At 42.8% G+C, this 52,759-nt stretch overlaps 2 protein-coding genes across 12 annotated transcripts; both read left to right on the forward strand.

Annotated features, from left to right (window-relative positions):
• The first annotated feature begins 4,954 nt into the window (after positions 1–4,954).
• On the forward strand, positions 4,955–40,747 carry ME2 (malic enzyme 2). 4 transcript variants are annotated; one of them, XM_075739593.1, is made up of 17 exons: positions 5,019–5,111; positions 9,177–9,289; positions 13,388–13,515; positions 23,250–23,383; positions 24,762–24,911; positions 26,931–27,006; positions 27,708–27,869; positions 28,383–28,486; positions 28,812–28,921; positions 29,049–29,146; positions 30,161–30,274; positions 30,367–30,481; positions 31,636–31,778; positions 36,274–36,376; positions 36,999–37,069; positions 37,806–37,904; positions 38,278–40,747. In XM_075739593.1, the coding sequence occupies exons 3-17, from the start codon at positions 13,408–13,410 to the stop codon at positions 38,425–38,427; spliced, it is 1,737 nt and encodes a 578-aa protein (XP_075595708.1). In that variant the 5' UTR covers positions 5,019–5,111; positions 9,177–9,289; positions 13,388–13,407; the 3' UTR covers positions 38,428–40,747. The 4 variants fall into 4 exon arrangements, with proteins under 4 accessions (XP_075595711.1, XP_075595708.1, XP_075595709.1 ...); XM_075739596.1 differs by lacking the exon at positions 9,177–9,289 and having other exon boundaries at positions 4,955–5,111; XM_075739594.1 differs by lacking the exon at positions 9,177–9,289 and having other exon boundaries at positions 5,022–5,126.
• Positions 40,748–43,383: 2,636 nt separating this feature from the next.
• ELAC1 (elaC ribonuclease Z 1) lies at positions 43,384–48,544 on the forward strand. Of its 8 annotated transcripts, none has more exons than XM_075740250.1 (5): positions 43,384–43,453; positions 44,019–44,260; positions 44,939–45,117; positions 46,494–46,961; positions 47,576–48,544. In XM_075740250.1, exons 3-5 carry the CDS (start codon positions 44,961–44,963, stop codon positions 48,037–48,039), a joined length of 1,089 nt encoding a protein of 362 aa, XP_075596365.1. In that variant the 5' UTR covers positions 43,384–43,453; positions 44,019–44,260; positions 44,939–44,960; the 3' UTR covers positions 48,040–48,544. The 8 variants fall into 8 exon arrangements, with proteins under 8 accessions (XP_075596365.1, XP_075596361.1, XP_075596362.1 ...); XM_075740246.1 differs by having other exon boundaries at positions 43,408–43,453; positions 44,019–44,080; XM_075740247.1 differs by lacking the exon at positions 43,384–43,453 and adding an exon at positions 43,582–43,893.
• The last annotated feature ends 4,215 nt before the right edge of the window (positions 48,545–52,759 follow it).

Here is a 52,759-nt window from a genome sequence, read left to right on the forward strand (position 1 = left end):
CCCACCATGGTGGTCAGGTTAGTTCCAGTACAGTAAGTCTGTGCAAACTGCAACCGTATCTTCTACTTGCTGTGTGGCTGTATTAATGGAGCAAAAATGAGGAGGGAGGAGACAGTCATTGGGCAGGATAAGTAAAATAGCATGGGGCAGTCTTGGAGGTAGATTGAAGAAACTGAAAATTGCAGAAAGCAGAGGAAGAGCTGGAAAAGCAAGATGAAATACTACCTGGTTAGACCACCTTGACTTTTGTCACCATGTCCCTGGCTGTTCAGGAGCTCAGCAGAGTAGAGGCAAATGATGATCTGAGGTCAAACGGGTCACCAGCCTAAAAAGAGGCTCCAGATCAAAAGCAGAGAAAGCAAAACATAAATTAAAAAGTAGCAAATGCCAGACCTGTTAAGGTACAATGACAGTTATATGAGTCACTGACAAAGGGATTCAACAGAAAAGGGAGGGGAGGGACCTGTATCCGTGCATGCCGAAGCTCCCAGACTGGGAAGACTCAGACATGTATGGCTACGTGTTTTAGCAACATCATCCCTCATCAAGACAGATTTAACAGTGCCACAAAATGTCACCAGGAGCTTGAGCTTTCTCGTCTATGCTGTTAAACTGTTAGCACAATCCCAGCCATAGTTCTGGACCAGGCCGGCTAGCATTTTCCCAAACAATTGCTGGAGACAGTGTGGGAATTAACATGGGAGACACTATTCCCAAAATATGGTGTGCATGTGAGCGTAGGTTTGGATGGTGAAACACTTCAACTGCGTGGATGTGGGCTGGTCTTATAGCCAGAAAATAGGCTGGACACGTTTGACTGCAAAAATGCTACGTGAAAAACTTTAAGCAGAAAAACTTTAAAAGGTAGAATAAAATTGCTAGGCGGAAGTAGAATCAAAATAATGGAAAAACAGCGTAAAGGTAATTAGTGTTGTTGCTCTGAAGATGTAAAAGAGGCAAGGTTTGTGGAGAGAAGTAATATCTTTTAGTGGAATAGGTGTAATAAAAGATACTATTTTTCTTTACAAACTTTTCCTTGAAGTAACGATCATCTTTACTGTCTAGTTCCTGCTATAGTCTCATCATGTCAATGAGAAGAGTCGGTAGGGTCATCTCTCTATACAAGAATTAGTCTAAACATATAGTTAATCCTCAGCACTTTTTAACAGAAATAAAGAGTGGAAGGTGAAGACACCAGTTTTTATCAAGCTGCGGAAACTTTCTTCCTGAGATATGGCTTGTCTGCTGGTCTGTACTGTAAAATTTTCTGAAATTGGAGGTAGATAAAAACCAACATCACTGCTTAAATAGATGCAGAGAGATCTGGACAGATTGGAGAACTGGGCAATCACCAACCACATGAGGTTTAACGAGGGCAAGTGCCGGATTCTGCACCTGGGAAGGGGCAACCCTGGCTGCACACACAGACTGGGCGATGAGAGGCTGGAGAGCAGCCATGCTGAAAGGGACTTGGGGGTCTTGGTCGCCAGCAAGTTGAGCATGAGTCAACAGCGTGGCCAGGCTGCCAGGAAGGCCAACCGTACCCTGGGGTGCATCAAGCACGGCATTGCTAGCCGGTCTAGGGAAGGGATTGTCCCACTCTACACTGCGCTGGTGTGGCCTCACCTCGAGTACTGCGTGCAGTTTTGGGTGCCACAGTACGAAAAGGACATAAAACTATTGGAGAGTGTCCAAAGGAGGGCAACAAAGATGGTGAAGGGTCTAGAGGGGAAGATATATGAAGTCCCTTGGTTTGTTCAGCCTAGAGAAGAGGAGACCGAGGGGAGAGCTCATCGCGGCCTACAGCTTCCTCACGAGGGGGAGCGAAGGGGCAGGCGCTGATCTCCTCCCTCTGGTGACCAGTGATAGAACCCGAGGGACCGGCATGAAGCTGTGATGGGGGAGGTTTAGGTTGGCTATCAGGAAAAGGTTCTTCACCGAGAGGGTGGTCGAGCACTGGAAGAGGCTCCCCAGGGAGGCGGTCACGGCACCGAGCTTGACTGAGTTCAAGAAGCGTCTGGCTAACGCTGTCAGTCATGTGCTCTGATTCGGCTGGGCCTGTGTGGAGCCGGGAGTTGGACTCAATGATCCTCATGGGTCCCTTCCCACTCAGGATATCCTATGATCCTATGAAATAATTATTTGCTCAGTAGCTACATTGTCAGTGTATTTATGGGAGTAACAGTGTAGGTGTTGAGGCAGCACTATGGAGGGAAGGAAAACAGCTCTGGATCTAGGTGTCTAGAACAGAGAAGTGATTTTTTTCTTTAATTTCACATTGACAATCAGTGATATAAAAACCAAGAACACCGAGTCCAGCTCTGCTGATGTTGCTTTAAATAGGATATTTTGAAAAACTGGAAATGTTACAGGAAGGAGAGAGAAAATTATCCCAAGGATGGGAAACAAAAGTCTTCTGTTTGATTTATCAGACAGACTCAGTTACAGTCTGTAAGGTTTATCATGAGAAAAATGAAACAGGAAGTATCCAACTCCAGGATTTAGCAGAGACAGAACCAGCAGCAAATGATCAAAAGTCCAGGAAAACTCCAGCGGGAAATACAGCACAGTTTTAGGAGCATGAGTGATGTAAGCACCTTGATGTATACCTTCAAACTGCGATCGGATGACTTTGGGGAGATGCATTTTACTTCAGTGCAAACCTTCTGAAGAGGAACCCCAGTAAAATGCAATGGCCTGTACATGTGGGAAATCCACTACGATAATCAAATATTCTCCTGTCGTATTAAACATTTCTGAATTAATTCACGCCCTGTAGCAAATGAGCTGTGAAACTGCCTGAGGCTGGTCCTGTACAGCCAAGAGGGACAGCAGAGCCATGACTTTAAGGGGTTGAGGAATGCCAAGGGCTCCCAGTACTTCTCTTGGCAACAGCAAAGCAACAACATCATGTGCGCCAAAAGAAACTCTTCTGTGTTGAGGACCAAATATGGTGTTAAAAGTCCTCAGGAGGAAGAAGAAACGACTGCTCCTCTTGTTCTATAGCACAGGCAGTTGCATGAATCAGCTATAAATGTAACAGTCACTCAGTGGCTATGCAGTAGCATGAGATGAACAGGCTTGAGAAAGCAGGGTCCTGATCAGGTATAGATCAGATGTAAAGCACCCCCGTTGTCTTAGAAGAAGCCAAGTTCGGATGATCAGGCAGAAGCATTGCTCCACGCTGCTGCTGCTGCCTATGCAAGACTGGGGTTATGTTAAGGCACAAAGCCTGGTCCAGACCTCCTCTCCACAATGACCTGTCGCTGGGAGAAGCTTTGTTGGAGTCTAGATTTGCATTTGAATGTAACCGATACCAAAGAGCTGCTGGGAGAAAACGTTGGTGCTAAAGTAGTGGGTGTGCTGTCTAGGAATGAAAGCTCTCCTTCTCATTAAAAATTGTTGCTGGGAGTTTCAGACCCTGCTGCCCTGCCAATTCCCATTCCCTGGGGTGGAGGTTTTTACCTTCTGGGACTAACTACAACACAGCTTTATAGACAGTGGTTCTCTCACAAGGAAGCATGGATTTCAGCAAGGCATTAACTGTTCATTAGATATATTAGGCAAGATCCTCAACCAGTCTAAAGTGACATGGATTTATAGCAATACCGATTTATGTTATTCGGGTATGAAGTCTCATGTTTTTAAATGCCTTTAATTTGGGTTATTTTTAGCCAGGCCCAAAGTCATGACCTTGCATACTATTTTAACAATATCTCCTTTGTTTGTAGGTGCAGCACCACATTATTTGGTAATGTTTCAAAGCCATCACAGTCATGTTGACGGGAAGGAAAGCAGCAGAATATGCACTTCATGACAGGCCTCAAAATCATGGTTAGAAGAGGAGGTGCTGATTAAGTGGGTTTATGTATTTGTTACTATAGCAACTCTGCTTTTTTTTAACTGCACAGTGCTCATTGGTACATCTAACAATATAAATCACGTTAAGTGCCAGAAGAGAGTTAACAGCCTCACAGTTTGCAACATTGGGAAACATCTCTGAGTTTGGCCTGGAGAGGAGACGGACGAAGTCTGAGATGAGCAATCACGTTTCATGCCGTTGTAACTTACCTCTCCAAACACTGCAAAAGCTTAGCTGGGGAAAAGAATCATTTCAAGGTGAGAGCAGCATTAGGACATTAAGAACAGCCCTATATTATTATGAAAAGTGATGCTTTTTCAGAGCACAATTCTTTTCTGGGCCTGGCAATTTTAGTGCTGACCTGCAGCTTTAGCTGCCTCACCACCTTCTGCCAAGTCTTGTGTTTTGATCCAACATGTTGTACATTATAGGTATTCCAGCCCTTCAGGCTCTGTATAACAACACATGAGACAGAGGTTAACTCCTCAGTGGTGTTACCTGGGGTGTTCTGAGGAGCCCTAATCTGTGTAGGGGATCCAGCACTGCGGCCCCAACCACTGGGAAGCAGCGTGCATCTTGCTTCAAGCAACTATACCCGGGGGAAACCCAGCCCCCCGCCACCAAGAGACCTGTTCTCTGCTACCTTCCTCCTGCTTTGCTTTTCCTGCCTCGCCCTCTTCCCCACCGTGCTGCCCCTCAGGAGTGCTGCCATCCTGAGTACTACACGGCCGCCCTAATGCTCCCGGTCTCCTCACACTGCCTGTCCCCTCACGCTCCCCGGTCTCCTCACACTGCCTGTCCCCTCACGCTCCCCGGTCTCCTCACACAACTCCTCAGCCCGCCCCCTTTCTGGACCGCCGCTCTTCGGCGCCACGCTCCTCGCCCCGCCCCTCCACCGCGATTCGCTGTCGCGTCTGGCCTAATTAACATATAACAGGCCTCACCCGGCCGTGCCTGGCCCGGTTCCCCGCTCCCCCCGTTAGGGCGGGGAGTTGAGGAAAAGAAGGCTCATTGGCTGAGCGTGGCCATCAGCCCGCGAGCCGGCTTCCTTTTCATTGGTTGTTTCGGATTGTCAGTCATGGGAAACACTCCGCCCTCCGGGGTGTCCCTCCCTCGTGCCCGCTTGTTTGCTCCATTCAGTGGTGGGTTTCGAGGTGGGCGGAATCCACCGGCGGATGGGAGCTGCCGTTGCACAATAGAAACAGGTCCTCGGCCAGCATCACTCAGAGGGCAGCAGCCGCAGGAGGAGGTAGATCCCGTTCTGGTAACAATTTTACAATTGCAATGGCGTACGAAAGGCCTCTGTCTCTTTACAAAACCGTATCTTGGGGGCGTTTTCTCCAGAGCCTCGACCCTTGCTGCCTTTCCTCTTCGTGTGCCTCCCCGCTTTGAAATATCAAAATGTTGCCAGGGTGAGGAGAGGGCGTTCGCCTCGTGTCCTGACCGAGTCTGCCACCGAGCTGTTCCCGGAGGTGTGCGGTGGGCAGGACCGGAGCCGGGAGGGCCCGGGCGTGGGGCCAGCCCCGATCTGCCGTGAGGGGGCACGAGGCCCACCCGGGAGCGGGGAGGAGGATGGAGGGAGCTCCGTGTCCCTCGGGCCGGTCTCCTGGGGCCAGCTGAAGTCGTACTAAAGCAGCAGCTCGCTTCCCGCCCTGTTTTTTGGGAGGCCCCGGAGCTCGGCCTGCTGCGGGGAGTCCCCCTCGGGGGCAGTGGAGGCTGCCCGCCCGCTGCGGCCCACTCTGCCCTCGGCCCGGCAGGCCCCGGTGGCAGGTGGAAAACACCAAGGGCGGCTTTTTTGCTTCGGAGGAAACCGGACGTGAGCTGTCTAAGCCGTGCATGGGTGCGTGTTTACCAGCTGTCAAAACGGGTGATAAATTCAGCTGCCACCCTCAGAGAACAACTCCTCTCGTTTGCGGCAGCTCCTTGGGTCAAGTTTGGGAGGACTCTTCCCACAAATTTGCCACATTCAGGGTACGGCTGTATCTGCAGCTCCTCACTGTTGGTCACTGGTCCCCATGCTGACTTTCAACCTGTTGTGAACTTTTATGATATGGCCCTAAAAACTAGAGAGTAAAAGTTGGGAAGTAGCAGAGCTGCCGGTGAGGTGTTGGACGAGGAAACACAGGCTGCCTGATATTTTTAGAGCTGGGCTCTGCGGTCCTTGGGTTTTTGTCTCTCAGCTATTTGTTAAAAGAAGCGGCTGTTTGAAATGCTGCCGTCACAGGTTGCGTGCTCCTCTTGGCCTTGCTGCACCGTAATGTTAAGTGGTACTAGCGAAGTCTCTGAGCCACTCGGTGTGGTGTGTAACGGCACGAATCTCTTAACTACTTGAAGAAACCCAAAACCATACAGCACTGTTGATAAAGGGCTGATAAAAAAGGACAATTTTGCAGCCAAGTAAGTTAATAATTATTTGGTATCTTTGTGTTCTTAATTTCAAAACGTTAATACTGAAAAGCAAAGGGAAATTTTCTATACGTGTGTATATACGCATGGGTAATGCGAAGAACTGTGTGGGATGTGAAACTCTGCAAGTAATTCACGTATCTGCGCAGCCAGCAGTGTCTAACGTGGTGTTGGCTCTATCAGACATGGTCAGGTCTATAGAAATTTAGTCTGAGCATGTATTTTAAGAGAAAGTGTGTGTTACAGTCCCAGGACAAAACTTCTGATAATCCTGTGCAGTAGCGTTATGAGTCAGCAGTGTGAGTGCAGAGAAGATTTGAAGCTTTTTCTCCTGCAAACTAAGGAAGAAGCTGTCAAAATGCGTGGTAGTGTGCCATGCCTGAGTGAGTACTAATTGAATGTTCATCTTTACTACTGGTGGCAGTACCTTTATTGCAACAGAAGGAGCACTTTGCTGTTACTTGAGCTGGTGACTAATTGTGTATGGATAGTTTTTCAGATTCTTCTGTAATTTAAGCAGGATTTTTTGTTTATAAAGTCCTAACTGTAGTGCACACCGAGGTTTATAAGTGGTTGACAGGCTTATGCTTCACCTGATTGACACTGAATTAGCAAGCAGCTCAGTTTCCGCGTGCTTATTGCTGAGTTACTCTCCCAAGAAGAATTCCCTTTTGTAAGTGTGCAGCAGTAGCTGAGAACATCTTTGCTTCTATCTTAACTTATATAAAAAAAAAAAATCTGTATTTTTGAACTGAAAAAACCCAGCTCTAATACAGAGATGTTCCAGTTCTCCATAATAAAGCAATAGTGTTTTTCTGTTTATTTCTGCAATCTTTCTGAGGATTCTGCAGGATAAGGCCTTTGTCCTGCATACATAGATGCACTTACCTTTACTACCAGGAGCCCTCCCAGTAAGAAAAATGGAATGAAATCAAGAATGTGAATGCATCTTCTCAGAGTAGGCCAAAAATACTGCTGCTGCAGTTTCCACAGTACAAGATAATGGACTTTCTGATGCTTAAGAAAAATCTTTCAATCAGAACCATTAATGTATAAGAAAATAGCTCTCTGATGTTGTGTGGTAAGAGCTTTCATGAACCAAGACTCCAGTACCAAACAATTTAGTCCTACTTTCTAGTTGTGCTGCAAGAAGCTTGCTAATATTGTAAGTTAGAGTAATTCAGAGAACATACGCTCTTTTTACAAAGGTGTTCTGAAATTATTCTCATTGTACTCACCTAAGCGTGCCTCAAGTTGTGAACTTACTCTGCTTAGATGTATTAAGTTTTCTCCTTGTGGAATTGGTTGCCTCAGAATAAAAGGGAAGAAAAGTAGTTTTGATATGCTTCCAAAATGACCCGCTCACCACTACCAAACATTTTATTAGTAACACCTTCCCATATGATTGTTCCTTTTAATCTGCAGATCTCAAGGTACCTTAGAAACGTCCTTTAAAATGACCGCTCGGGACTTTGCTGGAATGAACTTGAAATACCATTACCACCATTTTCTGCTAACTTCCCCCAACAGCATCTGGTCAGCTCAGGGAGTCAGAGGTGCCGAGCTGCTGTGTAGAACTGCATCGCTCAGCCTCGTCTCTTTGCTCCTTCCTCTGTACGTGTACGTGCTGGGATGCTGCCGATGTAAAATGGAAATTCCTCCTTCCCCCTTAATCTGCAAAGCACCTACTGCAGTTCTACAGGGTGGTGGGTGTAGGGAAAGCTTGCTTTAAGTAAAAGTCTCATTGGGAGACACGTTTATAGTTGCTACTTGCCTAATGTAATAATTTTAGACTGCTTTATCATTACTGAAGTGATGAAGCCAGCTAGTGTGTGCCTGCTTTGTGTCATGCTTGGGTAGGCAAGGCTTGTCTGTTTATTAAAATAAAAAAAATGAAAAAAATAGAGTGCAATGGTGTATCTATACCAGACTCAGGATAGCACAGACTCACAGGATAGCTTGCTGTGGGTATGTAAGAAGAAAAAGTTGGGTTTGTTGGCACCTAGTGGTGCTTAAAAAAAACCAGTTGGAAACTCTGTGAGGCTTGTATGGTCTTGAATTAATAATTCCAGCTTGTGTTATCAATAACAAGCTTCTGTTAGCACACCGGTCTTGGTAATTTCTGTATGTGAAAGACTGGAACTGTTCATTTACACAGTATTTCAGAAATATTTGAAATAGATTTATGTTTAGTCATCCTTCAAACTGAAGGAAGACTGCAAAGTCTTCAAGTGTCAAGTTGCTGGCCACTAAGAGATACTCCTTAGCATTAAGGTATAATCCGCAAATCAGCCAGCCTGTGTAGTAATTGGAGCAGACCTTGCTTTAATTGACACTGAGCTTTCCGACTCTCTGAGCAATGTAATTGTACCTTTTAAAAGTATGATGAACCTTTCCCTTAAAAGTAGCTTTTGCAATTTAACAAATCCATAACTGCAGCAGCAAAATGTTTGCTCCTAGATAAGGCACTTGTGCAGTATTGGTAATTAGTTTGACCTGGCCAGATGCCTCCTGATAAGGCACAGCAGAGAGCTGTCATCTGGTATGCTGAAGAATTTAATTCTCTTAAATTGTGACACAGCATGTACGTAATAGTAAGTCAAAAATTACCAGTTGTATTGGATTGAGTCCAGTGGTGCACCACAGTCTTGTTTAGTCCTTACCGTTGTCAAGTACTAAAAGAAGAGAAGAAATCGTCGTTCTAGTTATGCTGACGCATGTTTTAGCAGGAATTTTATTCCTCTTTCAATTGCTTTCTTCCTAATTCCTCCTCACGGGATATTGCGCAACCTCAGTCCTCTGTGTATGTTTTCACATCACTGCAACCCCCTGCCTTTCCCTCAGTTGACATCCTTCCCCCTTCTCTATCAGCCTTTACTATCAAAATCCTCTCTCCTTTTCCTTACAGTTAAAGTACCACCATCTCAAGCCTGACCTCTCTTCTACAAAACCCATCATAAACCATTTAAAAACCTTCCCACAAAGCAGCATGACCCAACCCTTTCATCTCCTCGAAACCAGGTATCGATTTGGGAACCTTTCTTGCAGACCTGTCCTTGCTGCTTGCCCAAAGTGCTTCTCAGAAACGGGGCTGGCAAATACAAGCCACTGGGCACGAGGCTTCATGTACCTTCTTCCTTTCCCACGAGGCCAGAGAAGAAGAGTTGCCCAGGACAACTTATTTGCTGTCAGTTGGACCATGCTGCATCTAAAGTGGTTTTTTTATTGTCTGGTGGTGTCTTTCATCTGAGAAACTGTTACCTGTGATCCCAAACTCCTGGTGTGAGCTGTTTTTATGGCTACCCCAGTGTTGTATCTGGCTTAAGCCCTCCTGTGAGCCTGTTTTAAAAATCATTAAGCTACTGGTGGCATGTATAGATGTCACCTTGATTTTTAATCGTAAGGGTTACTGGATTGTCCTACGCATGTATTCTTGAGGAGGAATTAGGACTTTTAAAACAGAAGGACCTGGGCAGATGGGCAGCTTGTTCTTGCCCGGATTGGTGGCCAGCAAAGCCGGGAGGGCCCCGGCCACATGGGCAAAGCACAGAGCTCTTGGCACTCCTGCGGAGGAGTGTGGACAGGGGATGGGGAAGAGTGTTTGCTTTGTGGTTTCAGGGTAAGTCACGTTGAGTTCTGGAGGCAGATTCTTGCTGAAAAAGGGTTTAAAAGCCTGTGACAAAAGAAGTTAAGATATGTGCAAGATGGGAGATGAAACAGAAATAGGAAGCAATTAGAAAAGCAGGGGAAGGAGAACTCAGTGCTAAGTAACCAATCAGGTTTTATGCTGGCTATAAATTAACAGAGATTGTATCTCTTGGATCTAAACAGAAAACAAAGCCTGGTTCCTCCCACTTGCTTTATGCATCTGAGATGCCTCCACCAAGAGAATCATTTTAGGTGCCTGTATGGCACCTTAGAGGAGAGGAACAAGTCTCCTCTCTCACGGAGGAGAGAAGAAAGTAAGATTTCTAAGATTAGAATCACACCTCTGAAAAGGGGGTTTCTCTCTCTCTCTCGTTGGTTAAACAGTCAATTGATCAAGTGAGGAGAAATCCAGGCCACAATCTTGTTTGGTTCTTGAATGCTCATTAATTGCAACAAAGTAATTTAAACTTTATTAGAGTGAGATAAGGTAGGGTGTTTGGCATACTTTTTCATTCCTTGAGGTATTTGCTTGTGTCACGTTGAAGCCCCCCTAACACCGGACTGATGGGATGCCAGCTGAGGTTTTCTGCAACGCAGTAATCACAGATCATTTTTTAGTCTCATGTGCATGAGGAGATGGACTTGCAATTGTGTAATGATGGCAAATGAGCAATTAGAATTAAAAACAGTTAAGACTGAATTTGCCATTCCTAAAGGCTGGTGGTTTTGCAGCAGAAATTTAATTTGGCTTATCTGATCCTGATTTTCAGCTGCCCTGAGTTCTGGCAGACCAGCTGTGTTTAGTCAACTGCTAGCTGGTTTAGGGAGGAATTACCATGTTAAAAGCAACATTTGTTTGTAGTGCTGGCAAGGCTTCCATTCCTCCTGTCTTCACACAGTAAATTTATGTTCTTCACCATGAAACGACTAAACCGTGGGTTTTGAGTTGAACTTTTTTCAATTGCAAAGCCTAAATAAACAAATAAAGGATGAGAGAAAGGGATCCTACTGAATGTCAGTGCTACTTTCCTCTATGCTTTATAACGGGTAGAAGAGAAGCTTGGATGTAACTGATGATGAAAAATATTAAATGGTTGCGTGTTCTTTTAATGCTTGGAAAGATTGTGAAGAAAATCCTCAGATTGATTTTACAAGTTACAGTCTGCCATCTTAGAAGTTGATTATGTGTAAATGTCATTATAGAAGGGTCTTATAAAGTATTCAGGCTGTATTAAGATAATGAAGATTTGTTCCTTAATCAAATTTTGGCTTCCATCTGGAAGAAATTAAAAATCCAAACCATACATCATTTCATTCCTTAAAAATGTCTCATACCTGCTTTACTGTCCTTGCGTGTGTCTTGGATGTGAACATGTAGCTGGGCCACGGGGTGATGGAGCACCGGCTGCAGGGGTCCCCCATCCATGTCAGCTGCAATGGAGAGGGTTCCCTGCCATGCTGATCCTGGATCTCTGCCTTTCTCCACTGACTCTGAAGGTCTAGTGCTAAAGGGATTTATTTTTTTCCTCTCCCAATGTCAAGATTCTGCACAATATAGCATCTAAGCTGTGTACGTCTGTCCTTTACGCAGATTCACAGAACAGTAGGGGTTGGAAGGGACCTCTGAAGATCATCTGGTCCAACTCCCCTGGCTAGAGCAGGATCACCCAGAGCAGGTGGCACAGGATGGTGTCCAGGCAGGTTTGGAATCTCTCCAGAGAAGGAGACTCCACAACCTCTCTGGGCAGCCTGTCCCAGTGCTTGGTCACCCTCACAGTGAACAAGTTTTTCCTTATATTGAGATGGAACTTCCTGTGGTCCAATTTATGCCCGTTACCCCTTGTCCTGTCACTGGGCACCGTTGAGAAGAGTCTGGCCCCTTCCTCTAGACACCCACCCTTTAGATGTTTATAAGCGTTAATCAGATCACTTCTCAGTCTTCTCTTCTCCAGGCTAAATAGACCCAGCTCTCTCAGCCTTTCCCTATACAAGAGATGCTCCAGTCCCCTCATCATCCTTGTAGCCCTCAGAACTGGACACAGTACTCCAGATGTGGCCTCACCAGGGCAGAGCAGAGGGGGAGGAGAACCTCCCTCAACCTGCTGGCCATGCTCTTCTTAATGCACCCCAGGACATCATTGGCCTTCTTGGCCACGAGGGCACACTGCTGCTCATGGAGAGCTTGATGTGCACCAGGACTCCCAGGTCCTTCTCCGCAGCGCTACTTCCCAGCAGGTCAAGCCCTGACCTGTACTGGTGTCTGGGGTTATTCCTCCCCGGGTGCAGGACCCTGCAACTTGCCCTTATGGAATTTCATTTGATTCCTCCTTGCCCAACTCTCCAGCCTGTCCAGATCTCGCTGATTGGCAGCGCAGCCTTCTGGTACATCAGCCACTCCTCCCAATTTTGTATCATCAGCAAATTTGCTGAGGGCACACTCTGTCCCCTCGTCCAGGTCACTGATGAACATGTTGAACAAGACCGGAGCAAGCGCTGACCTTTGGGGCACACCACTAGATACAGGCCTTTGTGGCCTGCCATCCTAATGTGTCTTCATACAGGCTGTGGTCCTGTAAAAGCACTGGCTGCGATTGCTATTGTGTCTCTGTGTTGGTGAAATAATGTTTAGAGAAGAGTCCAGTACATATTCCCTGGTGGTACTGTGTTATACAAGTATGCAATAAATGATAGTTTCTGCTCCAAAGAGCTTGCAATTAATAGTTGGATAAAATGGGTTTGAGAATTGTTCTCACCTGGTGAGATTAAGCATTAAGCTTTTGAGCGATACTAACAAATTTTTTGTTTTGTTAGGGAAACATATCCTTTATTGAAAAGGATATATTCTCTCTGAAAATAACCTTTATTTTCAGGTTTGGAATTTAAAAAAAAATATAAGCATGGAATTCAGAGTTCAGTGAATTTGTGACCATTTTAATTCTACATTTTGTTCTAATCTAGTTTTAATATGCTAAGAGACATAGTTTCTTTCCTTTCTGTTTTTCAGGCCACAAGATTGATTGTCAGAAAGCTATTGGAAAAAACGCAGCTTAAATTTTCTTGCTGTACTAGCCCAAGTCATTCTGTCCTCCCTGGTATTTGCCCTGGTGCCAGTTGCATGGGTCACCACGGAAGGTTAATATTTTGCCAACGGCAGTTGTGCTCTGGGTTTATGGTGCAGCTATAAGACAATACCTAGTGAATGCTGGCTGCCTGCAGCCCACAGCACAATGCTAGCTCACGTTAGTATCCCCGTATGTTCTCTCTACTCATTCATGCACTCTCATTGTTGTAAAGCCTTCCTTCTTTTTCTTCCTCCTGGCTGCCACAAGGCAATTTGGGGTTATTATCATGGTGTTGGAGCAAAGAGTCTTACCTAGCATGTACCTATTTCTTTTACAACAGATGGCGTACAAATATGAACATTAGTTCCACTGCCTCTGCATCTGAATTACTTTTTTTCCCTTTTCCTAGGTGCAGTGTAACAAAAAACAATGTTTTCCCGACTACGAGTAGCTGCCACTCCCTGTGCGATGGCATGTCGCAGCGCACATACGAAAGAAAAAGGCAAGCCACTGATGTTAAACCCACGAACAAACAAGGTTGGTAGTACCTGATTATCAAATCTCTTATCTTCATCTGGTAATCATCCAATGGACCTTGTTCTGGGATTAAACCACCTCCAGGAGGTGGACTGGGTCACAGCCAAAAAAGGGTACAGAAGATGGAGGAGTCAGTGATCATTTTAAGTTTACTACGTGGACACCTATGGTACAAGGACTTCTGATAACACCTTCTGCTTCTGTCAGCTTGCCCTTCCCCTGGTTTGCTATGGTTTATACAATTAATACTGCTGTTTCCTTGTGCCAAATGAAGAGTTGCTGATTCTTGCTGTTTACTGGCTTAGTTTTTCGGCTGGTTGAATTGAAGTAAAGCTTTAGCAGATAAAAAGTCTTATTTCATAGTTTGCAAAAGTTAATTCTGAATTCAATCTTGCTGGTGATGGAAAGTGTTAGCCTGTGTGTCCTGGCTTTTTCCTGCAAGAATGTGAATTGGGACCGAGCCATATCAGTAAGAAACATCCCTGTGTAGAGAGTCAGACAGAGAGCATCTAAAAATAAGCCTTGAATGGAGCTAGCTGGGAGGTAGAGACAATATGTTAATTCCATGCATTGGGAGGAACTTCTCCTAATAAAGTGCTTTTTTTTTTTTTTTTTAACCTTCACAAAAATTTTCCTATTGCCACAACCCCATCCCCAATCTCTCTTCCCCTTCCCCCCCGCCCCCCCAGAGGAGGAGGAGTAGCCTTCAGGAATATTGAAACAATTAATACATAAACTAAAACAAGTAAGAAATGAGATGAGGGCTTTTGGTAGCTGATCCAAGATGTCTAAAGTGGCCAAGAAAGGTGACAAATCTAGCCACCTCTGACAGGGCATGTCCTGAGCAACGGACCTATGGAAGCAGGACTTCCATAGTTTTATCCTATGTTTTTAATGTCTGTTTTTTCTCCTCTTTCCCGTTCTCTGATTTTATTTTTTTCTCCCTTCTGTAATGCCTTTTATTTCCCTTTCACTGTATATTTCCTTCTCTTCCTTTTCTGCCTGTGGCTCTGACTCCTCCCCTCCCTCTGTATTCTTAGCTCTTTCCCGTGTCCCCTGCCACTTCCTAGATGCAGAGAAACACGTGCTGCTATGAATTGGCCAGCTGGCAAGCCAGACGCATAACCCCGAGCCTTTCTCTCAGCAGAAGGGCTAGACTGGCTCTTTCCTCTGCACAGCAAAATCTTTTTTTTTTTTTTTTTTTTTCTTTGTCCCTCTCTTTCTGTCAGAATTAGAAGTTGGCCAGTGGGCTCAAAACATCTGGGGAGGATATCAAGCTAGGAACTGGAAACTGCATCTTCTTGTGTCCTGTCCATAACTACAGGGAGAATTGCTCATGTTTCTTTTGGCAAAAGTGATTCCTGAGTGTCCTGAAAAGAAAGAAAGAAGACAAAATGTAGACCTGTCCTCATGTTTCTTATTGTTTCTTATACAGTGTAGTGTAGTACGAGATGCCTTGATACTGCATGAATGCATGTTGTGTATATAGAGCGAGCTGTAAAAGTTAGAGGCTGGCTGTGAAAATAAAACTGGGATTGCGATGTTGGGAAGGGAGAAAAGAATGGATTGGTGTGATTTGTCAAGATCAGATTATCTCGAGACTTTTTTTGAGCTCTAAACACTTTGACATACCAGTGGAAATTAATTCAAGCCCTGTAAGCTTTTCCAAGTGCTGGTTATGCAACAGTGTTCAGAAACAAAAACAATAGGTCATTTCTTATTGTTTTTCTAGTGGTAATATCTTTTTAATTTTTTTTAAGCCTGCAGTTCTCTGGTGGGCTGAGCACAATGCACTTTTTTAATGGATTTTTTTGAGGAGGAGGAGGAGAGAAGAGCAGGGAGCTGCTTATTAATAGCAGTTGACTTTTTTTAATTTTTGAATGTTGTCAAGAAATGATACATGTGAGAGGGAAAAAAAACTTTCCACATTTGTTCAGCTCTGTCATTAAGGCTGGCACCTGTTTGAATGGTTCTGTGAGCTAGTTAAATGATACTGCTTGATGCTGGATGCAGTATCTGTATAGAAATATATTTTGAAAATTCAGCAGAGAAATAAATGATTGACTAAATACACAAAGTACTTTACCCTTTATGCTTTTCTTGCCCGCTGTGCCTCATGTACATATATATATATATATATGTCTCATATAAATACAGGCACAGATAAAGGGCTTTATCTCTTGCTGGCAGCTTGAGATTGTCATTTTATGACTTGCGGTTTAGTTGCTGTTGTTTAGTTTTTACAGTCCCTATCAAGTCTACAGAACATTTGGTCTCCTCTAATAGACGTGGGCCCTAAAATAAACTGCGAGATGGCAGGATCACTAACAGAGAACCACCCCTTCCTCTTGTGCAAATTAATCCACTCCTGTTCTTTGTCATTAGAGTAGGTTTTTTTCTCACTATTTGGTTTTTGGGTTTTTTTCCTTCCCATCCTTACCTGTTTTTTGCAGGTGCACACTACACCTGCATCAACTGGTTTAGGTTTTTCTGTTTCAAGACCAGTTTTCAAGAGGGTTTTTTTTTGTCAGGGCAGCTCAGAAAAGGTCACAAGCTATATCAGTAATGCCCTTGCTGTCGCAGCCAAACAATTGCAGAACACACTGTAACTGCATTGCTGGCATCCATGTATACTGAGGATCTTCCATGATGTTTGATTTCTGCTCTGTGACAGGGATTCAAATTACAGTTAATTGGCTTCAGGACCTTTTATTCTACTGGAGATCCCTGCTGTGCCAAGGCAGCATTTTAAGCTTGTTGGGTGCTTAGAATGCTGTTAGGACAATTTCATTTGTTTAGTACTGGCAAATAAATTGTTATTTTTGTTGTGCTACTCCTTCAGATTCTCACTCAAGGGCCAGGATTTCTTCTTCCAGCACAGAACAGATGATGCATGAGTAGATGATCCCTGACCTTGCCGATGTCCATTCTGCCATGTAGAGTGGCATCACTTTATGTGATGTCATGTCTTTATCTTCACTGGAAATCTGTGGCCTGTAACATTATTCATATGTTTGCATTCTATGTGCTTGCAGCAAATCTGTGACTCTGAATAATTTGTGACACTTCCTGTATTTTAGTTGGTGATTTTTCTACCTCATGGCATCAGTTCTTGTTACTCTCTAAATGCGTGACTCTATTTTGTACAGTTGATTCCATCACCCCTTTTTCTATTACTCTGTTCCTCAGTATTGTTTGGTTTTTTCATTCTTTAATACCGTTTTCCTGTTCTGACAATGCCTCCCAAATTTTTAGCTTCAGCCAATACCTTTGGGACATTGCATTAAACACACACATGCACACACACATATTGTACGGATGTATGTGCCTGGGTGCATGTGTGTGGGAATACATGGTATATTTTAAAAAAGAATTCACTGGCGGTGTCATAAGTGGCAGTTTAATCCCAGACTGATTCCTGAGGAACTGTCCCAGTGTCTACCTTCCACGTGGGCTCTCATCTTCTCATACCTTGTATTTAGCTAGATCATTAATCACAGTTTCATCTGTATTCATTCCCAGCTTTTTCAGCCCAATTTATTTTCATCTATGCCTTACTGAATATTTCCAAAAACTCTGATAGATTACCTTTGTTTAAAGAATCAGTTTCACAACAAAGATGCACCTGACCTCACTGACTTCTGGCAAATATCCAAACAGTGTGTTTCCAATTCAGAATAACGAAGAAACAAAACTCAACCCAAAGTTAAAGCTATCTGGACAAAATAAATATGATAAGAGAATGTGAAGAAAGATTGTATGGATTTTAAAATTTAAAAGAAGATGCCCCTTCCCCTGCCCTTTTTCACCCTGTTGGTTTTTGACACATTTGATTTGTTGTAATATTTTTTAGACTGTGTCAGTTGGGTTGAGCAGCCAGGGTGTAGACTACGCAATGCCCCTGCCTTCCTGGGGAAACCAGGATAAACAGGATGGGGAGATGTCCTGCAAATGGTAATTGTCATGTCACTAAGAAACGCAGTGCTTGGAATACTACCAGCAGTTTCTGATCAGTCACGAAGAAGGATCCTAGAAGGCAGGAAACTGATAGTTCCCTTGCACACAGACACACGTCCAACCCAAAAATCCCACCGCAAGTTTTGTGTGCTGCCCAACTGGTTTGGAGATGGGGAGGGATTGTTGGGTGGAGGTTGCGTGGCCGTGCTTCTGCAGCTTTTATCAGCTTCCTTGAGATCTGTATGCTTTTAAAGGGAATGAAATCTGGAAAGATGGAACTGTTTAATCTGTAACCAGCTTTTATCATCTGTCTGAAAAGGTGCTGTAAGTGCCAAAGGTGGTAGGTAGTATTACACCTCATTTGACTTAGATCAGCTATTCTGCTCAGGACTCGTGAGCTGCATGGAAGGTGGGTGGAGGAAGGAAGGAACCTGTCCTGGTTTTTAATATTTTCGGTTTCTTTTTTTTTTTTTTATGGTAGGATTAATGTCATTAAAGGAGAATAAAAGCATTGGTATCTTCTCAGTTAGAAAAACAGCAGTTTAATGAAATGTTTCTGAGGTGTTCGGTGATGCTGTACGGTGTAGATGAACAATTTCAGTCATGCTCGTGATTTGCAATGAACAGCTTTACCATAAGCGTTGGCGTTTGGAAGAAAACCCTAGAGAGGCTGGATGGCCTTCTTGCTGGTGTGTAAAGGCTTTCTGTTTCTAACTTTTTCCCATTTTCTGCAGGGGAATGCTTTTAGTTGAAGCCACATTAATAGTAAATGAGAGCTACTGTGGGTTAGCTAAGTCTGGTTCAGCAGCCAAAGTGATTTACATCTGGTTCCACACATACCGAGGTGGTGCAAGAACTGATGGCATCTTTGCTTGCAGAGAGACTGAGGTCTTTGAAGATTTAATAACCTGGAGAAGGTCTGGGTCATTTCACAGTTCAGCAGGGAGTAGATTGCTGTGCTGTATCAGCCATACCCTCCAGTATATATACTATGCTGTTTCTGGAAGAATAAAGATATGAAATTGAGTTTAAAAAATGAAGGAGGAAAGAAATCAAAGGAGATTTCCATATTCTACGCTATTCTCATGAACACAGAGAAACTTTGAATCTATGGTTGAGATAGCAAATGCACCTTTGATTCATATGAGTGAACTTTATTAATTTGCAATGGAGACATTGCGCAATAGTGAACTTTGTGATTTAGCAAAAGGCAGCAGAGTTAAGAGAAGCAGCAGCCCACAATCCAATGTGAAATCCACTTTATTTTAAAAGTCTTTATGATGCTACTTCAAAGCCTACAGTATACTGCTGAATATGTTACAATAATGATTAGAAGTTAGATGAAAACCATTTGATTAAATCTTTCCTGTAAAGTAGGCTAACTCATTTTCCAAACAGTGGCATGCTTGGATATATTGTGCATCTACATCTTTATCAGGGGCTTTGAATGGGTTATTTGTTATAAACTGTGCAGGTTTTCAGAATGTTTGAGAGTATTTATGGTATCAGGTAAAAGTATCCCCTCCTACATGTATATATATGCCTGCAAGACTTTGCAGGTAGGGGAAAAAATAATCACCACTAGTACTTCTCTGCTTAGAAACCTCTCTGTGTTACTTACTCAATGGTGTTATAAAAATCACACTTGCAGGATTCAGGTCTCCTGTTCACCTTGATGCAAAGCGGGCAACTAGAATTTCTATATGCTGGTATTTATAGCACTGCTCGCTTTGTGTAGTAGAGTGCAGTTGTTAGTGCTAAAGTGAGGTCCCAGTGCCAGATACTTCATGGATTAAAGGCACAGTACATGGTGATTCAATGTGAGCTTGTCTTAACTAAAAAACTGTCAACACTTCACTTTACTTGCTTTTTTTTTTTTCCCCCACGGCAGTACGTTGGTTTTGTTACAATAAATTTGTCCATGCGTATTAATTAATTCATTTGTGGCCTTTGAAGTGTGCTGGGTTTTCTCCTAGAGTCACTCCCTGCTTTGTCTGTACTATCGTAGAAAGGACACCTGTTTTTTTCTGAGCTGTAAAGAGGATTAAGGAAACTAATCTAAGTGAAAGTCAGTGCAGAACACTCAGAGAAAGGACACCTAGCACTGTGGGTCAAAGGAAACCAAAATTTGATCTCTCTGATTTAAATCCAAATCATGACAGTAATTAGGCATTTGATCCCAGTGGAAACCAGGGGGAATTTGGCCTTTATGTAGGTGCTGGAATCTAAAGTGCCTTTGAGAACATCAGTCCCAGTGCTGCAAATTGCTGAGTTATTCCTGATTCACTGGGAGCTGATTGCTGGTTCTGTCAAACAGGGTTTATAAAATGAGGGAAAAGGCTAGGAAGAAAAAAAAAAATACTGCAGCTCTTCTTGAGCTAGTTGAAGGAAAATCTCCATCCTGTGAGGTGCTGTGTGGGGATCAAGCCACAATCCCAAATCCAAAGCAAGAGGCAGCTGATGGTCACGGCCAAAGATAATGAATGGGAATACAGCAAGTGTTGGAAGGGCTCTGAGGTTTTTATAGTGCTGCTTTGAACTAAACTTGTTCTCTTCTACTTGCAACAAGGATTGAATTTCTGTGTGGAGACTGATGGCATTCAGATTCCTGAGTTAGGCCTGGGCAGAAATGGAAATGTCTTTTAATGTGGTAAGATCTAATTGTCATGCAAATAAACAGCTGGAAGTACTTAGTACCACTTAAAAATTCACTGTGTTTAATTTTACTGTAGCTCCAGAAACACTGAAAAACCAAGTTGCCTATAGACTGGGAAAAATGTGAATAAACTGAATAAAGATGGGTGGTTGTTCTGCTTAGTGCTATCCTCAGGGCTCATTTGATTATTATTAAGAACCCAGGTAGTTTAAGGTCACTGACTTCAACATACAGGGAAATTAAGGAAAAACCATGTCCCAGTGTCATGGTAATAGTGGAAATTAGATAGAATTTATTTTTCAGGGACTTGCGAGTTTCTGATGGGGAGGATGTAAGTTTTGCTAGTGAGATATTCAGGTAGTTTAGAGTAAAATGTCAGTACGGCCAGTATGGTACCACTGATGGATTCTGGCCTTTGATGTGCCTTAAACTGGTGACATTAGTGGCTTTACTGACCCATGTTTATATATCTCCTGAAAAGACAGTAAGCTTTGTTTCTTTCTTAGTATCATAAATCTTTTGGCATCATTTTTGTTTTTGTAGTGCCTAAAGTAACAATCAAAATATTACAGAAGTTTACCAGCTGTACTTGGCTTTGTATCCTAAATCACTTGCGCTGCAAGTACAGTTTGTGTTGAGGAACGGTTGTTTCACAAAAGGCATAAACTGCTGATGGTTACAAATTTAGGAGGTAGTTAAGGAAAAGAGGAAGATAGCTGAGATGTGTTTTTTCGCATGGTGCGCTTCCATGCAACTTTGGAAGATGCATTTACATTCCCAGAGAATCTTTCAGTATTTCTTGTGAAGTACGTAGAAGTGAAACTAAAGTAGATTCTTTGCAATATAAAGAGAAAAAAAAAAAAAGCATTCAGTGTGTGTTCCTCATGGTTTTTTTTCTCATGCCGGTGCTGCTTTTACTGGTTGTGTTCTCAGTGGAAATTTTGGATTATTCCAGTTGTTTTTCAGACAAAATTATCACGCAGGTAAAGTGACTGTTACACCCAGCAAAAGACCCAGCAGGAAGGGTAAAAAGTTCCGGAATAAGCCATCATCTCTGAAATTTAGTTACACACAATATTGGAAGAATACTTGAGAATAACAATTACATTAGGAAAGAAAAAAAAAAAAAAAAGATTTGCGAATGACTCGTGGATAGCAGAAGCAGGATGTAAATTGAATTCAGTATTTATTGTCAAATCTACTACATGGAAGGTTGTCAGAAATATGAAGCATTGATCTCTCTTAGGGCTAAATACTCAGAGTTTTTTGCTAAAAGGTATTTTCAAGTGTTTTTTACAAAATTCTGAAGTTTGTGTTCTTTTTTTTTTTTCCTAGGAGTAGCTTGCTTTTTACCTCCTCAAATATTTTATTACTTTAGAACATAGGATAGAATTTGTACAGAAAAGCAAGTGGACTGCTTAAATCAATGTAGTCAAAAGGACTGATATTAAATGTGATTTAAATAAGCAAAGAGAAAAATTATATAAAAATTATTAATAATTTTAATTATGTTTTTCCCTAAGGAGTTGCCATATTGGTTTTAAACCAGTCAAGTATGCTGAATTACACTAAGTATAGCCTCTAAAGCAGAGGTTTTTTTGTTAATGGCATGTTTTCTATAACTACCTGTGAAAACCTATTCAAACATAAGCAGAGGTGAAAATATATAATCTTCATTTATGGGGTTTTTTTTATTCTAAAGTGGGAAAAGATTAATTTATTTTCTTGTGATTTTTCTGATTGCGGAAGGAATTTGGAATGTAATTACAAGGCATAAAACAAACTTTAGAAAGCTTTTTATAAACCTTTTTTTTAAAAAAAAAACCAAAAACAAAAACCAAAAAACTTGGCAGTAAGAAGCTGCTTCCAGCTGCAGGGGACAGAGTTTGAGAAAATGTGCTCTTGTTTTTTAATCTAGCTGCTTTAGTAAACAAAGGAAGTGTTGTTTGTGAGTAGAACTGATGTTTCTTGTTTCCATCTCTTTCAAAACATTACAAGTAGCAGACCTTTCCCTTTCCATTCTGCTTTTGCTCACAGATTGATGCACAGCCTTAGCATAGCAAAGGCTTTCCTGGATTTTCACCTCCAGTGTTTGCACATATCAATTTAATCATTCCCTGAACTGACCCAGTGGATAAACTGAAATAAGGAAAGTTTCTCATTGCTCTTTTGGAAGTGGCAAACTTAAAGTGGGGTCAGTTGTTGTCGGAAATGGGGTCAGCGCTTTGAGCCAGGTTGGCTGTGAATCCAGACTTGGATCAGTTAACATCTTGCCAAGTTACGCCTCGGAGTTAACTGCCTGTGAAGAGGTCTTCACTAACAGGTAGCTCTGAGCAGGCAGTTATGTGTACTAAGTGAAAAACCACTTTTATTGAATGTTATTGTTAAATAATTCAAATTAGTATTTAAATAACTATAAATTAAACACTTCATCCACCTTGAAACAAAGAAGAATGGAAATTGTGGGATATTTTTGTGGTTTAACTCTCCTGAAACTTAATTCGTTACAAGTGAGGCTTTTTGGTAGTAGACGACTACAGTTCAAGACAAGTAGATTAGTTCTAGCCCTAAGTAAAAATCATGGGTTTAGGTTGAATTGTGATCTCAGTAGACGTATCGGGGCAATTCAGTAACTTTGGGATCTGGCTGGATTACTGGAAGTGTGTAGGAAAAAAGCAGCAAACTGAGCAATTCAGATAAACCTCTGTGTACTAAATGTTACTGTGTGTGATTGTAGAGACCAGACTGAGTGACTAACATGTTCCTGGTCAACCCTATATGTTCCTGTGAAACCACTCAAGAAGCATCCGTTACTTTACTTTTAAACCTTAGCCTGCCTGCAGTGGGATCTCTTAGTTGTTCTCCAGTTTCACAGAGGAAAACGAAATCTGGCAAAGGGCATGAGGACTCAAGAGATGCGGAAAAGCTGTGGTCAAAAAGGATACCCCCAAAGGATGAGGAGAACCCCACCAGAGACAAATACATCCAAACCCTGTCTGCTCTGGCACCTGCCGTGAGAAAAGGATGCAGCGGATAGTCTGAAACGGCAAATAGAATGACATTATAAATAGAAATGTTAGAGGAAGAACTGCTAATTATTTCTCACCTCTCTTTTTTTCAGGGTATGGCCTTTACATTACATGAACGACAGATGCTTGGGTTGCAAGGACTTCTGCCTCCTAAAATAGAAACACAAGACATTCAAGCCTTACGCTTCCATAAGAATTTGGCAAAAATGACTGACCCCTTGGAAAAGTAAGTCTCCTCTGCCCTTGTTTTGTCATGCAAATAAATGGAAATTGCTGTAAAATATTGCATGGGGATAACCAAACAAGGTTTCTATGCCCCCACTGGGTTTTTCAGTCGTTGGAGGTTATTTTCACGTCTGCACAGAAAACTGCTTTCATCAGTCACGCATTCATCACGTGGCTAAATGAGATAGGGAAGCTTTTTTCTTATATTACATAGTCATAAGGTAGCGAAAAAGAATGTGCACGAATTAGCCAGTAACAAAGCTTCAAACCTTGCTGTAATATGTAATAGGTATTTCTGTAATATGTAAGATTTGGGTGGCAGGTTGTTAGAGCACAGAACTATTGCGGGGGAGAAGGAGGCAGCTAGCACATGCTAGAAAAACATGTGAGAATGAAGGTAAACTGAGGGTTTGATAATTAGGTCTGAAAAACAGTGTTTATCATATACAGCAGAAAGGAATTACAGGGTTAGAATTTTGAGTCTCATAATGTGTAATTTTTTAGTATCTTTTTTTCTGTTTAACCCAGTGGTTTAGTGAAAAAAATGTGAAGGATTTTGATTCGATGATTTGTTAGAATGGCATGTTTTTAGCATCCTGTTACTGTTTTCATACAAGCCTGTGTATATCTGCATGTAAAAATACGCAGTCTCCTAAAGGCGAGAGGAGCACTGGAATGGTTTGAGGCTTACTGGACCACATCAAAACTCTTTTGTTCCTATGAAAACCGAAAGATGGCATTTAAATCCACAGCATGTCACTTGCTGATCTGAAAGAGTCAGGTCATCTGTATTGGCAAAGTGCCTGGTTGCTGTAGCCTAAGATGAATCATTAATTCATTAACCTTATGGTTTTGGGTCAACAAGACTGAATATGAATTGATACGCGGTAGATTGGTAGGTGAATTTGTAAAAATGCGGGTTTGATTTATACAGCTAGGTAAGACCTTCAAAATGAACTTTTAGTTAGGAGTTAGTTTGTGCTAATATTAGGATTAACAAGACCTTATTGTCAGGACCTTACTTTTTTTTTGGATGAAAAATTCTTTCGCTGATAATTTTTTAAACAGTAGTGAGACTCCCAGCTACATCCTGTAATAAATCCATGGGTTATCTTTTATCACAGTGCATGTTTGTGCCTTGTTAGCATGCATGGTGTGTCATATCCAGGTTTTTTATTTCAGCTTTTTAGTACTGCTACTCTCTCTTTTCCAACTTTTGGTTAGGGCTCAAAGCCCAGTTTGAGATGAAGCAGGAATTTCATGAAGAAATAATTTGAAGCAAGTTTGGGTTTTGCTTTGACATTTTTCATGTTGTTTTAAATAAGCATAAATGTGAAACAAGAAGTGGTGTTTGGTTTTTTTCTTTTGCTTGATTTCAGGTATATCTACATAATGGGAATCCAAGAGAGAAATGAAAAATTATTCTATAGAGTATTGCAAGATGATATCGAGCGGTTAATGCCAATTGTATACACACCAACAGTAGGCCTTGCCTGCTCACAGTATGGACACATCTTCAGGAGACCAAAGTAAGAATATTGCTGCTACTTGTATTATAATTTTCTCTGTATACTTGCCTGAGGTTTTGTGGTGGCTTGACCCAGGCTGGAGGCCAGGTACCCCCAAAGCTGCTCTGTCACTCCCCTTCTCAGCTGGGCAGGGGAGAGAAAATATAATGAGAGGCTCGTGGGTCGAGATAAGGACAGGGAGAGATCGTTCACTAATTACTGACATGAGCAAAACAGACTTGGGAAAATTAGTTTAATGTATTACCAATCAAATAAAAGTCAAGTAATGGGAAATAAAAATCTTAAAACACCTCCCCCCACCCCTTCCTTTTTCCCAGGCCCAACTTCATTCCCCATTTCTCTCCCTCCTCCCTCCCAGCAGCACGGGGGGACGGGGAATGGGGATTGTGGTCAGTTCATCACACGGTGTCTCTGCTGCTCCTTCCTCCTCAGGGGGAGGACTCCTCACACTCTGCCCCTGCTCTATCCTGGGATCCCTCTCATGGGAGACAGTCCTCCATGAACTTCTCCAGTGCCTGGAGCACCTCTTCCCCCTCCTTCTGCACTGACCTGGGTGTCTGCAGAGTTGTTCCTCTCACATCTTCTCACTCCTCTCTCTGGCTGCAAAAGCTGCCACTCCTTTTTTTTTTTTTCCCCTTCTTCACTCTGTCATCCCAGAGGCACTACCACCATTGCTGATGGGCTCGGCCTTGGCCAGCGGCGGGTCCGTCTTGGAGCTGGCTGGCATTGGCTCTGTTGGACATGGGGGAAGCTTCTAGCAGCTTCTCACGGAAGCCACCCCTGTAGCCCGCCCTCCCACCCCACCTCTCGCTACCAAAACCTTACCACGCAAACCCAAAACATGTTTTATTTCTGTTTCATTTGGATTCAGCTATACAAGAGTTGTACCAATTCAAGGGAATGAAGTTACCCCTGTGCTTGGGGTATTAAATCACCCCTGCACACAGCCTGTGCAGAGAGGCAGGAACACAAGGGCACACACACCCCTACAGCAGATTTGCTGGAGGAGGCTCAGGCTAATGGTGGTCTGGGCAGAATCGAACCTGCGACCAACACGTTGCTGCCGGTGGCAAAGGGTCATTTCCATTATACTCTCACTGCAATTCAAAGTATTTCTTGAGGGCTTTAGTGGTGTGTGGAGGAAGGGCTAATCATTCGCTGCCGTGAGGACTCAGCTGTGTGGTGTGGCTGCTGTGATAAAGAGAGTTAGGAAACTCATGGGTTTGCTCCCAATCTGGGGCAGGGGATGTGAAAGAGGTACTCTTAGTTCTCACATCCTTCCTTCCCTCTGCCACATCTCTGTATGTATTATAGACCAGTTTGAAAACTTTCCCCCTCTAGAAGTTGTCTGTACAAGAAGCAGCAAATGGATCGGAACTCAGGATGTGTGCCCCTTTCTTGCCAAGAACCAACACTTTCCATGTGTCGGCAACTTACGTTACCACCTCTGCCGAGCCTTTTGTGCCCCCTTTCCTCCTAACCACAGCGGGCTTGCTCAAGCAGAAGAAACACAGGCACTTCACTTCTGCTCCTTTGCCTCCCATCCCAGCACTCAGCAGTGGGAAGCACTGTTGTTCTCGTGGTCTTGTGGTCAGTCACTGTCTTTCTCTTTCCCTCTTTCCCTTTCTTTTCCCTCCCCTCGCCTTGTGTAATATTGTGAATGGAGATTCACTATAGTAAAGCCAGGTTTAGGATCATGTTCCCTTCTCATATCCTTACAGGGGAGCCTAGATCCTCTGAGGTGTTTTGCCCTAGAGGAGTATTAAAGGTGAATATCTGTAGTAGTGTAAATTTGAGGTAGCATCAACAGGTATTTTCTCTGTGTTCTTATTTTAGAGTGTCAAAAGTAGCTGAATGGACTTGTGTGTTACAAATTGTCCTTCAAGTGATTTATGTCAGTGACTGCAACGCTTTCAATTTTAAGAAAATGTTACTGTTTGACATTTAGTTTTACAAAGCAAGGTGAAATTTCTAATTGTCACCTATAAAAATATTTCTGCTTTGTTTTTTTTCTTTCAGAGGATTATTTATTTCTATCTCAGACAGAGGCCATATAAGGTCAATTGTGAACAACTGGCCCGAGAATGATGTTAAGGTACTACCACTGTTTAATTTTTTTTCAAGTTGTTATCTTAAGATTTGTTAGTATTTGATGGAAATGTAAATACTAAATAATGCATCTTTGGCTGTTGGACGATGATGGCAAAATACAGCTAATGCAGATAATGCGTACCTTGAAGAACAATGTTTTATCCTAAATATAAGGTTTATGGTTTGATGATGAGAACTAGACTTGCCAAACTTTTTGACTTCATTGTTCCACCTTTTGGGGAGGTGTTGGGGGAAACACCTCTGGGTCTTATTGTGTTACATAGCAGTAGGAGAGGTGATCTCATCCTCAGATTAGGAGGCAGAAGTGGTAATTGGGAGGCTCAAATTTTGCCATTGAAACCTGTACGATGCGGTTGGGTCGAGAACCACGAGATGAGGTGAATGTACTTAGCTGAACTTTTTGTCTGGATTTACAAGTGGAAATCACAAACCCAAGTTACAAGCTGCTGTTCCACATGGCAGCTTGAATCCTTCCCACTTAGCTTTCAAGGATTTGAGCAGTGGATTTCAGCAAAGAAAAAGGAGCATAGCAGATTCTAACATTAAGCATTGTTGCTTCAAGTAAAATATTCCCCATAATCTATTTTTTGTTTGAATTTTTGCCTGGAAAAATCACAGTTGGTATCACTCTACACTATATAAATTTTGGTGATTGTATATCACTTCACTTGCTTTTGTTTTCAGGCTGTTGTTGTCACTGATGGAGAAAGAATATTGGGTCTTGGAGATCTAGGTGTGTATGGGATGGGAATTCCAGTAGGAAAACTGTGTTTGTATACAGCCTGTGCAGGAATACATCCAGATAAATGCTTGCCTGTGTGCATCGACGTTGGAACTGATAATGCAGTAAGTTTGACTGAACTTTGCCTGCCATAAGTTATTCCTATGAAACATAGCTATTTAAGAGTATTGAGTACTATAAGAGAAGATTTTTTTAATCACTTGTATTTAAGATAAACCCAAGTATTTTATGTAAGGGTAAATGACTTGGAATTCACTATACACTTACATATCAGTGATTGAAAAACACCAGTTAATGTCAGTGAAATGCTGCATTTGGAACTTGGAACACTGTAAAACAGGCAGTCAGGTTGACCTGACTTCAAAAAGCTGGAAATGTGAATCAGATCTATTAAAGCAGTTTATTGTTCACAGTATTGATTTGTTCCATTTTAAAAGCAGCCATCACCAACCTCAAGTGCCAGCTGAAATTACTGAACATTGATATAGACTGGAAGCAGTTACAGTGGCTGTATAAATGCAGTATCTTCAGTGTGAAATGTGTTACTGTGAACTCTGGGAAGTGCATATTGAGGAAGTGATTCATCCTGCTGCTGTTTTTGATTTATTCTTTTTCAGACACTCTTAAAAGATCCATTTTATATGGGCCTGTACCAAAAAAGGGATCGCTCACAGGTCTACGATGACCTAATTGATGAATTTATGGAAGCCATTACAGACAGGTAGGACACTGAATATTCTGCACGGAAGTATGGCCAAAACTGCTGGCAAAAAAAACCCCCATAACACACTGTCCTTGAAACTGTTATTTTAAGGAATAAGGATAGGACTAGAAGTCAAGAGATGTGACTGTATTTCATGCTCTGGAGTGATTTTCTTTGTGACCTGGAACTTGCTGCTTGTAGTTATCTGCACAGAACGGAGATGGAATTGTTTTAAGCAGTGAAAGGCCTGAGGGCATCCTCTTTCCAAAGATAATAGATTACATGCAGGATTTGTTTTAAAAGGATTGTGTCTAGTGATAGAAATATTTGCCATGTTCTGTAGGTATGGCCAGAACACACTTATCCAATTTGAAGACTTTGGAAACCACAATGCTTTTCGCTTTTTAAGAAAATACAGAGAGAAATATTGTACCTTCAATGACGATATTCAAGGTATATCCTTTGTTTATGTTCCTTAATGTATATGCAAAAAAAACCCTCCAAAAACTTGCCTAAAAAAACCCCACGATCTGCCCTGTAGATCTGTTCAACTCTTCTTGGATTTGTACTGCTTTTACAGGGACAGCTTCAGTGGCCTTGGCAGGACTGCTGGCAGCACAGAAAGCCACTGGTAAACCACTTGCAGAGCAGAAAGTGCTGTTCCTTGGAGCAGGAGAGGTGAGTTCTCTTAAGGGCCCTAGAGCAACAAGAGATTTAACTGTGTATTTTTTGGTTCTGTAGGACTTGTGGAGATTCACATTCTCTGAATTCCATTGCAGAACTCTTTATATAAAAAAGCCAGCTGAAATAAATTAACAGAAGGAGCTACCTGCTTAAAGACAATTATTTGAAAGGTGTTTAACATTTGCAAGGACTCAAGTTTTTTCACTTTCTTACATGGACTTAAAGCATCAGGGACTTGTGTGTAGTTGAAGGGGAATTTACTGTAAAGTTATGATTTAGTAAGAAAGGGGGATGAAGAACATCTGTTAATTTTTGTAGCATTGCAGAGAAGTACACAGTGGTTTTCTTAGTGAGTTAAATCAGTGGCTGTTTGCAGCAAACACTAGTTAGTTACTGGGGCCGCAATGTCAGGACCAGTACCGTGCTTCTTGGTATGTCAGCAAAATTGCTTCTGTGGTGCTGACAAAATAATTTAATTAGCTGAAAATTTCTCCAGCTGGGGAAGGTCCTGATCGCAGTAATTGTCTGAAATTCTGTTGTTGCCTGAGCACTGCGCTTCCCTCCACCTTATTTCTCCTGCCAGACTTGGCAGCGTGTGCAGCGAGCCAAGAGAAGGGATGTGGAGGGAGGCACTGCCAGCATCTTCTTTCTGCCCTCACAGGCAGTGGGAGCAGAGAGAGGTTCAGAAAGCAGTTGGGCACAAAACACTAGGCCATGGTTTCTTGATAGGAGGGCTGCAGCGCTGACTTGTTCTTACTTTCTAGTTGGGCTGCTTTATTGTGGCTGCTGAACTGATGGAGCCACAGCACCCAGAAAAGCTGCCTCTCTCTTTTTCTTGAAGACATGACACTGTTGATCCCAGGAGTCTGTCCTCATCTAGGCAAACATTGCTTGTGTTTCAGAGCTGACTTACTAAATGGGTTTTGTGGGGATCTTGAACAGAGTGATGGTGGTGATGACAGATCCCTTTTGTGACTTGTTAAAAATTAAAGTCCTTTTATCCACAAGGCTGCCCTGGGAATTGCAAACCTCATTGTTATGGCTATGATGGAAAGCGGCATTTCTGCTGAGGAAGCCTACAGGAGAATATGGATGTTTGACAAATACGGTTTACTGGTTCAGGTAGGGGTGCACCATGACTTGAAACACCACAATGCAGGTGGCCAGTGCTTTCTGTGTCCTTCTCACAAAAAGAATCAACTTTTTATCTACAGGGCCGAGAACAAAAGGTAGATTCCAATCAAGAACCATTTACACATCAGGCTCCAGAGCAGATACCAAAGACATTTGTAGAGGCAGTGAATGTACTTCGGCCTTCGGCTATCATTGGTAAGTGAGATTTATTTTTGTTTCTGTGTTTCCATCATTTGGTTATTTGCTGCATTTAATTTGCTGCACGTAATTTGCTAACGTGGCTCCAAGGAGGTTGGTGACAGTGATCTGCATTTCTGCTAGTGTAAATGAGATGAAAATGTGAGGTCCATTTGCTGCTTGAAAATATACTGAGGTGCAGGTTCTCTCTCAGTGCATCCTCCATTGCAGCTGTGGTGCTCCTGCATCTGTGTCCTTGTCCAGCTGGTGCTGGACTTCAGAACAACTCTGAGTGGGACTGCGTGGCTTCAGTGAACTGCAACTGTAATGAAGGGCACTAAGGAAGACATAAATACAACCTTTTTCCCAGACACATTCTCTACACCAGCAGCAAGGGAGAGAACAATCACAAACATGGCATTTTCTGCTTTACAGGTGTTCCCTAACTTGCGTAATTTTTAAATTTATTTTTCTTTAACCTTCCTTCCTTCCCTTAGTCAGCTTCTCTGGCCAGAATCTGCCAGCAGCATGGCTTGAAGGAGCTATTTCATACTTCAGATCACCAGTACCTATTAAATCACTGACATATGTAGGTATTGATTTATAACTGTGGCTGTCTGCAGAGGTCAGATGGGATTACAGGTATTTCCTAGTACAGCTCTGAAATTTCCTTTGCACATGATTTATTTGGAAAAGAAGAGGGTTTAGGCTGAGTAGCTACCCCAAAGTTTGTAGCCGGTGTACAAATATACACTACTTTGATGTATTTGTACCTATGTGTTTGGGTGTGGTCAGAAATACCAGTATCAAGGGAATGTGCATTGCAGTTAACACCCAGCTAGGATGAATCATCTGTGGAGAACCTGGAGTTCCTGCTTGCTTATCCAGGGAAGTGATAAGTGTTCTTTACACAGATCAATTAAAAAAAAAAATAATCATGTAACATAGGCTTTTGGAGCACATTAATTAGATGTTCCTGTGAAAATAAGAATTTTAAGCAGCCGTGAACAGAGCAGTGCATGGTTTCCATCTCCTGCTGCTAGAAAAGCCTGCGATGCTTTGCTCTGAGTGGGAGTCTTCGGGGGTGACATGAACTTAATCTACAGTCGCTATCATCTGCCCTGAGGCAGTCAAATATTGATTCTATTTTGATGTGTTTCCATTTACTTCAGGAGTTGCAGGAGCTGGGCGGCTCTTCTCTCAGGATGTGATCAAAGCAATGGCCTCTATTAATGAGCGACCCATAATATTTGCACTAAGTAACCCTACAGTGAAAGCTGAATGCACAGCAGAGGAAGCATATACACTAACAGAGGTTTGTAATGTTTAGAAACGTTGTTGACCTGTTGGCACTTTGCTAGAATTCTTTACTGACTGTGAGAATACAAGAACTCAGATTGTTTTATTATTCCTTGGACTTATAATACAGATCTTTCTTGTCTTCTGGCAAAAGTTAATGGAGGTGACTTGAAAAGAAGTCTTGATTAAGACTTCTTAATGAATAATGACATTTTGAAAAGCTTAAAATAGCCTAAATCTTGTTACTACTTTTAAAAATTAACTATTTAATGTTTCCTAGCTTTGATCAATTAACTGTTTCCCACCACACTGTTTAATTAATTTGGTTTTTAAAGAAACATCTTATGTTAACATCATCATAAGTAAAGTCCTTAAAGCAGGTAGTCCTTGCATCAACCCAGGAATTCTGCTTTGTACTCAGTCACTTCCTAACACCTGCAGATCAGAACTTGTATCATTAACAGTGACCCATGCAGACCTGTGCTTTTCCAGGGCAGGAGTCAGTGGTGGCCCTCTGTCCTTATGTTTCCCAACGTCTGTCTCTCGTACACTGGCACCACCAAACGTTGAAATGAGTGAACCAAGAATAAACACACCTCGTTCTGCACCGTTACCTCAAAGCCATTATACTGTGGCGTGCTTGGGGGGGAGGTTGGGATTTCGGGGTGTTTTTTTTAATAACGCTATCACCAGCACATCCAGACCTTGCTTTTGCCTTTAATGAAGCAAGTCTTTTATCCTTCTGCACAACTTCTTATCTAAAAAAACTAATCATCTTTGAAGAGAGCCTGAGGGGAAGGAGGTGGGGGCAAGGGAGCATCGGGCAGACAGAGCGTTAGCTTTAGCACTTTGAACTGGCTGGTAATGCCTTTCCTTTACATTGTAGACTCCAGCTCACTGTGATCTCTCCCCTGTCCACAGGGCCTGCCTGCAGACTTCAGGGGTGCGGCTTGTGAAAAGACTTATTTTTCCTTTTCTTTTTTTTTTTTTTTTTCCCTTAACACAGTCCCAAATCAAGTGACTCATATGTGAAAATGAGTGGGTGGAGATCTTTCCTTGGTTCTTGATGCAGATCTATGAACTCCTCCTTCCCACTGTTAGTGTGGCTCAGTTGTTTCCAGCATTACAACCTCAGCAGTGTTAGCTTCACAGCGGGAAGGGTAGAATTCCATCATCTCCCGTTGGAACCAGGATTCTCTTCTGTGTTACTGGGCCTGTCAGGTCAGAGGGAGCTCTTGCTGCAGAGATTTGCAAGTCCAGAGCGAGCCCTAGGCAGGAATAACAGCCTCTGGACAAAATCTAGACCTTAGCTTTTAATAGTAAATGAGAATGCTTTTAAATGAAGATGGTTTAATATCTCTCAGGTATCTTGCATTAGTCAGAATAGTGACTCGGGCAGTGTTTCAGTATATAAAATTAAATTCCAATATCTTAGATAGAAAGTAAGCAAGACTTAGTTATGCAGGCAAGCCTTTAGCTGGCATAAATAAATGTAAACAACTACTGGCATCTCTGATGGCTGAGGGAGGCCAGCAGCACTGTTAGAGGAAGGAGCAGCCTAATTTTTGCTTGTAGTTTTTATAGAATATCAACATAGCGTTAGATGTTTTAAGGGCAGAAACTCATTTGTTCCCCCGGCTGTGTGTTGAGTCCCAAGGAGTTGGACCTCAGAGTAGTTACTGCTATCAGATGCAAAAACAAGACAGTGCTGGTTAAATTCAGGTGTGGTAGAATGTCCTCACTGAAGTAGCCGTGGGAGCGTAGTGCTATTTTAAAAGTTTGTGCCAAATTGTGGTGGGTTGACCCTGGCTGGGGGCCAGGTGCCCACCAGAGCTGCTCTATCACTCCCCTCCTTCACTAGACAGGGGAGAAAAGGTGTAACGAAATGCTGGTGGGTCGAGATAAGGACAGGGGGAGATCACTCACTAATTATCGTCATGAGCAAAACAGACTGAACTTAGAGAGGAAATTCATCTAATTTATTACTAAGCAAAACAAAGTATAGGAATGAGAAATAAAATCAAACCTTAAAACACCTCCCCCCACCCCTCCCATCTTCCCGGGCTCAACTTCACTCCTGGCTTCAACCTCCGCCCCCCCTCAGCGGCACAGGGGGATGGGGAATGGGGGTTACGGTCATTTTATCACATGTTGTCTCTGCCACTTCTTCATCCTCGGGGGAGGACTCCTCTCATCGTTCCCCTGCTCCAGCATGGAGTCCCTCTCACGGGAGACAGTCCTTCACAAACTTCTCCAACGTGAGTCTCTCCCACGGGCTACAGTCCTTCACAAACTGCTCCAGTGTGGGTCTCTCCCACGGGGTGCAGACCTTCAGGAGCAGACTGCTCCAGCGTGGGTCCCCCACGGGGTCACAAGTCCTGCCAGCAAACCTGCTCTGGCGTGGGCTCCTCTCTCCACAGGGCCACAGGTCCTGCCAGGAGCTTGCTCCAGCGCGGGCTTCCCACGGGGTCACAGCCTCCTTCAGGTGCCTCCACCTGCTCCGGCGTGGGGTCCTCCACGGGCTGCAGGTGGAATCTCTACACCCCCTCATCCTCCCTCCATGGGCTGCAGGGGGACAGCCTGCTTCACCATGGTCTTCACCACGGGCTGCAGGGGGATCTCTGCTCCGGCGCCTGGAGCACCTCCTGCCCCTCCTTCTGCACTGACCTGGGTGTCTGCAGAGTTTCTTACATCTTCTCGCTCCTCTCTCCGGCTGCAAAAAGCTCTGTTTTTGTCTTTCTTAAATATGTTATCACAGAGTCACTGATTGGCTTGGCCTTGGCCAGCAGTGGGTCCGTCTTGGAGCCGGCTGGCATTGGCTCTGTCAGACACAGGGGAAGCTTCTAGCAGCTTCTCACAGAAGCCACCCCTGTAGCCCCCCCCCCCCGCTACCAAAACCTTGCCACGCAAACCCAACACACAAATGGAGAGAGAATCTTTGGATTTTTTCCTGTATTGGATCCATATATCCTTTTATTTGTGATTTTCCATAAGTTATTATTTATAGGCATGGTTTTGTTTGGACAATTAAATATTATTGGTCAGCAAATGAATGAGTGTAATTTTGTTTCGGTCCTTATTAATAAATTTTGTAATGCTTTTGGCTTTTTAGACTTTTCTTCATATCTAGTGTTTCTTTTCATAATGCTCTTTAGTTCTCTGAAATGCACTCAGTTTGCCCTTCAAAATATATAGTATTTTTCCCTTCAAGATACAGTAATTACCTAGAAAATCCTCTCCGACTTTACTTTGTCGTTTAACTAACAAAGTTTGTCAGGCAATTAAGGATCAGAGCTGTCAGCCCCACGTGTCTCCTGGCTGGTGTGAAATCTGAGGAAGTCAGTAAGAAAAGGAAGATCTCATCACTAACCTTTTATTCCTTATTCTTTTCCACTAGATGGCACCTGTAAAAGCCTGACGATGCTTTAGTGCCCTCTGCCACTGTGTATTGTGTGGGCTTTTGTTGGATTTTAATTTTGTCTTTTGGACCTGTCCTCAAATGCATCCATATATTTTGCTCCCTCCACAAAAAGCCCGTTGTCATGGGTATGCCCTAACATTCAAACATAGTTCCTGAGTCTTTAGCTTCTTTGGTAATTTGTTCTCAGATGTAGTGGTCTTAAGAAGCCTTAAATATTTTAAAATATTGTTATTAAACCTGTTGCTCAAAGTCAAGATTTTTTGCTTATAGGGGTTTTACTGCTTGAGGAAAGGGTCATTTATCTTGTGGGTATATTTCACGCTCCAAACTCTGGATTTGTTTTAATATTTTGTGCTGATTAAAATCCTTTTCAAAGGAAGGATAAGCAAACTGCATTATTCACTCCTCTCGGAGCTCACAGCAATAGAAGTATGATACAACGGTTCCTCCCTTCACCCTCCCACCCATCCGTAAACCTTTTGTTCCTGTACTTCTGTTTCAGTCTCCTTTTGGAAGTGGCTGTTAGTCAACTGTATTTGTACAGTCTTTGTCCACTGTGGTGCTGGGTCCTGGTTCGTGGCAATGGTTCCTGATACAGCGCTATGGTTATAATAATGGCAAACACACAAATACTTTATTTTGTGAGTAGTTCCTCTAAGTCATTGCCATCTTAAAGAACAACGAATGATAAAAGGAACAGATTGCTTCCATTCCTTCGGAAGCCACACAATTCAATGTGTATGCTTCCCTCTTCTGCTTTCCAGATCTTTGCTGCAGAAACATGCAGATGCTTACCGAGTCTTGTATCTCTTCCAGGCCTTGCCGGAAAGGGTGGGTTTGGTTGTTGTCATTCTGGGATTGTAGAAATGAAGTCAGCAACGGATTTAAGTACGTGCTTGAATCCATTTGCATTCAGTAGGGCCGTCTGCCTTTTTGCATTTGGCTGTGTGCTCGAGTATCTTCCTGACTCAGTCCTAGAGCTGACTGGGAACTGTAGGACTCTGGTGTCCCTGTGTTTCATAATGACAGTATTGCTCCCTACTCTTGGCTCTTTAGAAGCTGCATGACTGATTATTCCTCTGTTTAACAGGGCCGTTGCTTGTTTGCCAGTGGCAGTCCCTTCGAGCTGGTGACTCTGAAAGACGGAAGAACCTTCAAACCAGGCCAAGGAAACAATGCTTATATTTTCCCAGGTAATAAATAAAATTGCCATCTTTTAATCTTTAAGACTAGGCTATTAGCACTTCTTCTTGGGTTTCCTTGCTATGCTGGGCACAGTTAGTGAAGCAATGTGAAGAGGTGTTACCAGCATTTAAAGCTGAGAACTCAGAAGAATAAATGAAAGAAAATCAGTTAAGGATGGATGTTAGGCATGTGCAGCTACATCTGCGACATGCACACAGTGAGCTCACCCGACTGGATATTTCTAAGAAAACAAAAGGGTGTTATTAAAGGCTTTGAAAGCTGCTGTACTATGAGTTCTGCTTGTTTTGGGGGGGGAAGGAGAAACTACGTGTCAATATACTCCTGTTGAACTTATGTCTGCACAAGTGAGGGTACAGAATCAGCACTGGGGATATTTCTCTGCCTTCCCCTTTCTCTCCCTTTCTTCCCTGAGCTGCTAAGCTCCAACCCCTTGTCAAAAGCCACCTATTGCGGTAGATGCCTAGCACACATGATAATAGTTTCGCGAACGTGTGTAGAAAACGATGGGAATATTTTTACAAATAACATTCTAGATGACTCGGAATTTCTCAGCAGCAGGCTGCATATTTTAAAATGATGTAGCCCTAATTGGCAATAATTTTATTGTAGGCGTGGCTCTCGCTGTGATCCTCAGCAGTGTTCGACATATTAGTGATAAGGTTTTCCTAGAGGCTGCTAAGGTAAGTGTGGAAGCAGAGTAGGCTGTGGCTTCTGACATGATGGCGGATGATGTGATAGGCAATTTCTCAAATCTTGCTGGAACTCTATGGTTTCCTGTTTGTTTTCTGTTGGTTTTTATCCCTCCCCAATGGGAAAAAAAAAAAAAAAAAGTATTTTGGTCAAACAAAATTGTGAAAAATACCACCTGCCACTGCAAATTTAAATTTTTTTTTTAATCCAGAAATTAGACACCCAAATAGGAAATCTGTCCATATGTAATTGCCTCCCAGCCTCGTAGGTCTGGCAGCAGGCCTGCCGCCGCCTCCCGCCCCACTCTGGGTTCCACGGCTGGTGGTGTGGTCAGGGACACAAGTGGTCCCTGGGCTCCCATCCTCTCTTGCCTTTCCACTCTGGAGCAGGAGCAGCTACCGCGTCGGAGTAACCACTGAATTAACTGGCCAAACGCATGGGCAGTCCTGCAGGCACGTTGCACTTTTATAACTTCCATGTTTAGGGGAAGTTCAGCCTCCAAAAAAATATGATCTTTGCTAAATGCTTACAAGCAGAATTTGCTGATATGGGCACAGATTGAAGAGTTGATCTTTGAGAATTTTGAGATTTTGACTGCCCTATTGTAGTGCTTTGGGAGCACTTGAGTAGTAAAAACACTGCAACTTGTTTCTCTGAGGTGTTCTAGCATGTTACTGGTCCCATTTGGGATGCAGTAAATAGAACTTGTTTGTTTTTCTAACTCAGGCATTGACGGAACAGTTGACCGATGAAGAACTCGCACAAGGAAGACTTTATCCTCCACTGTCTAATATCAGGGAAGTTTCTATTTATATTGCTGTGAAGGTGAGTATGAAGCATAAAAGTGGACTGTACTAAAAGTGCATTATGTGTACGTTAACTTGCTGAATTGCACAGTATAACCCTTGAGCACTTAAGTGGTTGGGCACAAAATACCCAGTTTTTTGTGCCTTTAATAAGAGACACTTAGAAAAATCTTGGGTTTGTTGGACACTTCAGTGATAATGAGCCAAAATCATGGTCCTTTGATTTCTGAAACTTAAGTTTTCAGATCGCTGGAAAGGCATTCAGGAATTGTAAAACGACTTTGGTGTTTATCTTTATTCAGTTTGGCAGTCCTAAACATATTGCAGTGGAAGCGTGGATGTTATGTGAATGTAGTAAAAGGCATAAACCGCATGGTGATTTAACTTTCCAGGTTATGGAATTTTTGTATGCAAACAACATGGCTTTCCATTACCCTGAGCCTGCAGACAAGAACCGTTACATTCGATCAAAGGTTTGGACCTACGAATACGAATCCTTCATGCCAGATGTGTATGACTGGCCCGAATCTAAGGTTCACTGATACATCAAGATCGCACTCCTCAGGCAGTATCTTGTACTCTGCAGGGATCCCTTTTTCAGACCAATTTAAATCATGATCTTTGAGTCCCGTAACTTATTTTGCTCATTTTGTTGTCTTTTTTTTTTTTTCCCCCCTTCTACCCTGTTTTTCACTCGACGTAGATTTCTCCCCACTCTCCCAAGTACCTGATAAACTTTATGGATGATGACATCTGTCACAGGAATGAGAGAGCTCTCCAAAATTAATTTAAATAATGACATTGCATTTCTAGCTTAGAACCTGCACTGCACTAAAGAATTCCTTTAATGATATTTTAGCTCTGTGCGTTTGATGAAGAACTATAGCTCTCTCATCACTGCTGACTCCAGAATTATTTATTTCTGCTTTTAATAATCAGTCTTCTACTTGTCCTAGTGTTGTCACACTGCATTATCTGTGACATCACCAGAGAGCATTTGTCCAAAAAAAAAAAAAAAAAATTTAAAACAAATTTAACAGTTTAATGGGCTGTTTTGTCTGATGTTTAAAGATGCCTGTGTCCAGACTTCCTTGTGGCATTGGCTGCTCTGTTTCTTTGTGCTTTGTGGAGCAGCATGGTGTTGCACATGTGGAATCTGCAGCAATGTTTGTCTTTTGTGTTTTCATCGTTGTGTGAAATCTGTTATCAGGGAAAAATGTGAACTAGTTAAAATTATCCTCTGAAAGCCTGAAAATAATAGTAATCACTTAATAGCTTTTGAAAACAAAGCTACACTGTTGCATAACAAATTCTATCACGTAAAGGCAGGATCTGAATTAATCTGTGGAAATTTTTTAGAGATTTTACAAGGAGATTTTCTGCCGTGGACTCCAAGGTGATGTACCAAAGGATTTTTGTTTCATTTGTTAATTTTTTCAAGGTTTTGTTTCTTCTAAGCTAAATTTTCTCCCTGGCATACCCTTTTTCTCATGAAAAGACATGTGTGGTGTTTTCATGACATCATTGACTCAAAAACTCCTAAGGGGACTCGCCACTTCGAACAAACCCACCCACAGGCAGCTGATGAAGCTGAAACGGAAAGTGTTACAGGCAGCAATTGACACACACTTTTACAGAAGTTTGAATGTTTCTTGTGGTCTCAGTCCAGTATATTCAGTTCAGTTTGAATACAGGACTGAAAAGATCTGATGCTTAGAAGCTCTAAGCTGATCACTTAATTTCCCCCACTCCATTTACAGGTTGAATTTGCCAGGGTGGGGTTTTTTTGTGTGTGTAAAACTAAAAATTGTGAGTTTTTTTCCTTGCACGTTTGATACAGCTACTACAACGTGCATTCCTTTTCATTTTGTTCATATCAGGTTTGAGTGCCCTCCGCTCCTTTGTATTAGCAGGCAAGGACACACAGTGATAGTTACAGTCTGTGACTTCTCTAAATCTGATCTCTGTAGCAAGACCGATGGTATAAAGATAATGTGCTGTTCCATAGTTTGCTGCATCAAGGCCACCAAAAAAAAAAAAAAGGACAAAAATAAAGAAATAGATAGATGTAAAAGGGCTATACTGCCAAATTTGAAGCTGGAATCCAAAGAGATGAAGTAAAGCTTGCTTAGGATTTACCCGTGGCAATCACCTCTCTCATATCTTCATTTATATTGCAAAATACGGTCTCCACAGAATAGGCCCAAAATAGAACAGGGAAAATAGTCTCTGAACCCCCTTGGACATGGTCTCTGCCGCTTACTGCCTAGTATCCGATTTTAAAATTATATTTGTGTATTAGATAAACAGTAAACTTTGGGAAGGCTTTACCTAAGCGAGGAAAGAAGACTGATTATGTAAACACAGAAAACAGTGATGTGGGGAAAAGACTGCGTATTCAAACTGTGGTAAAGTGCTGTCTGGTGGGGCTCAAAATGCTACGTTGCCAAGTCGGGCAACGTACGTGGTTTGCAACTTGTATATGTAAGTATCTGTACAAAAAAGACCAACACACACGTGATGTTTTTACAAAGAATGCTTTTTTCATCTATTTTTGCTATGCCTGGTTTTTATTGTATTTAAATTTGTGATCTTACTGAGAAGTTATTTATTTAGTATACAAATTATTTTTACCTTCTGAAAATTCAACTCTAGCCGAAGCCTGTGGCAGCGTGTCAGTGGAGTTCTGCATCATTTGGGGAACGCACACTTCCTCTCTTCTGCCAATGTACCAATTAGGCAGACGAGTAATTAAAATATCCCATGCACCGATCTTGTGTCCTGCCTGAGAATGATCACAGAGGCAGGGCAATCGGTCCGTCAATATAATTCTGTCTTACAAAATAAAGATCTGCATCCATCCTTTCAGTCTGATTATGGTTTTGTTTTCAGGCAAGAAGTGCAGTCATGGTCCATAATCAGTGCACATTGATAGTACCCAGGAAAACCTGTCCCACTTTATGGCAGCCAAGTGGTACCGGTTAGACTTCATCTGTTCATATGCACCTGTGGTCATTGTTTAATTGAGTTCTGTGGATCATCTATAGCTTGCAATATAGACACAGTGGAATTTTACCTTTAATGTATAACCATTGTTTTCCATTAGCACCAGGCAACACCTCAGCTCACAAAGTTTTAAGTGAGCTGACGTGTTCATCTCTTTCAGACTTTTTTTTAATAAAATACACAGATTCCTCTTCAGTTTTGTGTATTCTTCACATCTAATTAATCTTTGAATTAATTACAACTGCTAATCTTGCCACTTAGGAAGGAACCACAGTATCTTTTTTCGTATTCACCTAAAGGATGACTGGTGTTCTAGCTCTTTACGCAGCCCTGGGGACTTTGCCTTCCAAATGGTGTAATGTCTTTCACATTTCTTCTATGAGGATACTATTCTGGATGTGCAGAACACTTCTGAGAGGGTCAGAAATCAGTAGCTCAGTTTTTTCCAACACTGGTCCAAGACTTGCTTCCTTAAATTCAGCAGGAGTAGGGCCAAGCCTCTGGGCAGCAATGTATAGAAACGTCGTGGGGAGGAGAAGAAAGGTAGCTAAGGGAGCGCAGCCTTTTTTTTATTGTTCAAAGAAGTTATAAAGATTTGTATGTTCCTGAAGCATGTGCCCACGTGCCAACAATGGGTATGTAGAGGAAGGCTATTAAAACGTTGTCTCTGATAGATTTTAAAACCCAAATGCGACTCGTCACAGAAGTTCTTGGTTATGTTTGTGAACAGTGATGTTTCATGATGTTGTTTGTTTTCCGAGTTAAAACAAAGTGACCCTTCACATGCAGTTTGGTGTTTAACAGGTTTCCTGCAGTAGGTGAGTGTCTTCTCTGTACTGTTGTTCCCAGCACGCTGTTTTGCAGGAGGGGGTAAAGTAACCCTTTGTCACGCTCCTCCAGTAGTAACTGTAAAGATAAATACTACACCTTTTAGTTTTTCATTAGCAGCCCTAGTTAGTGACTACTTCTGTAGGAGAGTTGGGATCACTATTGTACAGCTGCAACTGTGAATTTTAGTTCAGTTGATTCTGGGCCTAAGTAAATCCAAGTTGTCTTTCATTTGGAGCTTGCTCCTGGTCATCTTGGTGTCAAAGGAGCAGATTTGAGCACCTCTGTCATTCAGGTAAAGGTATCTACGAGACGATTGGACTATAGAACAGTACAGTCTTAGCTGTAAGTGCTATTCTTGAATTTAAGAAAACCACTGTTATTTCTGGACTCTTTTTAAGATGATGTGTACTGCTATTCCATCTCATAACCGTACGTAATGGGCCGGGACTGGTGTTACATTGAGTACTGGAGCAAGGAGAAAAATCTAGAGCAAAGCTCTAATTGCACCCACTTGACAGCTGAATTTGTGCAATGTAATTCAGTTACCACTGGTGAAGGGACATCTAATTCTGTATGGATCTACCTTGACCTACCTGCCTACTCCCGAAATACACATCACCATGGTATCGCAGAGCCTGCAGGTGTTCTGGGTGAACTGTGAGGAAAATTCAGCGCGCTTTTAAGTCTCTTGCTTCCCGAATCACAGCACTTGGTGATGATGCAGCTTACTCGTGCCTGCTCCGGAGGGAGATGTGCTAACAGCTACGTTGTACGTGGAGAATCCGGTACCTGGCGGCACGATGGACTGTGGCTACAGCTCATTAAAAAGCTCTCTTGCATCAGACGTTTTGCTTGCGGTGCAGGATTTACATTCCCTGCACACGAACCAGGCGCTGGATTGAACTGAATTCTCTGAGTACCTGTGGCTTTAAATAGTTCCTGTCTAATGAAAATGGAAAAAAAAATAATTTTAGGGCTATATAAACATAGTAAGATGGCCAGTTTGTCAAGAAATAAAATGTCAAAGTAATTTACATTTATTTCTATCTTAAACATATCTACCTTACACAAATAAATGTGTGTCTGCTGGAGTGCTTGTGAGAACAGTTCTAGCCTAATCTGTCTGGGGTTGATTTTACCAGGGAGGGTCATTGCTCAGCTGAAACTAAAATTGTATTTAAATGTGAACTGATTGGGGTTTTTTCTCCTTTATAATGTTGTAACTCTATTGAAATTGTGTGTTCTGGTCTTCTATTTTCTTAGTAAAATGCATTCCCTTTGCCTAAATTACCTTTGATTTTGTTTCTTCTGAAAAAAATAACGCTTGACCTACACAGAATTGCTCTGCCATCGCTTAGATCACCGACGTTATTTTCTTCCTTTTGTCCCTTGCAAATGATCAGCAAACAAACCAGCTATTTGGGCTGTATTAAAATTTTACCTCAAAACCTGCATCCGTAGGTTAACAGACGCAACAACCCCGAATCTGACGACGGCTTGGGGCATCCTCTGGCAGAGCCGGGCCCCCTCCAGCCCCCACCGCCCGGCCTCTCCGCACTCCCGGACTGCGGCCGCCGCTACCTCGGGTACCTCCCGCCAGGGCAGGGCCGGGGCCGGGGCTGGGGCCGGGCCCGCCGGTGGCCGCAGCCCGGGAGGGGGCGCGGAGACGGCGGGGGTTGGGTTGGGCCGGGCCGCGCAGCGCGGGCTCCGCCTGCCGCCGCCCGGGGAAAGGTAGGCCGGCGAGGCGGGCCGGGCCTGTGGGTTACGCGTTTTCTGACTAAACTCTGCCGTCCCCGGAACCGTTTTCCCCCCCCCACGCCGCAGCGTAGCGGTCTCATGGTCCTCCCCGGTCCCCCGTCCCCTCCCGCCCCGGGCCGTTCCCCACAAGCGTTCTCGGGGAGCGGCGGAGGACCGCGGCCCAGGGCGGGTGGAGGCGGCAGGGCCCGGCCTGGCGGGGCCGTGAGGGCGGGTGGCGGGGTTTGAAGTGTTTCAGGGGGGCCTCGGCTGGCCCCACGTCCCAGCCCGCGGACACCAATTCAAGGCGTAAGGCCCGAAGCCAGTTCAGCTGTTAATCTGCTTTTACACAGAGGAAAAGGAAACAAAATGGGTATTTGTGCCTTTTGGGGGTGTGGTGGGTGTTTATCGTACCCCTCCTCGCCCCCCGAGGTCAGGTAATTACGCGTTGCGCCTTGGTGTGGTTGGGAGGACCCTGCTAACACACCGGGAAGAGGACTGCTCCCCTTGGGAAAGGTGTGGCAACTAAACCTGAGAAAACAGTAATTCTTGTCCTTGAAAGGTATCTGAAGCTGTTGAGGCACCTGGAGTTTGAAATGAGGTGGAAATACATCCGAAAATGAGGTAGGAACTAAGTCTGGGAAGACTGAGGCTGGAGAAGGCACACCCTGCAAGGCAAGGCAGCGTTACGAGTCGTGCACGTGGAGGTTCTGCTCCTGACGCGGCTTTCCAAAGGTTGTCCTGCTCCTGCAGACCAGCCAGGCTCCTCTTCCGGACAATATAGCGGGTACATAAATGACTAGGGTATGGCAGCTGATTGTATAGATCCTTCTGCTGCAATAGGTGTCCCGTGATCTGTTGCACAGCCTTCAGGCTGCATGCAGGTTCATCAGTGTTTAATTTTTCACTTAGCACTGGTGAGAAGTAAAACATCAATCGCTTTGAACGATGCCGTGGCAAAGGCAAAGTAAATAGGGTCGCTCCTGGCTCTTGCGGTCTCTGCATTTGTTGAGGGGAGCGAATCTTTCCCCTCTGTGGTGCTGGGCTGCACACTTCTGGCGTGCAGTAACGGCGTTTAAACGTCAGCAGTGGCTGTTTGGTGTTAGTTCTGAAAAGGCTTTTAGAGGAAAGCGCAGGAAAATTCAAAGTTTAAAGAAAGCGAAGAAGAAAGAAATAATAGTTTAAAGATTGGAGCATTTGCAACTGGATGGGGCTGTTTCTTTAGATAATGAACAAAGGTCTTATGTTTGAGCTGTGTGTTTGCAACCTTCCATTGACATAAAAAGGAAATCGGCTGCTTGTAAATATGGGGTTGTCTGAAAGTCTTATCTTACTCCAGGGAGGTTTTATTTTTATTTTTTTTAAGAGAAGGGGAATTTGATCCTGACACTAAAGTACGTAGGATGCCTTCGCTGAACGCAAAAATACTTGTTTCTTTCCCAGCATGAATATGTATGTCCAGCAGCTGAAAATCTTTTTCAGGTGGCGTACCGACGTATTTAAAATGTCGATGGATATAACTTTCCTCGGCACAGGCTCAGCATATCCCTCTCCAACAAGAGGAGCATCGGCGATAGTGCTTCGCAGGGAAGGAGAGTGCTGGCTCTTCGACTGCGGAGAGGGAACTCAAACGCAACTCATGAAGAGCCATCTCAAAGCAGGTTTGTGCTGTTGAAAGGTATTGTGATGAGGGAAGGAGAAAAGTTTCTTGAGATCTAAACAAAATACATTGTCCTCGTGCTCGTCTTATTTGAATACATACTAAACATGCATGAGCATCTGAAGGTGGCAGTTGCTGAACCTGCCCTGCAGTAGTCCTTGATTGCCCTTTGGTAAAGAATTGTGTTGGGAGAACCAAACTCTCCTGAATGAATTTCTTAGGCTTCGTAATTTCAAACGTGGACCACAGACCAGCTTTAAACTGGCACTTTGTATTTGTCTAAAGGCAACTCTAGACAATACCTCCTGTGAGTCCTCCTGTCAATAAATACTGTGCTTTTGTTTTCAAGTAATGTTGTGTGTATTCATAAAACTTTGACATTTTGGCAAATAAAGCAGAAACCAGACTTACCTGTGATTTTGCAGCCTACAGCGCTAAGAGCAGACTTCTGACTCTCAAGTTACAAAGATGGAATTATCAATTATAAACAGAAAACCAACCTCCTGCTCCTCCAAAATCTGAAGCTATCAGGGGATTTAATCACTAAGTGAATAGGCTAATTTTTACTAAATTTACTGGGTTTTTTATTAAATTGTTCTTAAAGAGATTCTGTCCTTCCTATTGCTCGGTTGGTGCTGGAGAACATGCTTTATCACAAGGAAATGGGAACTCAGCTGGAACTCAGTGGAGACTGAGGCAGCCTGATTAAAGTACACGTTTCTGTAATGAGAGAACATTCTGGGCTTTTTTAATCTAGCAAGGGTAGGGCCCAGTGCCGGGGAGCTGGAGTGAGACACACTCAGACGTGAAACAAAGCCAAAATCTTTAAGTGCAGTTTTTTATCTGTTCAAAACAAACCAGTTGGGAACTGTGGGGTTCTTGCCTTTTAAAAAACTTTGAAATCAAAACTGGATTTTTTTTTGTTTTGTTTTTTTTAAATTCTGTTCATGTGCTAGGTTCAAAACTAGGAACAACACAAATTCCACTTGATGTTTCTCGTTAGTCTACAGTTTCCATGTAACGTATGAAAGCACAACCGCTTCCCAGCACTTTGGGCGTTTTAATATGGCAGATGTCACCAGTCGATTCTGTTTCATGCTTGTAGCATGTTTTGCTTAGAAGCAACAAAAACTTCTGTCTCGGCAGTCTTTTCTCGACAAATCAAGCCAAAATAAAGTTTCCTTGTGTGGAAACCTATCGCTACTGTGGAAAAAAAAAACCCAACTTTGTGGTTTGGGATTTATTTCTTAAACACTGGTTTTATTTTAATTTCCCTCCTTCCTTATTTCCTACTTCTTGCCAAAAAGCGATTATTTCTGAGTTGTTACGGTACTCATTTTTCCTATTTTTTCCTGTTTTCTTTTTCTGCCTCGATAGGCAGAATTACCAAGATTTTCATAACTCATCTTCACGGTGACCACTTTTTTGGACTCCCTGGCCTGCTGTGCACACTTAGCCTCCAAAGCAGCCCTGACGTAAACAAACCACCTGTGGATATTTATGGCCCATTAGGACTGCGAAACTTCATCTGGAGGAGTATGGAGCTCTCCCATTCACAACTTCTCTTTCCCTACACTGTTCATGAACTGGTACCTACACAGGACCAGTGCCCCGCAGAAGAATTCAGAGAGTTTTCTTACCTGGACAGAGATGAAGTATTTCCCCAGGGAGCACAAGGGAGAAAAATCCACCTGGATCCAGTAGAAAACTCTTACTTGCTGTTTGAGGATGAGCAGCTGGTTCTGAAAGCGTTTCGCCTATTTCACCGCATTCCTTCGTTTGGTTTTGTGGTGGAAGAGAAAGCCCGGCCCGGTAAACTCAATGTACAGAAACTGAAAGACCTTGGTAACTACTTTGACTTATTTTTCCTCTTTCTAATTTTTTAAATGTCTAAATGCGTGTGTTTAAGCTGAGCAGTGACTCCAGTTTTCAGCAAATGTAACAAAATTGGGTACACAGGCAGCTGAAATCATTTTATGAACACCTTTCTAGGGGTTCTAGCAAATTAGAGCTGCTCTATCTCCCGAATCCATTTTCATTCAATTTTCCATTTTCTATTAGAGACATTTTAATGCTTCATACCAATGCAGCAGTCTGAATTGGCGTGTTGCACTAGTGCCAGTTAATATTGCAGACCGTTCTCATACTGGTAAGAGCAAACAAGTTCAGATTTTAAAGTTTAAAAAAGCATAACGTGACTTTCAGGGAAATGTATGGCCAGTGTATTTGCGTGACTTTATTGACTTTAATACGAAGAATGTAGCTTTTCTTCAAACACACTTCCTGCTAACGTTACAAGCTCTTTGTTTGTGTGAAATATGTGAAATATCAATTGCTCTTTATATTGAGGTTGTCTTTTTTCACTGAGACAGCTTTATATATAGCCTATCTCTTCTTAAGTGATTTTTTTATTTCTTACACTTGACACTCATCAGGACTCTTTTGCTTTTATTTGCCAGGAGTTCAACCAGGTCCTTTATATGGGAAACTGAAGAATGGAACAGCAATCGTTCTAGAGAACGGAGTAACGATTTCTCCTTCTGACGTCTTAGAAGACCCTATTCCTGGAAGAAAAATTTGCATTTTAGGGGATTGTTCAGGAGTGGTTGGAGATGCGGCCATGAAACTTTGCTGTGAAGCAGATGTACTGATACACGAAGCCACTTTGGACGACACCCAAGAGGAAAAGGCCAGAGAGCATGGTCATAGCACTCCAAAAATGGCATCAGATTTTGCAAAATCATGTAAAGTTAAGAAACTGGTTTTGACTCACTTCAGTCAGAGGTATAAACCGGCTGCTCAGAGAGGTGAGGGAGATGCGGACATCACCGAACTGAAGAGACAGGCAGAGTCCGTGTTAGATGGTCAAGAGGTAACACTAGCTGAGGATTTTATGACAATAGAAATTCCAGTGAAAAAGTAAAAATAGTAGTGTTAGCAAGCTCTGTATGAAGCCATAAAGCAGGATGGTGTTGGATAGGACTTAAAAATAATGGTAGGGTTGGTGGTATCCAAAGTAATTTTCTTCTGTGGCATGCAGAGAGCCGTTGCAAACCGGAGAGAGTACCAGGCACAGTTAGCGTTGCTTTTGTAAAGCAAGAAAAAAGGATACTTGAACATCCGGAACTTGGAATAAATTTGTAAGTAATGGTTTCGGACGTCTAGGCTCCCCAGAAACCGATGGCATGGGCTGGCGCAAGCCTTCACAGCCCAGGGGTTTTCCTTGGACCATAGATTCCTAGAGCAGAGCGCTGGATCGTTTGGCTTAATAAACCCCAGGAAGATTTGTGTTGTGCACCACAATTTAAGATGTCTTGCCTCTTACAAGCTTACTTCAAACTTGCATAAAGTATTTTGTAACTGTTAGCCGATTTCCATGTAAGAGGACGATTACACTGGAACTAATAAGGTATTTATAACTCTGCCAAGTGTTTGTAACGGGGTGTGTTGCTCTGCTCAAGTGGAGGAGCTCTTACAGTTTTCTCTTCATAAAATAAATATAGTTCAGACTTCCTGTCAAAAGTGAATCACTCTTAATGATTTTATTCATTTAAAGCTCTGAAGCATGAGCCCTAATTTTGTATACCTGTAAAGTTTTGGAAGTATGCTCTGGAAGTCTTTAGGCAGTGTCATTTTTCCTATAGTGTTCCTCCAAATGCATTATCCTGATGAGACAAATTAAGACAAATTAAGACAAATTATCCTGATAAAAGCGTATTTGTGTTTGTAGAAATACCCCTATGGGAGGAATTCCACTTCTATAGCTCAGTCTGTTTCTGCAATGACTTTATTCTTTCGGTTAAGGAACATGTACCTCCTTTTTCTTCCCACCTCAAAACAAACTAGAAGTTGGAGTTTCCCAAATTTTAGCTCAATTTTCTGCTCAAAAGTAAAATCAGTGTTTTTGAAGAATCTTATCTTAAATATATTTCCCCTAGCATGGTTTCCTGAAAGCTGAAACACTTCATAGCTTTCTAATAAACACGGAATACTCTGGCAGGTTTGAGTACAGCTGATAGAGTTTGTGCTTGTACTTTGAGTTGATGGTAATACAGATGGAAAATGAATCGGGTTTAATATACAATTTTCCTCCCTGCTTTAAATGTAGAATAACAAAGCTCTCAAAAAAAAAAAAAAAAAAACCACTCCCACTCTTTAATGATCTCCCTCGTAAATGGTGCACCGCTCAACGGTGGTTTGTGCACGGTGATAATCCCAACCCTGCGGTTACAGTAACTCCGAAGCGAATCACACCAATATTAATATTTTGTGCTTCAAATACGCTTCAAATGTAGAGGAAATCTTTAGTTTCTTTAAAAAAAAAGATATTGGGAAGAGTTGCAAACTTGAAGAACGTGACTTTTGGAGCAGAAACTCGCTGATCTGTATGACTTCTCTTAAAAATGGTGTAAAGTGGGCAGAGTCTACAGGTTATTCTGTGATTCTGTTACGCAGTGGCACGTTCTTCCCCCCCCCCCAATTGTTTTTCTTTTCGAAGATAAAAATTAATGGCAGATGCAGAGATCTTGATATCACACTCTGCTTTATGTAGTCAAAAGCTGAGCAGACTCCAGCCATTCTGTGTTTCACACAGTGAAAGAATAACTTTCTTCATTATCCTCACCTGCTGTGCTACGTCTGCTTCCACAGTGGAACAACCAAAAATTCCTATTTCTAAGCCGTTCACAGCTGCGATACGAAGTTTAGGGAACAACCTCCAGGCTTTTTGGAAATTCACTGGCTACCACCTGCAAATGACAAAATCAAAGGATAGAAATAATAAAAAGGGATAATCTGAAAGCTTATGCGACCTGAAATGTGTGCACAGCTCATCTCCCTGCGGTGCTGGATCGTGCAGCTCCAGAACTGGGTTACCCATCCCAGCAATAAATACATTTTTTGCATTCGTGTGGTTAGTTAATTGCTGTGAATTCAGGAATATCTTCGGTTCCCATTCAAATGACGGAGGGTGTGGGTAGATGAGTGAGATGAATCGATGGCGTAGGCTCCCGGAGAGAACTTCGCTTCTCCATGTCCCGCGGTCCAGGTGTCCAGCTTGGTGTGTCAGTCCAGTGCTTGCCTGGCTAAACAACCACTGGTTCTTGCTAGCCTGCAAGAAAACAGCCTCTGGGCTTATTTTCGGCTGGATTACCGAGTTGATTAGCGAGGTGTCTTGCTGCACGACATTTACAAGGGCTTAACGACGGAGGGTGCAGAACTGCTTGGCCAAAAATGAGGAGCTCCTTGGGACCCCCACTTTTTAACAGTAGTGAGCTGATATATTGGGTCAGTCCTACCACATAGCTACATCCTAAATATGTTTTAGGATCTAAATCCTAAACAAAAATGGGTCAATTTGGATGAAGAGCAGCAAGGGGAAGAGCATATCAAATTGAAGCAGCAGGCCAGGTCTTCTTCAAGCATTAGGGCTGGGGACTTGGTTGCGCAGAGTTGATGTGTTAGTGCATTTTTTCTGGCAATTTATTCTGCGTGGATAATCAAGGGAGGAAAAGCTCGTTTCGTCTAAGCTGAGAAGAAAAGCTGCAAGTTGCCTGGTCTATATTGAAGGCCGGATTAACTATATGGCTGTCATTTTTAAAAACAGTTTCTTTTTTTTGGCATGTTGGCAAAAGAGGGTACATTTAGTACTAGAGTTATGTGAAATTCCTATGTTTTCCATTTAATATATTTTAGTATTTGTAATCAAGTTATAGTTGTCTCTTTCTTAGCAGATCCATCGGTCTTTGCTTATTGTGGTCCACTCTTCTCTCTGCATCTGGATACTAAATTACTTCGGAAATCTGACTGCTAGTGAGACTTGAATTAAATTAATGGGAACATGTGCGCCAGTAAGGACAGAAAAATTTGGACCATAAATCACCTAATTTTCTCAATGAGTTTATCTTTCCATTAACCATTTGTTAATTACCAGAGAACAAAATTCCTTTGCATTAAAATGTATCTGCCTGAGAATATTTCATCTGACAGCAGGTAAAGGACTCTGGTCTGCTACCGTAAGGACTGGGAGGGTGTTTTAACAAATTTTGGGTATATAAAGGAAGATTTAGACTTTTTTTTAAGCTTTGAATAACTTATTTTAAACATTCTTCTGCTTTCCCAGAAGACTTCCTCTAAGTTTGGTTCCTTTTTTTTTTTAGCTGGTACTAGCAGAGGGACTTGATAAACTGCGAAAGAAGCTTTTGATGTTACGGGAAAGAGGAGGAGAGAGGAAATAAGACGTGAGGAGTTTTGTAACAGCAGAGATGTTCCTGCGTTTTACGTGTAGCTGCTAACCGAATGGACGAGCGCTGATCAAAGGGAGCGAGGGTAAATCTTCCTTCTGCTGAGATCCGCATGAGCTTGCAAAAAGGGTTGAGAAATAACTTCCGAGCACAAAAAATGGTTAGCTGCTGCAAGCGTGGGGCGGGTTGTGTCGAGGATGGAGAGCTCGAGATCGAGTCTGGGCTCTTAAATCCAGCTGGGAAAGGGATCCTTGGTGCTAGAGGTGGTTCAGCCTTTGGTATCAACCACTCCCCACCGCCCACCATGGGACTCTTCATCCGTCGATGCAGAAGAAACATGATCTTCATTTGGGAGCATTTTTATATTTTATTTTTTAACAAACTTTTAAAATAATTTGCTCTTACTGAATTATGTTCATTTATAAGGAAAAAGGGTATTAATTATTTACCTTGTATGGCTTCTTTCTAGAAATCTAATTTCTGGCAAGGTGGTAGGACTGATCCAGGTCTCACTGAAACCGGTGGTTTGGCACATAGTCACTAGAACGACTTAATGTGTTTTTTATTAATAATAAAAACATATTGATCGGGCTCTTGAGGTAGAATAAGTTGCAGAAATTTGATCATAGTCACATTTTGGGGAGCGAGATTGGGACGGATGCTAAACCATGACATGTTAAATTGATCCTGCTAGTACCAGCATATGACATTTGAAAAATGTTTGAGTTCAAAGGAGTTTAGGTGCTTGGAAAAAGTACCATTTTGCTGGACGTGGTATCCTTTCAAAATCAACTTAATGGCCTACAATGGTCTTTCCCAGGACTAACGTTGCTGGAGCTGTTTGTCTTTGGGCAAAAATGCAGCTCAGCATCTTCCCTGGTGAGGCATCTACCTGGTGATCACCCCTTTACAGCTCCAGGTCAGTCCTTTCCTCGTGTGCAAGTGCCGGCTACGGCAGGATTCAGATCCTTTCAGATTTAATACATGCTATAGAAGTGAATTCATAGAATCACAGAATCATAGACTAGTTTGGGTCGGAAGGGACCTCACAGCCCACCCAGTTCCACCCCCCTGCCATGGGCAGGGACCCCCTCCACTAGCCCAGGTTGCCCAAAGCCCCATCCAACCTGGCCTTGACCACTGCCAGGGAGCCAGGGGCAGCCCCAGCTTCTCTGGGCAACCTGTGTCAGGGCCTCAGCACCCTCACAGGGAAGAACTTCTGCCTCCCATCTCATCTCCATCTCCCCTCCTGCAGCTTCAGGCCATTCCCCTTGGCCTGTCACTCCCTGCCCTTGTCACCAGCCCCTCTCCAGCTTTCCTGGAGCCCCTTCAGGTACTGGGAAGCTGCAATTAGATCTCCCCGCAGCCTTCTCTTCTCCAGGCTGAACAACCCCAACTCTC

Source organism: Balearica regulorum, chromosome Z, assembly GCF_011004875.1.
Source record: "Balearica regulorum gibbericeps isolate bBalReg1 chromosome Z, bBalReg1.pri, whole genome shotgun sequence".
NCBI lineage: Eukaryota > Metazoa > Chordata > Aves > Gruiformes > Gruidae > Balearica > Balearica regulorum.

Bases quoted from the DNA above. Each gene is read 5' to 3' on its own strand.
- ME2 (XM_075739596.1), top strand. From the start codon at position 13,408: ATGTTTTCCCGACTACGAGTAGCTGCCACTCCCTGTGCGATGGCATGT. The intron at 23,384-24,761 runs GTAAGTCTCCTC...GCTTGATTTCAG, and splicing joins ATGACTGACCCCTTGGAAAA to GTATATCTACATAATGGGAA. The intron at 27,870-28,382 runs GTAAGTTTGACT...ATTCTTTTTCAG, and splicing joins ACGTTGGAACTGATAATGCA to ACACTCTTAAAAGATCCATT.
- ELAC1 (XM_075740246.1), top strand. The intron at 45,118-46,493 runs GTTTGTGCTGTT...CTGCCTCGATAG, and splicing joins GAAGAGCCATCTCAAAGCAG to GCAGAATTACCAAGATTTTC. The intron at 46,962-47,575 runs GTAACTACTTTG...TTTATTTGCCAG, and splicing joins ACAGAAACTGAAAGACCTTG to GAGTTCAACCAGGTCCTTTA.